The sequence below is a fragment of the Ochotona princeps genome, chromosome 1 (genome assembly GCF_030435755.1).
Source record: "Ochotona princeps isolate mOchPri1 chromosome 1, mOchPri1.hap1, whole genome shotgun sequence".
Classification (NCBI taxonomy): Eukaryota; Metazoa; Chordata; class Mammalia; order Lagomorpha; family Ochotonidae; genus Ochotona; species Ochotona princeps.
In genome coordinates, this window is record NC_080832.1 from 45,988,355 (window position 1) to 46,060,443 (window position 72,089).

The following is a 72,089-nucleotide window of genomic DNA, read 5'->3' on the forward strand; positions in this document are numbered from 1 at the left end:
AGGGGTGAGAGCTACTCTGTTGCTCAGTTGATCAAATGTTAAATAGCATCAATGCCACCTATGCTTTTGCAACGAAAAGACAAAATCGCTTCACCCTGTGACTTTGTTTCTAGCAGTCAAGTAGAGCTGAGCTGAGAGAGCATCCCACATCCCCTGCCAACAAATATATACATTTAAAATATCAAAGATTACTTATTCTATGTAAAAAGGCATGAATCCTGCCAATTTACCTTATGATTCATTTCAAAAAAAACCCATAGACACAGATAATGCCTGAATCCAAAACAACTTTATTGCCAATCTTACCTCACCAGCTGGAAAAGTGGAAATTATGCCTGCACGTTCCCATTAACATATGTATAAACAATATTAAATGGCCTTTTTCCTTGATTATTATTACAGCATTAAAGACTGATTTTATGCAAAAGCTTTTGCAATTAGAATTCTCAAGCCAGACATCTAAATTTGTTTTTTCAGCTTTTTAAAAATTTTATAGAGAACATTTGTATTGATCCTTTCCAAAGAAAGATATGACAAAAACAAATTAGAACCAAATCTCCATACACCTAAACCCTTAGGAGCCCAGAGAAAAGTGTGTGACATCCATTTATTTAAGCTTGAATATTTGATTTATGGATAGGTATGAAGAATCTTGAGGTTTCTCTTCCATTTATTTTCCACTGTAACAAAAAAGTAATGACAGAGTAGATGTATGTTGAAACATAACATAAATTCTAATAAAAAATTTCAGAAACTGAACACATCAGTGTTACTAAAGCTTTAAAACTTAGTTCTTATTAAATGTGAGGACTTCAAAATTTCTGCTTTGAGTTGTAAGGAAACATATATAGAATAATGTGTTCAATTATCCACGCTGAAATATAGTCGGTAGCAAATCCTAGGGGGGAATATGTTTCACAATTGTACAAAGTGCAATGTGTATTACTATTGGTTGGAGGCATTTGGTTTTTATAGAGATGTGGATTTATTGATTTGTTCACTGCCGTTTTTAGAAGGCTGACGGCTTTCTGAATCCTCTGGGACATCATGTTGAGAAGCATTGTGGCTGTCACATCATGAACCTTTTCATCAAGGAAACGCTCAGATGTATTTGGAAGCACAGGCATGGAGACCAGGATTCAGATGACCTGAAAGTAGCCACAGCATCACTCCTTAACTGTTTACATCCCAGGGGTAGCCCATCTTCATGATTTTCTTTGATAGATAATTTAAATAAGTACACAGTTCTTTTCATGTCAAATCAATAATTGAAGCCCTGTCCTGATTTATACACATACAGGAACGCCACAGCTCAGTTTTAAAAGGATGTGTCCTAAAAAAAATTTCCCAACGTCACATCACCTGTTTTTCTTCTCTGGACATCTTGACGTACCTTTCACTTGTTCTACACAATATAAATGAAAAACAAAGGCCATGTTTAAAACAATTTCTTGGGCCCGGCGGCGTGGCCTAGTGGCTAAAGTCCTCGCCTTGAAAGCGCCGGGATCCCATATGGGCGCCGGTTCTAATCCCGGCAGCTCCACTTCCCATCCAGCTCACTGCTTGTGGCCTGGGAAAGCAGGAGAGGACGGCCCAAAGCTTTGGGACCCTGCACCCGCGTGGGAGACCCGGAAGAGGTTACTGGTTCCCAGGTTCGGATCAGCACACACCGGCCGTTGCGGCTCACTTGGGGAGTGAATCATCGGACGGAAGATCTTCCTCTCTGTCTTTCCTCCTCTCTGTATATCTGACTTTGTAATAAACTGAATAAATCTTAAAAAAATAAAAAAATAAATTGCATTGGGAAAAGATGAGTAGTGTTATGAAGAGTAATGGATTTATTCACTTATCCCTTGTTATACTCAAAAGTTGGATAACAATCAAGAGAATATATAAAATCAGATTTGAACCTATGTAACACCTAGAGAAAATTTTGTCAGATCAGTCTGCACAATCATAGGCTGAACATGAATGAAAATGCAAAAGTATGTAAATGGCATAACACCAGATTAAAAGGTTCCTACGCTGCATGGAAACATTCAACAAGGTGTAAAGAGTCTTTGTTATTGTTACTTACATAACCGTCTTTATGCATGTGCAATGTTTCTTCTGGGCTGTACTTCCCATCCTGACAAATACCTTCCCCAACAACTTCACACAGTTTAAAAATTCCTCAAGTAGTGGGCATATCATGGAAATGAAGGTTATGTGATAATCTAAGAGCCAATTCTGAGACACATAATGAAAGACAGGATGAAGTTTGGCAAGAAATCTGTCATGTAGATCACATCAATTTAACTCATTTTGCAGTTCTCTTCATAGCTGCCAAAACAGTAGGGTACCATGGTTTGTATTGTTCATTGATTTCTACTTGCTGTATAAAAAATGTCTGCTGAAATACTCAGTCTTTCCTTAGAGCAGTAATCATATCATTTTTTATTGATCAAAACAGAGTCACAGAAATTGTCTTGTTTCATTGCCAAAACACTTTGGATAGCTTGGGCCTCTTTAATGTTATTCCAAAGGAATTCTCCAGAATGAGCTGGATGCTGCCTAGATAAGTGGGAGCCACATGTGAGGAGAAGTAAGATTATTGGGGTAACTTATATGAGGGATTCTTGACTGGAGAAGATGGAAATCTGAGCAAAGCTGCAACAAGATTTTTCTAGTCAAAAGGAAAGAAAGTTTGCAAGGATGTACAATCATTCAAAGAGATAGCACCTTTCTGGATATCTTTCAAAGATAATTAGAAGATAGATAGGTATCTTTCAAGGAAGAGATCAAGATACAGTTTGCCAGTCAAAATGATGACTGCATATGGACAACTCTATACATTTACTGTGATGTATATTGGTATTACAACCTATAGGAAGAAAGGGGTTCCATTAAGGAGGGAGAAGGAAAGAGAGAGAGGTGCAAGTGCATTTTGAGAATTGCACCTATGAAATACATGAATTCTGAAATCTGTTTTTTTATATTAGTGATACTTCAATATTAAAACCAACAACCTTTAAATTTTCACCTTCATATAAAAAATAGGGAAGGTCATGAACATGAGAAAAAATAGAAGGATTATCCTTCTGAATCAGAAACCTTCGGTTCGTGGCTGGAGTTGTAGCACAACAAATTTAGCCACATTTTGTGTAATCAGGATCCCCCTGTTGGAGCTCAATTTCAAAGCCTTGTGTCTGATCCAGCTTCCTGCTAATGTACATAGAAAGCCAACCACTTTAGCAGTTATTCTTGCCATCCTGACTTACAATGACATTATCATGTAGTGTATTCCATGTCAATGCCAGAGTTAAATAACCAGGTATAGCCATTCTAACATCAGAAAAAAAAAATTTTAACTCAAAAAAATGAGAAGAAACAAAGAAGGGAAATACAAATGCTTAAAAAAATCAGTTCTACAAGAAGCAATGGCTATCCTAAATGTATATGCACCCAAAGCCAGAAGACATGACTATTTAAAACAATTGTCAATGGAGCCAAAGGAGACAGGATTCCAACACAATGAAATGGGTACTTCAACACCCCACAGTCTTTGGTACAAAGGTCAGCTAGGGAGAAGATTAACAAAGAAGTAACAGAGTTAATCTACACTATGAAAAAATGAATCCAATTGATTACTACAGACTTTTTCATACCAGAGTTGCAGAATGCACACTGTTTCAATCAGCATGTAGAATCTACCCTATGATAGACCATGTTTTGGGCATAAAACAAGCTTCAGCAAACCTAAAACAGAAAAAAGGAATACCATATATCCATTCAGACCACATTGGTTTGAAGCTGAAAATCATCGAATCAAGAATCTCTAGGGGTTCTGAGTCCGTGGCTCAGTTGCTGAATCTTCAACTTGCATGAACTAGCATCCTTTATGTGTGCCAGTTGGTGTCCCGGCTGCTCCACTTCCCACTCAGCTCCATGTCTGTGGTCTGGGAAAGTAGCAGAGGACAAACTGAAAGTCTAGAGATCATGTGCCCCTGCTGGAGTCCCAGAAGAAGCCCCTGGCTCCTGGCTTTGGATCAGCTCAACTCTGGCCACTGCTACCACTTGAGGAATGAACCAACAGAGAGAACATATTCCTGTCTCTCTTCTCTCTGTAATTGCTGTCGTTCCAATACAACAGACAAAATGTAAGAAATGAATATGTTGGAAATACAAAAATGCATGGAAATTGAGCAACAAACCACTTCCTGGATTTGGGTCATAGAAGACTCAAACGAGAAATCATTTCAATCCTGAAAATCATTAACACACATCAGAAAAACCATTGTCCAGGGCCGAGTGGTATTTACTGTTAATATGCAGGAATGATTTAATATAAGCCCAGCAACTAATATGATGCATCATTTAAAAAAAATAAACTATAAAAACCCTATCGTCTTCAGACCAGAGAGGGTATACCTAAGAAGCCGTTGAACTTATCTGGACAATAAGATGCTGGACTCTATGTTTGGTATATGCTTGCAATGGGGGAATCTCAACTGAACTTGAACTGTGGTTATGCAACAAGGTGGAGGAATCCACCATGGTGGGAGAGTTTGGGGAGGGGTGGGGAGAATCCCAGTACCTATGAAACTGTGTCACATAATACAATGTAATTAATGAATTTAAAATAAAATTAAAAAAAAAAAAAAAAACCTATCATTTTCCAATAGATACTCAGAAACATTTTGGCAAAATACAATATCGTTTCATGACAAATATATAGAAACTTGGGCAATATGGATATAGTTGGAACTTTTCTCAAATGGATCATGTACTACATGACATATCATATTACTAGATGATAATATTAGAAAAATTCTGCAATGTATAGGCCAAGACAAAGACTTTTAAGTTGCAGAGGGTCGTTTTCAGAAAACTTATCAAATGCTTTCTCTGCATTTATTGAAATGATAATGGTTTTTGTTGTTCATCATTCAGTTCATTGATTTATGATGTTTACATGTTTGCAAACATTGAAACACCCTTGCATTTGTCGGGATTAGAACTGGTGTTCCGGCACATTCAAAGTGAGGACTTTACCCCTTGGGCACCGCGCCAAGCCCAATTTTTTTTTTAATCTTGTCAGAGTTTTATTTAAATTTCTTATTCTCTCAAACAGCTAGATTTTTATTTTGCTCATAAATTTCATTGTATTTTTTAGTTTCTATGACACTTAGTTCTATTTTCTTTATTATTGCTTCCCTCTTGCTGATTTGACTTTCATTTTCTGGTTTTTTTTTTTTTTTTTTTTGAGGTCTTTGAGCTGCATCACTGAATCTTTAGTTTGATGCTGTTCTCTTTTTTTAGTAAGATATTAATGCTATAAGCTTTGCTTCTAATATTTATTTTGCTGCATCTTATAGTTGTTGTTATGTTGTGCTTTCATTTTTATTTATTTCTTGAAACGTTCTGGGCTAACACTGTGGTGTAACAGGCTAATCCTCTGTTGTAGCCTCCACATCTCCTCTGGGTTCTGATTTGTGTTGTGGCTGTTCCCCTTCCAACGCAAAAGCACTTGTCACTAATGACCTGAGGAAGTAGTGGATGTTTGCTCAAGTCCTTAGACCCCTTTGCCCACATAGGAGACCAGCAAAGAAACCCCAGGGTCCGGGCTTTGGATCATCTCAGTGCCGGCCATTGCAGTCATTCGGGAAGTAGATGGAAGCTCCAACAGTTTCTCTCCTCCACTCTGATCATGCCTTTCAATATAAAATAAATAGTTTCTAACAAAATTTTTATTTCTATTTTAATTTGTGTCATCATCCATTAATCAATCATTGAGTATTTCTTCATTAAGTTTTCAATGATTTATGACTATCTCCTTGTTCTTGCATTGATTTCTAGTTTTATTCCTGACAGCCTGAGAAGGTACATAATGTGATTTTAGTCTTTGAAATTTAGTCTATTCTAGAAAATGTTTCATGTGAATGATGAGATGAATGATTATTCTATAGCTTTCCATGAAATGTTCTGCAAATGTTTCTTAGGTCCATTTGCTTGATATTATTTTTTTAAAGATTTATTTACTTTCTACTGGGAATTCAGATAGAGAGAGAGGAGGAGAGACAGAGAGGAAGATCTTAAATTCACTGATACACTTTTCAACCGGCCGCTTCATCTGGAGCTGAGCTGATATGAAGTTGGGAGCCAGGAGCCTCTTCTGGGTCTCCCATGCAGGCACAGGGTTGCAAGGCTTTGGGCCGTACTCGACTGCTTCCAGGCCACAGAGGGAGCTGGCTGGGAACTGGGGCAGCCAGAATCAGGATCAACTTTCTCTATTTTGCTACTCCCTATTTAGTTTTCCTAACTTTTTGCACTTGCTAAAGTAACTGTAGAATTAGTAAGGCTAAAAAAAGACATGCTTGTCTTGTTCTAGATCTCAAAAAAACATTTTCAGTTTTTCTCCAATCATGAGATGTTTACTGTAGGTTGGTGATATATAGTCACTAGAATTTGCAGAGGTTTTTGTTTTTAATGAAAACTTTTTAAATCTCATCAAATGCTTTCCCTGCATCTATTGAAATGATAATGTTTCTGTTGTTGTTCGTCATTGAATTGATGTGATTTATGATGTTTACATGTTTGGAAATGCTGAGACAGCCTTGCATTACTGGAAAACATTTCATTTGTGATATATGTTCTTTTTGATATGCATTCAGATTCAGTTCACTGGTGCTTTGCTGAGAATCTTTAAAACCTGTGTTCATAAACGATCTAGCTGTTATTTTCTTGTATTTCCTGTTTGTTCAATTGAGAGTCATGCTTGTCTCATAAAAAGGAATTTGATACAGTTCTATCCTGTTAAAGATCTTGGAATAATGTAGAAGTGGTGTAGTTGCTTCCTCTTTGACTGTAGTTTATAGTTCAGTGTAAAGCCAGCAGACCCTGGAATTTTCATTGATGTAAGAATTTTGTTTACAACTTCAACCTTGCTGCTTGCTATGGGTCTTGTTAGATTGTTTATACCTTCTTGAGCTAATCTTAGTAGATAATATTGTACAGGATGTGTCACAGTTTTCCAATGTGCCTGCTTACACTTATTCATAGAAGTTTGTTGCGGTTCTTTGCAGTTTAGTGGTGCCTATTGCAATGTCTCCTTTTCATTTCGAGTTTTATTTGACTTTTTTCTTTTTTCTTTTAGTCTTGTCAGAGGTTTACTTAATTTTCTTAATTTTTTCTAGATGTTGACTTTGTATTTTGCTGATGATTTAGGTTATTATTGCTCACTTCCTGCTGAAGTCTTTGCGATGCATCACTGAGTCTAGTTTGAGACAGTTCTCTTTTTTAACATAAAATATAATGCTATAAACTTTCTGCTTATAGTTGTTTGGCTACATCTGACAGGTTTGTTATGCTGTGTTTTCCTTTTCACTTATTTGCAGAAACTTTCTGGCACTGACACTGTGATATAACAGGCTAATCATCAGCTAGTAGGCCCCATATCACACATGCATTCTGGTTTGTGCTGTGTGGCTGTTTTACTTCCAATTCAAAGGATGTCCCTGACTATGAGCTGGGAAGGCAGTGGAGGATGGTCCCTTCACCAGCATTGGAGATCTGAAAGAAAGTCTAGATTCCTGATTTTGGTTCAGCTCAGTACCAGCCATTGCAGCCATTTAGGGAACAGGTGGAACCTCTATCTTTCTCTTACTCTTGTCTATGTAGATAGGCCTTTCAAATTCAAATACCTCATTGTAAAAGATATTTTTATTTTTTTAATTTCTGCAATGGTCCATTGATCATTAAGTATCACCTCATTAAATTACCAAGTATTTATGAATAATTGTTCTTATACTGATTTCTAGTTTTATTCCTTCAGAGTCTAAGAATTTATGTGGAATGATGTCAATATTTGAAAATTACAAGAGACTTGATTTGTGACTTAACCCACAGTCAATCCTAGAAAATATTCCATGTGAATGACGAGATGAATGATTATTTTCTAGCTGTTGTGTGATACATCCCTTTAACTTGATATTGTTCACCTCATCTTTATTAATTTTTTGTCTGGATGAACTGTCATTTGGTGAGAGTTGGTTGTGAAGTTCAGCAACTTTTGGGGACTGGCTGCTTGGCTGAATACATTAATCCTCCTCCCTGTGTTGACGGCATCCCCTATTTGTGCCAAATCCTGTTTTTGCTGCTCCACTTCCATGCAAGCTATCAACTTATGGCCTGAGAAAGCAACAGAGGATGGCCCAAGTCCTTGGGCCTGTGCACTCCTGTGGGAGACCCAGGAAAATATCCCAGCTCCTGATTTCAGATCCACTCAGCTCTGGCCATTGCAGCCATCTGGGGACTGAACCAGCAGATGGAAGACTTTCTTTCCCTGTCTCCCCGTCTCTCTGTAAATCGGCCTCTCAGATAAAAATTAATTAAATAAAAAACTTTTCATTTTATTGGTGTTTCTCTTTCACAGATTTAATAACATTTGCATGTATATATATATGATTGCTGTGTCTTCTTTTTGAAATAAACGTTTTTATAAAATAATTGTCCTTTCTTTCTTGCACAGTTTTAATTAAGTCTGTTTTTATCTAATATCAAGATAGCTACTGCTATATAGTTTTGGTTCACATTTGCATGGTATGTCTCTTCTATTCCTTCATTTTCAGTTTGTGTGCGATCCTTGTAAAGTGAAATTCTTACAGTCAGCATATATTGGGGTCTTGTTTTTTCACCCATTCGTCTAGACAGTGCTGCTTTGATGGAAAATTTGTTCAATCTATGCCAAGACTAATATTTCAGATAAGACCTAAGACTTGCCATTTTGTTGTTATTTGGATATGCTATTAGTGAAACGGATGTCATAAGCATGTGTTAATTCACTGCGTTACAATGTCAGCCTCAACTCATTAAGGTTTGTAAGCTACTTTATTGCTTTCATGCTGCTGTTTTCATCTGAGAATTATTTATAATTTCACCTGTATTTTTCTCGTTAATGAAAATGCTTTTATTTTAAATGTATGACATTGTGTGCCACATCAGTATGGTAACATATGATGAACAGATCTATTTTTTCCAAAATATTTAATTGTTCTTTCTATGTTTCATTTTATTTTCTTACACAAATGAAAAAACTTTCTTGTGTTTCATATGTTCACTTTTAAAAACATAATCATGCTTCCCACCATATTGAACATAGTTGGTTAATCCCTGCTTGATATTTCATATATAGTGTAAAATTACATTATTGAAATGATACATATGTATACATTATTTCTATACAATTTAAAATGTATTTCTACTTTCACATTTACTCTGAAAACAGATATTAAAATAGAATTAGAGCAATACAATACCCACCACCACAGGAACCTTTTTCTGTATTAGGGTATACTGAGGGGTAAGCCAGCACACACCAATGGTGACTGGTATAGATAAAAAGAAACACATACATCACAGAACACTTTATATCAACAGTTACAATTCTCTTGTTATGCTTCACATTTTTCTCAATGTCATGTGGAATGAGTATACTATCAATTAATTTTTTGATTCAAAACATCTCCATTAATAGCTATTTCTATTTTAAGCCCTCAATTTGATCAGTGTAATAAGAGTTAACTTCTTTTTTTCCCCCAATTTTTCCTTGGAGCCATTAGTATCTGTTTTAAGCATATTTTACTCAATCACATCTTGGTATAATCACAGCTTGAATGAAAGTGATGTAATAATGGATTATCGATGTTATCAGAATTCTCTTCATTTATATCCCAGATGATCTTTAAGGGAAAGTCTTTCATCTTTGTCTGGAAAATTCTGTCAAATTTTTCATTCTGTGCCACGGTCAATTGATGTTTCCAATCTCCAATGGTACCTTATGCGATAAATACAGAAAGAGGTTACACTCTCAGCATCAAGGTAACTCCAAGCAATTATAATCTCTGAACTCCACTAAATATCCATTAATTGTGCAGAAGATTTGATGGAGCACCCTTTCTACATACTGAGATGAACTAATAAGGAATAGAAATGTAGTAACAGTCATAAGGAGGGTTCTTTAAAAAACTTTATTGAAATGTAATTGAAATTAAAACCACATTGAGGGCCCTGTGCAGTGGCCTATCAACTAAAGTCCACGCCTTGAACACACCAGTATCCCATATGGACGATGCTTGTAATCCCGTCAGCTCCACTTCCTATCCATTTCCCTGCTTGTGACCTGGGAAAACAGTCGAGGACAGTCCAAAGCCTTGGGACTCTGCACACGCATGAGAGACCTGGAGGAAGTTCCTGGCTCCTGACTTCCTATTGGTGCAGCACCGGCCATTGTGGTCACTTGGAGAGTGAATCAACGGAAGGAAGATCATCCTCTCTGTCTATACGACTGTCCGATAAAAATAAATAAATCTTAAAAAAAAAAACACTTTGAGGTTCCACCTAACTTCAGTGACATTGGCCTATAGTTAGAAATCTACTAATAACACCTGCTGGTGTAGATGTGTGGAAAGTTATGCTCCTTCACTGCTGGTAGGAGTGTAGGATAGCATAGCCACTATGGACATCAGTAGGGTGAATGCTAATGGAACTGAAAATTGACCAGGTATATGTCTCAGCTATCTCATTTCTGGGAATATATTCAAAGGAAATGAGATCTGCATATGGTAAAGGGATTTGTAATCTGCATATGGTAAAGGGATTTACAGCAGGACAATCTACAATAACAAAGACATGGAAGCAATTCAGATACCTGCCTAAGAAGAATGGATAAAGAAACCATTGTTGTGTCACATAATACAATGTAATTAATGAATAAATTTTAAAAAGAAACCATTGTACACTTACATCATGAAATACTACTCAGTCCACAAAAACAATAAAATTCTACCATTTGTAACAAAATGATGCCAGTTAGAAATCATTATCCTCAGTGACCTAAGTCAATCCTCAAAGGACAAATGTCATATATTCCCTCTGACACAAGACAAACTTCATGAAAAGTGGATCAATAACCCTTTCCTATTGTTTTTGAGCAAATTATGGTTTATAACAATTATTCTTTTATTTTCATTTCCTCAAAATAGTTTGTCTCATTAAATTCTTCACTGACTCACAGATCACACAGTAGTATCATTTTCTCCAGGAAGGCTTTTGTTTTCTTTTTCATTACTTCATGGACACATCGGTTATTCAGTAGTATGTAAATTTTTTAACTTTATTCCAGTTATTGATTTTGTTTTACGGCTTTTGATTTAAGGGAATGTATGACAATTATGTAATAAAGACTATCACATCCAGATGTGAAGATACAATGCAGAATGAGTCTCTATTTCCAAATCAAAGATGGACTCCCAGTGAAACTGTTGGATGTACTTCATAATAGGATCCTGGACTCCTTAGCATTGTCCATACCAACAATGTCAGGCTAAAATTAAATAGCACACTGATGGAATTATGACTGATTATAAAGTAATATATTATTGGCTACTATTGTAATAATATGTATGAAATCAGTTGCGGGAGGGAATGGGAGGGGACTAAAAAATCCCAGAGCCTATGCAATTTTATCATAAAATTAAAAATAAAACAGAATAAAAAACTATGGTAAAACATTTTATGTAACAAGTTTTCAAAGATTTCGAAGAAAATATAGTTCCAAAATAAGAATATGTTGAATTAAATTTTCCATGAATTTTTATGTTCATTTAAGAGAGAAAATTAAATAAGCACTTGAATCAACTCGTTGATACATAAAATGCTCACAAGGACCTGAGGACTAAATGGAACACAATCCTGGTCTGCCATGCACTGATGGAAGCTTAGGTCCTTGAGCCATCACTGCTGCCAGATCTGCATTTACAGCAAGTGGGGAATGGGAGCTGGAGCATGGAACTGAACACTGGTTCTCCATTGTGAAATATGGTTATCCTGGTCACTGAGCAACTGCTCACTCCTAGACTAGTATTTTTAACAAAGAAACACATAAAAATACTATTTCAAAAGTGTCCTACTAAGTGAACTGCATATGTCACATAATATTGTTCATAATACAAGCTTTCATGTGAGCGTTTCCTTCCGTTTTAAATGGAAAGATGAGAGTCCTGAAGCTGAACTTACCAGGGTTCCAAAAATGCCATTGTTGTTTTACTGGTTAGAAGCTTGTGATCATTATTATGAAATTTAGCCCTTTCAAGTATCATATTCTCATATAAAACAAATGTGAGCATTAATATCGGTAGTTCAATCAAGTTAGTATTGACATGAAATTACATTCCACTGATGTATTTGTGAAATTACAAGTCAAAATTGACAATAAGTAACATGAAAGAGAAGCTATACACGATTTAAGTATGAATATCAAGAAGAGTTTCAATAGAAATTTTCATAATTATTTATAACTTAACTTCCACCATTTCATTACAAGGTTTAATTAAATTAAATATGACTGAGAACATCAAATGAGTTTCTGTCAGAGTATTCCCTATGAAAGAAAGGCAGGAAAAGAAATTCTTTTCATATTAATGTTTGCAATTTCAAAGCAAAGTTTACTAAGCAATTTTCAAGAAAAGGAACATGTGACCTAGATGGAAGCATTTATTAATAATTGATCAAGGGATTGGTTCATTTCTCTTAGCATGATGGATTCCAGTCGGGCCCATTTGGCCACAAAGAACTGCATTTTGTTTTTTTTAATAGCTGAATAGTATTCCATAGAGTAGATGAACCATAGCTTTCTTATCCAGTCTTCTATTGATGGGCATTTTGGCTGCTTCCAGTTTTTTGTGATTGTAGATTATGCTGCTATGAACATAGGCGTGCATGTTGGTTTCTTGTATAGGAGATCTTTTGGATATATCCCTAGGAGTGCTATTGCTGGATCATATGGTATGTTGATTTTCAGTTGTTTGAGTATTCGCCAAACTGATCCCCATAGAGGCTGTACAAGTCTGCAGTCCCACCAGCAGTGGAGAAGGGTTCCCTTTTCCCTATAACCTCGCCAGCAAGTGTTGGTGGTATTATGTATGTGTGCCACCCTTACTGGAGTTAGGTGGTACCTCATTGTTGTCTTCATTTGGATTTCCATTATTGCCAGGGAACTTGAGCATTTTTTTTCTTTTTTTTTTTTTAAAGATTTATTCATTTTATTACAAAGTCAGATATACACAGAGGAGGAGAGACAGAGAGGAAGATCTTCCGTCCAATGATTCACTCCACAAGTGAGCCGCAACGGGCCGATGCGCGCAGATCCGATGCCGGGAACCTGCAACCTCTTCCGGGTCTCCCACGCAGGTGCAGTGTCCCAATGCATTGGGCCGTCCTCAAAGGCTTTCCCAGGCCACAAGCAGGGAGCTGGATGGGAAGTGGAGCTGCTGGGATTAGAACCGGTGCCCAAATGGGATCCCGGGGCTTTCAAGGCGAGGACTTTAGCCGCTAGGCCACGCCGCCGGGCCCTTGAGCATTTTTTCATATGCTTGTTTGCCATTTGGGTTTGTTCTAGTATGTCTGCCCATTTCCCGTGCCCATTTCTTGAGCAGTTTGCTTGTTCTGGTGTTTTGGTTTCTCTGGAGATCTTTGTATATTCTGGAGATTAGCCCTCTATCTCCTATGTAGTGTGCAAAGATCTTCTCCCATTCTGTGGGTTGCCTTTTTACTTTGTTGATTGTTTCTCTAGCTGTACAGAAGCTTTTTAGTTTGATGAGGTCCCAGTTGTTTATTTTGGTCTCGATTTCTACTGCTTTTGGAGTCTTTTTGAGGAAGTCAGGGCCTACCCCTAAGTCTTGCAGTGTGTTTCCAACATTTTCTTCCAAAAGTTTGAAGGTTTCTGGATGTAGGTTTAGGTCTTTTATCCATTTAGATTCGATCTTGGTGTATGGTGAGAGATGTGGGTCTATCTCTTTGTTTCTGCAGGCTATCAACCAGTTGTGCCAACAGCATTTATTGAACAGACCTTCCCATTTGCTTGGGTTGTTCTCTGTCTTTTTGTCAAAGAATAATTGACTGTATCTGTGTGGGTTTCCATCTGTTATTTCCATTCTGTTCCACTGATCTTCCTCTCTATCTTTGTGTCAGTACCAGGCTGTTTGGGGAGGGAGTGCAGGGAAATCTTTCAGGACCATAAAAAGAGTAAGAAAAAAGTACAATATAGCCTATCAAGATCAAATCTGGTAATTCATAGACAACAGACTCAAAGCGGCACTAAACAACAATAAAACTACTATACCAATGCATGAGGGGGGAATCGGGTGCGATCCTGACAACCTCTTAACAGGAGGTCATGTGCGTGGAGCAGGGGGGCACTCCAGAGTGGAACAGGTGGTAAGGAGGAAGCTTGGACCACAACCACAAAGACTCCCAGACCTTCACCACAAACTATTAATATGAGCAACAAGGACTATATCCCAACTGCCAAGGAGGCCACAGGGAATTGGATGCCCTCGGAGGCTGAGTACTCTGAGGTCACCCACCCCCAACTGGAGCTACTGCAGGGGATGGAAGAAGTCCAAACACTCTGGTCCGAGAGCCTGGCTCCACCTCTGGTCCCCCACCCTCCCTCGCAATGACCATCGGGATCGCTTTGAAAACCCCTCACGGCAAACAAACAATCATACAAACTAAAAAAAACATAAAATAAATAGACAAACAACAGAAAGTAGAGCTTGAAATCTGACAGGAAAGAGCTGGCATGGATTGGCTCATGCCTTGCTGGGTGGGACACAAAGATTAGTCACTCCTCATCATGGTGTTGATGATTTTCCTGCACATACCCCCCAAAAAAATGTTCTGCACCTTAAATGTCGACAAATATCTTGTTAGAGTTACAAGCCAGTCTAGATTATCCCAAAATCTGCCAAGATCAGCAAAATTATACTTCAACACAACAAATGGTTAAATACTGAAATGAGGTAGACACGAGACAGCTGAATGGTACCCTGTAGCCATTTTAAGGCATATAGTAGCCGGTCCGGTCCTGTATATAAATTAGGGTTGAGATGTCAATGAGTTAATCATGGGTTGTGGTTAGGACTTGCTTTTTTTTTTTTTTTTTTTTTAACATACTGGTTACTCAAAACTATGTCAATTCCATAATGTTGCAAATTGCTGTTGATGTTATATTGGGACTCTTAATTGACTGGGATGATATTCTACCAGCTCTAACTTCAGACCAGAAATGTTCTCCCCAAGAAACTGTTCAACCCATCTGGACAATAAGTAGCTGGACTCCATGCTTGGTATATGTTTGCAAGGAAAGAATCTTGATTGAATTTGAACTGTAATGCTGCATCAAGGTGGAGGAATCCACCAGGGGGGAGGGGAGGGGGAGGGGTGGGGGGATTCCCAGAGCCTATGAAACTGTCACATAATGCAAAATAATTAATAAAAATATATATAAAAAAATTAATCAAGGGGAGAATCAAGATGGCGGAATAGGGTAAGGACACGTTTAAATGGACGGAAAATCATTTAATCAGGATGAAGCAGAGAGGACATATTCCAGCAAATAGAAAAGGACAGAAAAACAGCAGAGGGGTACCTGGAGACTGACAGACACAGGAAAGCAGTGGGAACTGCAGTGTGATGTTGCAGTGACTGATACTTCAGTGGCGTGCAGCTAACCGTGATCTGAACTCCACCAGCAGCCGGAACTCCACAGCAACCAGGTGGGAAGGGACTTTCACTGAGAGCTTGGCAGGTGAACCCAGACAAAGAACTGTCCATCCTGCTGGTCCGTTTGAATTGATCAGGAGCAGAGACAGAGCAGCAGATCTCAGATGGGCAGTGAGAGAGCAATGAGAGAATTGGGAGCCATTTTGCATAAGGAAGAAAGGGCAAATGAAAGGACTGGGCACACACTGAGCTGGGAGTGAGCTCATTTCTGACTCAGTGAACTCCATCAACGTGGCATTCAAAGGTTCCACCCAAGAAAGGTCTGGGTAGCCCTCGGATCTGATGACCAGCAGATCAAGAACTGTAGTGGTGGTATGTCAGGCGCCATTTTGTATACTGTGGCAATAACTTTGGGACTTCAGGGCACAACAGTTAACTGCACATGTGCTGAGCTCACAAGAACTAACCAAATTCTGTGGATTATACTGATCCTGCAGGAAAATAATAGTAACTGTGGGATTCTACGGGTCAAAATAGGTCCGTGTGGCACCCAGACCTAACGTCCAACAGGCTCCAACAAGATCAGCACCACCAACAACCTAACTATATAGTACACCTGGTGTCTCTCTAATCCTGGGACCTGCTCCAACCAGAAGTGGGAGAAAGTTTGCAGAGATAACAGTGCAGCCTCAGCACAGTATCATAGGAGGTGGAGAGTGGTGATCCAAGAGTTGGGGCTGTGGAGACCACGGTGGAAATCTAACATAAGAAACCAGATCTGGAACTCGCTGGAGGTTGTGGCACAAGTGACTGCAAGCAAAAAGGTGTGTACCAACCGCAATAAGTAAAATTGCATTGTAGCCCTGTGGGTGACACAGCTTAGAAACCTGCCCCAAGGAGAAGACTCTGCTAACCAGAAGTACAATGAACAAGAGCAAAAGAAGAAACAAAGGCACAATGAATATTACCAAAAACTCCCTTGCAAAGGAGCAAAACCCTATGCCAACCTCAGAGTTCACTGAGGAAGACATCGAGAAAATGGGGGACACAGAATCCACAAGACTCATTTTAAAGATGCTGACCAAAAATGAGAAGCTCATGCAAGAGTTCAAAGAATTTAAGGAAGCAACAAAGCAAATCAAGGCTGATACCTCAGAAATTAAAAACACAGCAGAGCAAATTAAAAGTACAGTGGAGAGTCTCCAAAATAGAATGAAGCAAGCAGAAGAAAGAATCTCAGAATTGGAAGATATTTCCTGTCACCAGGGGGAAGCAAACAAAAAGCTGGAAGCAGAGCTGGATCAGGCCCCAAAAAAACGTATTCAAGAATTGAAGCACACTATGAAGAAGCCAAATATAAGAGTTATGGGAGTCCCAGAAGGTGCAGAAAGAGAAGCTGAGTTTGCAAATGTATTGAATGAAATAATAAAGGAAAATTTCCCTAATCTGGAGAAAGAATTGGGAAACAAAATCCAGGAGGGCTTGATCAAAAGCAATCTTCATTGAGACACATGATCTTCAAGCTCTCTTAGTTGAACATAAGGAAAAGATCCTGAAATGTGCATGTGAAAAAAAAAATCAATTGACATATAAAGGAATGCCAGATTCTAAAAGAAAATTTGTTGGCCCAGGATAACATATCCAGCAAAGCTTTCTTTTGTCTTTGAAAATGAAATAAAATTCTTCCAGAGTAAAGAAAAGTTAAAAGAATTTGCCACTTTCAAAACTGCCCTACAAATGATACTTCAAGATATTCTCTTAACAGAGGAGAGGAATAGCACCTACCAAAACCAAAGGCAAACAGGAAGAACATCCCAGTAAAATGACAACAGAAGACTAAACCAATGAACAACCCATTCCTAAAATGACAGGACCAAAGTACCACACATACATATTAAACTCTGAATGTAAATGGAGTAAGCTCAATCAAACGTCATAGATGAGTAGACTGGATTAAAAAACAAAACCCATCTGTTTATTGCCTGGAGGAGATACACTTCAATAAAGATCAGCAGAAACTATATCACATGGGTTTTGTTGTTTTCTGTTAGTTTCATCTCTTCAAAACACTTTCTTCTGATTAAATCATTCAGTGACTCGTAGATCATGCAGTGGCATCATTTTCAGTAAGAAGGTTCTTGATTGTCATTTCTTCAGCTACACATTAGTCATTTAATAGCATGTTGTTTAACTTTTGGTGTTGCTAATTTCTTTTTTCTCACTGATGTTGATTTTGTTTTGTGACTCTTCATTTAAGGGGATATATAGTAGCTGTGTAATGGAGACTGTCATAGCTAGTATCATGTTGTTTAACTTCATGGCATTGTAAATTTCAATTTCTCTTTCTATTGTTGATTTTGTATCATGATTTTCATTTAAGGGAATGTACAGTAGCTGTGAAATGGAGACTAACATCCAGATGTGAGGATGCCGTATAGTATGCATTTCTGCTTCCAGACAAAGATGGACTTACAATGAAACTATTTACTATATTTTGACAATAGGATTCTGGACACTCTGCCATTGTCCATGTCTGCAATGATGGACATATCACTGAGTATGAAAAATTATATGTTAGTAATGATATAGAGGAACTAGCTGGGGGAGGAAATTGAGGAGGGGATAAGGGAATATGGAACTTATCATTAAATGACAATAAAATGTTTAAATAAATAAATAGATAAATAAAAATTAAGAAATAAAAAAATAATTAATTAAAAGCAATGTCTGTATAGGAAAAAACTTGCTACTTTCCTAAGAATCACTTTCAGTTAGGAACTTTGCTATCAATGCTAGTACATTTGAAAAAAAATTATTGGAAACCCTGGTGAGTTCTTCCAGGCACAAAATGACAACCTTTTGGTGACTATACACAATGTAACATCACCTTTTCGCATGTAACATTCCCCGTTGTGTCTTATAAATCCTAAACTTTTCACAACATGAGCATAGTTTGCTTGTGGAATGGACTTCATGTTTTCAAATGTAGCCTGATTGACGATATCATCCACATCCTCTTCACTCAGTTCTTTCCCAAGAAATCTGCTGATCTGAAGCACTGAACCTCTGAGATCCTGAAACAGTAACAGGTTTGAAAAGTTGAGTTGACAAAGAATGAATGAGTTTCTGCCTAGTATACACTGTGATTTGGTGTGTTTTTACATTGAATGCTCAATTGATTCAAAATATGAAAACAGATCATTTCACATGTACAGAAAGAAAAAAATGAATATGATTATTTCAGGTAACTGAGGAAAAACATTTTTCATAGAATCGAATTAGGTATGATGCAAAAACACTTAATAACCTAAGAGTAGTAGAAATCTTTATCAACATAACAATCCCTTTATCTGAAGTAATAATCAGTAAGGAAATCATTGTAAGACTTTTATCTAAAACTGGGAAAAGCACAATACTATTACATCTGTTGAAAATAATTCTGAAAATATTAAACTTGGAAGTAGGACTTAGAATGAAAGATATTAGAATTGAAAATAAATAAATGAAATAATTTCTATTAGCAGACATCCAAATTTTACATGGAAAAAGCTAATGATGGGCCTAGAAAAATTTTCCTGATTTTTGGTTAGTACAAAAAAGCCAAAATGCTAAAAACTAATAATGACCAAATATAAAGATGAAACAAAAATGAATTAAAATAATTTGCAATAAGATTAACCAAAACAGTGGTTAATTTTTCATGATTTTTTCAAAACATTAATGAAGACAATGAAATCCAATAGAAATATTATTTCTATTGAGAAATAAAATGCTCAAAGTTTGTGCATTAGGATAAAATAACTTTGTGATCCCATTACATCACCAAGTGATTCACAGATCCAATAAAATTCCTCTAAATATCTCAATAATGTATTTACAGAAATTGTAACAAAATGTCACATGAAGTTTTTTTATACTTTGCATCAATACTTTTAATTCTTCTTTTTCAAACTTTTTTTAAATTATCAGTTTTATGGTGCAATTCCATAGGGTCTGGGATTTCCCTACCCTCTCCTCAAATTCACACTGCCCACTGACCATCTCCATACTATTACAATAGTTCTTCATAAGCAGTTATAAAAGCCCATTAGTCTGTTATTTAAGTGTGCCCTGACATGTCTGGTACAAACAATGTCAGAGAGTCCAAGTTCCTATTGTGTAGATATGTCCAACAGTTTCACTGGGAGTCCATCTTTGATTTGGAAGTAGATGTGTATACAACATTGTGTCTTTACATCTGGCTATGGTAGTTTCTATTTCGCTGTCACTGTACATTCTCATGAGAAGACATGAAACAAAGTCAACAACATGTATAAAGTTAAAACAGAAGATTAATAGCGCCATGGAGCCAAAAAATGCACCACTGAATAAACAAAGCATGAGAGAGGAAATAAAAATAAAATTTCCCATTATGTATCCAGTGAGCCAATGATGAATTCAACAAGAAAAATGAAACTATTTTGAAGAAATGAAAATAAAAACAAAAGCATCAGAACAATAGCCAGGAGCCCTAGATATTCCCCAGAGATGAAAGAAGTATAAATTTTTCTGGACTCAGGATAGGAGCTTTCTCTGGTCCTTACTTAATTGCAGCTCTGCCTCCGCATTTTTTCTTACACTGATATCAGGAAAACTCAGGAACCCCAAAACTAGCACAAATAGACACAGGGAAACTAATATACGAAATTTGGAGCAGACAAGAAGAAGTCAGCTGGCCTGTAACTGCTCAGCCTGTACATTACTGTTCATCTTGCCCATTTGTCTTTTCCTAGACCTCACCAGGTAAGATGTAGAGTTCAGTTATTCCTCACTTGCTAACTTATTGAGGATTTCTCTGCTCACCCAGCTGACTATTGCACTCTTCAACTGTTACTATTTGGCTTGTTAGAGTTACAAGACTGCTTTGATTGCCTAGAATGCAAGAAGTTGCTTAAAATCTGGCTTGAATACTATAAACTAGTAAGTTAAAAAAAACCTTTAGAAAATTTCCATTGAAAGTAACATTGCTGTTTTAACTGTATTGTAACTGAGGTGGGATTGTTACAAGGGAAAATTGAGTTAAGAAGTTATTATTTTGTTTGTGACCACTCACCTTTAATTTGGGGGGAGGAGATAACTACTATGTAGCAAAAATAAATTAAGATAATTATTACTCTGCAAAAAAACCAAATAAGCATGACATTGAAAAAAAAGCAATGAAAAAAATCAAAACGCAGTTTCTTCAGCCATGCCTCTTTGGATGGGCATCTGGTTAGTTTTCCCTGTCTGTTATTTTAGGTTGTGCCGCTATAAATATATGGTTACAGATCCTTTTCTCATGCAATTTTCCTTTCCTTTGAATCTATTCTGAGGAGTGGGACAGCTGGGTCAAATCACAGGTTGAGTTACACTCTCTAAAAGCTTTCCATTCCCTCAAGGTCATCTAATTTGTTGGCATATAGCTGCTTGTCATAGTTCCTAATAATTCTATGAATGAGCAAGGCATCTGTTATATTTCCTTTTTCATCTCTAATGCTGTTGATTGGTATCTTCTCCCTCCATTTTTACTTTTTGATTAGTTGGGTCAGCAAGGAATCTATTGTGTTGATTCTCTCCAAGAAGCAGCACTTTCATTGATTGATCTTATGCATTGTTCTTTTAGTCTCTATTTTGCTTTTTTCCCCATTGCTTTGGTTATTTCTTTTTTCCTACTAATGTTGGGATTGCTTTGCTATTGTTTTTTCTATCTCCTTCAACTGTAAGATTAACTCATTTATTTGGTGTTTTTTCATTTTCTTAACATATACACTGATTGAAATAAACTTTCCTGTTAACACTGTCTCAATTGTATCCCATAAGTTTTGATATGTTGTTTCAATAAAAGTTCTAATTTCCCCTTTTGATTTCCTCTTTACCCCATAATTAGTACCATGTTTATCAGTCTCCACGTATTTGCATGTTTGCCTTGGTGTTTTGATTTCTTGGTCTCTAGTTTCACTCCCATGATGGTCTGAGAAAATGCATGGTGTAATTTTGATTTTTAAAAATTGCCTAGAGTTGTGTTGTGACCTATAACATTGTCAAATCTGGAGAAGATTGCATGTAACTGATGAACAAAATGTGTATTCTCTCTTTGTAGAAGGAAAGGTTGCATGGATATTAATCAAATCCATTTGCTGTAGTGTCTGGGCAAGTGCTGTTGTTTCTTTGCTGAGTTTTGAGCCTCATTGATATTTGTCCACTAATGGTAAAGAGGGTATTAATGTCCCCTACTGCTATTGTATTGGAGTCTATTTTTCACTTTAAATCCATTTATATATAATATAATATAATATAATAATATATATATATACATATATATATATTTTTTCATGTAGAAAGATGCCTTGTCATTTGGCACATATACATTTATTATGTTGGTCTCTTCTTGTTGAATGGATCCTTGGATCATTATATTGTGTTCATCTCTTTTTACTATTTTTCCCATCAAAGTGTATATCATTGAATTTAGCAATGTCTACACCCAGTCATTTTTTCCTACCATTTGTTTGGAATATCTTTTTCCATCCTTTCACTTTCATTTTCCACTGATCTTTATTGATTAGATGTGTCTCCTGTAAGTAACAGATAGATAGGTTTTCTTTTTTGGTCTAGGCTTTTAATCTACGACATTTGATAGATTAATTTATGCCATTTACATTTAATGTCTTATCATTTAGTAATAGATTTTCTTTGATTAATCTTCTGTGGCCTTCTACTAGGATGCTCTCCAAATTTGCTATTCGTTTTGGTAGTTGCTTTTCATTTCCTCTTTCAAGACAACATCTTTGAGTATCATTTGTGGGGCAGGTTTAGAAGAGGCAAATTCATGGAGTTTTTCTTTGCTGCTGTGAAGAATTTTATTTCATTTTCCAAGACAGAGGAGAGTTTGCTGGATATGTTATTGTGGGCTGATACTTTTTTTTTTTTTTTTTGCTTGTAGAATCTAGAATATGTCACTCCAATCTCTTCTGGCCTGTAGAGTTTGCTCTAAAAAGTTCAGCTGTGAGTTTGACTCAGGTTCCCTGTATAAGACACTTGCTTTTTTCACATGCACATTTAAGGTTCTTTTCCTTACGTTAAACTGAAGATAACCTGACTATCATTTGTTGTGATGTTCATTTTGATTGACTTTGTTGGGAGTTGTGTGCCCCTCATGCATGTTGTTTTCAATTCTTTCTTCAGATAGGAGAGTTTTCATTTATTGTTTCATTGAATACAACTTTAACACCAGGTTCTCTTTCTGGGCCTTCTCGAACTGCCATAACTCTTTTTTTTAAAAAAAAGATTTTATTGTTATTGGAAAGCCGGATATACAGAGAGGAGGAGAGACAGAGAGGAAGATCTTCCATCCGTTGTTTCACTCCCCAAGTGAGCTGCAACAGCCCGTGCGCGCCGATTCGATGCCGGGAACCAGGAACCTCTTCCGGGTCTCCCACGCGGGTGCAGGGTCCCAAAGCCTCGAGCCGTCCTCAACTGCTTTCCCAGACCACAAGCAGGAGCTGGATGAACTGCCATAAATCTTACAGTGGGTCTTTTAAGCATCTCTTTTAATTCTTGGATGCATTTTTTTAGCTTGGCCCGCTCTTCTTTCATCTTTTTGCTTGTTTCTCCCAATGTGACAAGAAATAACTTCCAATTCGGTGATTCCTTCTTCTGTCTCATTCATTCTATTATTGAGATTTTATACTGTAGCTTAAATTTGCTCCACTGTTATTAACTTCTAATACATCAGCTTTCATTTGATTCTTTGCTGCTACTTCCTGTGTTAGATGTTTCTTAAACATCTTGATCTCCTGTATGTCCTTCTCATTGCTCAGAAGCTTTATACAAAGCATTATGACTTTCTATATCCCCGTTTTCTTGATGTCTTCCAGAATTAATTCTGAGGGTAGTAGATGCCTTTTCTTCTTTGCTGGAGAGCAATATTCATTGTGCCTCAGTCTCTTCTTCTGTTGTGGCCATTACAACTCTTGTTGGCAGGTTCTTCTCCTTAGGGCAGATATCTAAAATGTATTCCCTACAGGGCTACAAGTCGATTTTATGTTCAAGCCCGTGTCCTGGATTAGGAAAACACCAGCTGTCCTAAATAACTGGTTTTTAAGTGGTGCCGATCTTGCCAACAGCTTCTGATGATTAAATCTGGAGCTATTTTTCTCTGAGTGACATGTGCAATGCACTAAGCTGAAGTGATTTTACTCTCAGTTTAGTGCTTGTGCAGCTCTGCTATTGTCCCTCCAATTCCAGTGTCTGGTCTTTTGAAAATGGCACCTGATCACTACTGATTTAGCGCATGTTTAATTTACTGCTACTCCTCCTGTCCCTCTCAGTTCTTGCCCCTTAATACAAAAATGTGCCGGCAGGTACTGATGAAGATCCAGAGACAACACAGAGCCTACAGGATGCAGTGCTGGTCCTGCTTTCCCTGTTGGATCAGTTCAGTGTGATTATTTAGAAATGAGCCCACTGCAGGCCATCTATTCAAATTCGCACTCTCTGTCCTACTACACAAGGTGGCGCCCTCTCTGGCACTACTGAGAGTCTGTGTGTGAGATCCACCCTACCTATGCAGAACCTTAGATTCTGCTGCTCATTCTCTGCTCATTGTTGGGTCAAACAAATCAGGTACTCAGGCAGTTCTTGGCCTGTATTCAACTCCTAAGCTTCTGGTGAACACCCACTCCCACCTGGCTGTCACAGATACTCTGACCAGTAATGGATCTCTGGCTTCTGCTGCAACCTGGATTGCCATTCACCAGCTGTTGGTGCATTATCTACTCACTGTAACACTGCTGCACCATTCCCTCTGCTTCCCTGTGTCCAGCGTTTCTCCAGGTTCTCCCCTGCTAAACTGCCTGGTCTCTGTCTTTTTTTGGAATCTGTTCTTTGTGCTTCACCATCTCTATTCTCCCTCATCCAAAACCTATTTGCACCCTATACTGCCATTTGCTAACCTCCCATATGGAGTCATTGGGTGTGATTGGTAAACATGCTTGAAAATAATAAATTCAAGGTTTGGCAATGTACCGCAATGCTGCTGTAATCAAAAAGGACACATACAGACAGTGGAAGAGCAACATGGGCTAATGGAAAAGAATGAAGAACACAGAAATCACCTTTCACATATGTTATCAAATTATTTCTTCACAGGTATGAAAGAACAATATTTTTAAAAATGTGGACTTTGACAGATTTCTACATGTGAAAATATAAATGCATCGTTATCCCATATCATATATAAAAATTTAAATGTGCTCAATAAATGCACTACATAAAATTGAGAAAGAGTCTCCAAATAATTTATCTGAAAATGGTACTGAAAATTTCTGTTACTTAGAATATATAAGCAATTATTGTAACTTAAGAGCAACAGAAGGGCCCAGCACCATAGCTTAGAGGTTAAAGTCCTCACCTTGCATGTGCTGGGATCATAGATGGATGCTGGTTTTTATCCCGGTGGCCCTGCTTCCCATCCAGCTTCCTGTGTTTATCTTGGGAAAACAGTCAAGGAAAATCCAATACCTTGGGACCCTACATTTTAGGTAGTTATTGAATCACTACATTATCTTTCTCTATTTTTAAACGGTTATTTATTTAACTTAGAAAGTCAGATCTGTAGAGGGTAGAAGAGACAGAAAGATCTTCCATTCACTGGTTCACTCCCCAAGCAGCCACAAAGACTGGAACTGAACTGATCTGAATCCCACAGCCAGGAGTATCTTCCAGGTCTCCCACAGGTTTGCAGGATCCTATGGCTTTGAACTGTCCTCTGGTGTTTTCCCAGGACATAAGTAGAGAACATGGAAGTGAAGTGGAGTGGCTGGATAAGAACGAAATAGCACCCATATGGTTCCTGGCATGTGCAAGGCGAGGACATTCGCAGTTAGGCTCCTGAGCTGAGCTCTGGCTTCTCTTTTGTGTTACCACACACTCCATACATTTGGTCTACCTGTGATTACTCCTAGTATGTGTCCTCAGTGGCCTATTCTTCTCCAAACATCCATCTTAATGGTGCTTGTAATTGGGTTTAGCACCTGTTTTCAGCTAGTACCTCCCATTCTTCTAAACCTGTTGTCATAGCTTGCTTCTTTCCTTTTTGCCTTTATTCCTTCTAATTCTTTCCTCTACATATAACCTATTTTATTTACACTTATTATTTGCTATATTCTTAAACTGGTGGTGTCCAAATTATTGTAATTACCTTCTTTGCCCTGATCTCTTCCTGGGTGTTTTTTATTTTGCTTTATTTCTCAGACTAATACTTTCAATTTACCAAAGTTGTTTCCAACTTCGTGGTCCAAAACAACATCACAATGTACTTACTATGGGATGAGCCTGCTTCAGTGTTCTCTAAACACTTCAGTGAATGGGATCAATATCTAAATCTGCTGTATGGACTGGGAATATAGAAAAAACCCTGAGATAACCCCATATAGACTCTTTCCATTTGAAATCATTAACAAAGTTGAAGTGAGACATTTTTTTTCTTTGCTAACGATACGACTTTCACTAAGGTGTAACTGAAGTTCAACAAACTGATATACCCTTCTCTCTAAGTATCTTCCTTGCTTCTAAGCAAGATCCCAAATTTATAATGTATTAATAGGGGGTATTCTGAAGGTGCTATTCTATACCATTGGTAACTTTGCTACAGCTCAAAAATGCCTGCTTATTTCTTTAGGATTAAAGACTTCACTCTATAACTGCCTACAAATCTTGCAAAGTCTGATGCTTACAAATCCCTCTATGTTGGTCTTTCATCACTCCCCCTTCAGTTCTTAATGGTGTCACATACTTCACTGTTTCTGAGAATATACAAATTCTTTTCCACTTTTTTTCTCTTATTAATGCTTATTTATTAGTTTGCTGTTTCTATGCTATTTTTAAGAAAATGATAACAATCTTACTTTTATATATAAAATTAAATACCAGAAATTAGATATACTTATGAAATGTGTGTGATTTTTACAGATCTTTTTTCTAATAAACACATATCAAGTTTGATATGATTTATGATATGATTTATGATTTTGTTTGCTTGCTGGATATCTGCCCATACTGACAAATTGTGAGATCCATGTTTAAAAATTCAATGATTTTATCTTTCATATTAAATACCTATATTACAGTAATTAGTTTTGGAATAAATCAAGGAATTTGCTGTTTTCATTTATCAATCAATGCACCACTCAGACATTATAGAACAGTGACATTCAGCTGAATTCAGTTTGATTTACACAGTATTTAAGACCAGTGGTAGCTGTTACTAACTTGTAATCCTCCTGTACTTTACAGGAAACTTTACGTTCAAAAATCAAGAGAACCTGCATCACAGAACACACACCCACACACACCAACACACACAATTTGAAACCATTAGGCCTATACCTGTAACAGTTTCTTACCCATAGCACAATGTTAATGGTTGTCAAAGCATGGCTATTCCAAGGTTGCCTTTACTATTGCAGGTAAGTACATAAAACTATCACAAGGGTGATCATGCACAGGGAGAAGAGAGCCTTGAGGATAACCAGTAATGAAGGTAGAGGAAGGAAATTAGAAACTTAGAAAGAAGCCTGAGCAAGTGGGTTAGATGTAAGGACACCTGGGAGAATGGTGTTTTGCTGGAACTAAATATATGTATATATATATATGTATATATATATAGATAGATATTTGAATAAGATAATTATAAAAACAACATTCTCATCTTACCTTCTTCATCTCCTCATACATCATGAAGAGAATATTGAAGTCATGCCTGTGTTCATACCAGCCTCTGATGTGATCAAACCAAAGACTTCCTAAAACTATCAGAAAGATTATACATGGTCAAGACGTAGCATGCTATTTTTTTCAACTTTTGGAATATTTAGAAATCAAAATTAACCCCCTAGTACCGGACACTTACATCCATAAGCTGCTGAGTGCTCTGGGGAATATTTGCACGGTTTTCATGGTAACCTGCCTCAGCAATCCTATTCCAGGTTTGTAAGAAAGGATCACTACAGAACTGAGTCCAAACAGCTATGTTTGATTATTTGCTTACTTTTCTTACCTGAAAACACAGGTTTCTATGTCTCTTCTTATTCCCTAACATCTGGAATTACAGTTTATTCTGTTATTGTGGAGGTAAAATATGAATATAGCTATCTAAATTCATCAGAGCCTGATCGGTCAATGCACAAGCTTCTTGTGTCATTGTTTATTTTTTCTACAATGTAAAATGGAATTGTCCACAGAGCCAATAAGGTTTTCAATAGGTACGTAAAAATATATCCACAACCACTCAGTAGATGTACTGATATAGCTGGCTGTAACTGTGGATCTAGCTAGTGTGATTTGCTAGAACATTTGTGACTCTTTATTGCTCTGATTATAATATCTTCTAAAATTATCTTTGCAAACATGACAATCCCCAAGTGTTCCTACATAGGTTAAGAATCCACCTAGATGTTGACAAAGCTACTGTCAGAATTTAAGCACTTTGTGGGTTCTCCTCTTACTGCAATTTCTGTTTCTCTAAAATGTTTCTTAAATTCAAGAGTTTCACAATGTAACAGTGTGATTTTAAATACATATTTGTTGAAAAATAATGTTACCATTTCCATCCAGAAACTTTTCTATGAAATCGTCTATGGTATCTGTAGCTTCAAAAAGATTCAGCGAATTTTCAAGATGAAAATATGAGACCAAAATATCCTTGGGATTTCTGTAGACATAAATAACCTGCAAATGAAAATACAAAACAGAGTTCTCAATTATCCTTTCACATTTTTTCCTCAAGATTCACATATTATTTCATTCCATTAATGTATAGTCATTGATTTCAGCCAGTATGCAAGTGAACAATTGTTTTCAAAAATGATTTATTTTATGACACTTTTTAATAGGCATTGGGGTTACCCTTCCCCACCATTTCCCGCGGTCCCCCTCCCCATTGTTCTCCTCTCCAGTCTTTCACTAGGTGACTTCCAATTGCCCTCAGAAGTCCAGCATACTGCCACTGAGGTGTCTCCCAACAAATTACAGACTTATCTGTTGTTTCACTGTGAGCCCATCCTTGTGCTGCAAGTATGCGGATATACTTCTTTCTGTTCCTGCCTGTTATAAATTTTGCTTGCCATTGCAAAAGTGTTTAAATAAGTAATATTATTCACATGAAATTGCAAATATGTTTATAATTCTAAGATACATTTCTAAATCTGACCTTAATTGTGGAGGCATAATTACATTTTAGATTGCATATAATCTGCATCAACTACATTTCATAAATATTACTTGTTATTTTATGTAGCAATGAAGATTAATGCAACCATGCAGAAGTGCTTATGATGCTACAAATAAATACTCATATGTAAAAAAGGAATATTTCTATTTCACAACATGCAAAATATTAGCTTCCTAAGTTTTTTTAAAACTTTGTTCTTGGAATATGAAAGTATTTTTTGAAGAAGAAGACACTTATGTAAAATGAAAAAAATTGAACATGAGTGAATATGAAACCTCCAATAAAGGTGGTAGAGCACACAACATACATAAGCAGTGTATTTGTAATCATAATATATAAATTAAAATCATATAAAGTGAAATCATATAAAGTGAAATCATTAAAAATTGTAAATAAATGTCACTTCACTGAGTAAAATTATCTCATGGTGCTGGTGCAAATGCATAGTGGCTAAATGCTCACCTTGCATGCACGGGGATCCCTTATGGCCACAGTATTGTGTTCTGGCTGCTTCACTTCCCATCCAGCTCCATGCTAGTGCCTGAGAGAGCTGTGGAGGACAGCCCAAAGCCTTGAGACCCTGCTCCCATGTGGGAGACTCAGAAGAAGCTGCTCTCTCCTGGCTTAGATCATCTCAGCTCTGACCATTGTGGACACTTGGGAGTGAATCAGTGGACAGAAGCTCTTTCTTTCAGTCTCTCCTTTTCTTTATAAATTGCCTTTTTATTAAAAATAAATAAATCTTAAAAATATGTTTATGGCCAAAGAATATAACAGGAAATATTATGTGATATTGATGATTGTGAATATCCTTTTTTTTTTTTAAAGATTTATTATTATTGGAAAGCCAGATATCCAGAGGGGGAGGAGAGACAGAGAGGAAGATCTTCCATCCGATGATTCACTCCCCAAGTGAGCCGAGCTGGTGCGCGCTGATCCAAAGCCAGGAACCAGGAACCTCTTCTGGGTCTCCCACACGAGTGCAGGGTCACAAAGCTTTGGGACGTCTTCGACTGCTTTCCCAGGCCACAAGCAAGGAGCTGGATGGGAAGTGGAGCTGCCGGGATTAAAACCGGTGCCCTCATGGGATCCCAGTGCGTTCAAGGCAAGGACTTTGGCCACTAGGTCACGCCGCCGGGCCCGATTGTGAATATCCTAATGAAGATCACTTTAAAATACAATTTTGTTGATTAGTCACTCCTCACCATGGTGTTGGGGATTTCCCTGCACAACCACCCCTCCAAAAAAAAATGTTCTGCACCTTAATTGTTGACAAATGTCTTGTTAGAGTTACAAGCCAGTCTAGATTACCCTAAAAATCTGCCAAGATCAGCAAAATTATACTTCAACACAACAAATGGCTAAATACTAAAATGAAATAGACACGAGACAGCTGAATGGTACCTTATAGCCATTTTAAGGTATAGAGCAGCCGGTCCGGTCCTGTATATAAACTAAAATTGAAATGTCAATGGGCTAATCATAGGTTGTGGTTAAGAACTTGTTTTTGTTTTTGTTTTTGTTTTTAACATACTGGTTACTCACAACCATGTCAATTCCATAATGTTGCAAACTGCTGTTGATGTTATATTGGGACTCTTAATTGACTGAGATGATATTCTACCAGCTCTAACTTCGGACCAGAAATGGTCTCTCCAAGAAACTGTTCAACTCATCTGGACAATAAGTAGCTGGACTCTATGCTTGGTATACGTATGCAAGGAAAGAATCTTGATTGAATTTGAACTGCAATACTGCATCAAGGTGGAGGAATCCACCAGGGGGGAAGGGAGGGGGAAGGGTGGGGGAATTCCCAGAGCCTATGAAACTGTCACATAATGCAAAATAATTAATAAAAAAATACAATTTTATTGTGCCAGATTGGCAAAGTATTAAAAAATTTATAAAAAGATATTATGGAAAACCATACTAGGGCAAAATCAGTAACATTTCCCCTGCAAGAAAGTAAGCTTCAGTTTAATGTATATGTGTTGCATATCAAAATATCAACAACATAATGGATCAAAAAGCTTCCTAATGAATTCTCAAATTAGAATCTTGCAATGCCATTTTCTGACAATAGTATCATAATACTGTAGCTAGAACCAGGGTTCAGTTCATATCCCAAGTCCCAGAATTAGGGCTATTGGTGTGACAAAGCATTGCATCTGTTGTACCCTTCCAGGAAGACCTTTGAAGACCAATCCATCAGAGACAAGCATGTATTACTCGGCTTGTTAGGTGAATAAGGAGGGAATAGTGGAAAACACATTGATGACATGAACAGGCTTGTTTTTCAAAAGAGAAAATTCAAACGGCTAATAAGCATTTGAAAATAATGCTCAGATTCACAATCCATGAAGGAAACGCAAATACAAACCACGATGAAGATTTGTCTCAACCCAGTTTGAATAACAAACCTACAGAATTCAGAAAACAATAAATGCTGGTAAGCATGTTGGGAAATAGTTACCCTATCCACTGCTGCTAGGCATGTAAGCTAGTGGAAACATTATTGGAAGCCAGTTCAGAAATTTCTGAGATATCTGAATAGATCGCCCATATAAATCATATACCCAAATACTGGGAATTTATTCAAATGAAATGAACACAGCATATCAAAGAGTTATTTCTATTTCCATTATTTTAAAAAAATTATTCATTTTTGTTGGAAAGACCGATATACAGAGGAGGAGAGACAATAAGGAAGATCTTCCATCCCCTGGCTGGAACTAAGCTGATACAAAACCAGTAGCCAGGAGCCTCCTCTGGGTCTCTCACATGGATACAGGATCCCAAGGTTTGGGCCGTCCTTGACTGCTTTCTCAGGGCACAAGTATGGAGCTAGATTGGAACCAATGACCATAAGGGATCCCAATGCATTCAAGGCAAGGACTTTAGCTGCTGTATTACCACATTGGGACCTTCTATTTCTATTTTTAGCAGCCCAATTCACACTAGCTAAGTAATACTTTAATCCAAATGCTCATCAACAGATCATTACATAAGAAAATACATAGCACATTTACAAAATACTGCTCAGAAAAGAAAATAAAAAAACATTCTGCAGCAAAATGTATGTAACTAGAAACTATTATATTTGTGAAATAAGGCAGTTCCAAAAAGATAAATGAATATCTTGTTTTTCCTGGTCTGTGATAACTAATGCGCAGAGTGCAAAATATGTATTCTTTATAAGTGTTATTGACATTCTGATATTTGGATATCATCACAGTGTCAATGCTCCTGAGAAATGCAAGGTTTCCTTTTTTCTTTTTTCTATGTGCTGTGTACTGATGTCTTTATCTGATTGAGTGTGAAGTCTATGATTGTGAAATAAAATAAAAACATATCATTATAGAAATTAGGAGTGTGGAAGTGCACCCCTGAACTAGTCCTTCAGATGCTCAAGAAACCCAGAGCTCATACAGTCACAGCAGACTGAGAATGTTAGCAGGAAGCAGATTTCTGCATGGGACAATGGCTGCCTCACTGGCCAAGCGCTGCGGATGAGCAGTGTCTCCCTGTGCCTCCTTCCTCATTAGTTGTTGTAACTGAGTAGTTCCTCTTCCTTAGTTAATTGATTTGAATGTCAGTCTGTTCCTGAAAAACATTTACATCTTTGACAGCACGGTTGTCACATCTTGGTTACCAGTCTCCTCAGAGGGATCATCCACATGGGGCAAATATTGAAGGTAGTTACCAGGGAGGGAGGATTTGTGTGGGGAATGCAGGCAAGGGAGAGGGTAGGGTGTAGGTTTTGCTATGCTGCTAAAACTGCATATTAAAATATGTTCACTTCATATTTATAGACAAATGGAACTGGAAGTGAAGAAGAAACACACTTTTGCTCTAGCTATATACATTTTAAAATTAAGAACATGGTTATAGTAATAAGGTGCATATTCTATTTAAATGTGTAATTCTGTAACACAAATAACCTACTATAATTACATTAAGACAATATAACCTAAACAAACAAATGATAAGCAATAGGACTGACACAGTAATGTGGCTTGCATAAAAAAAAAAGCCCAGGCTTGACAGCTTAAATACTGAATGGTATAAACTATTTTTAAAAATTTAATCCAGTATGTTTCCGATTATTTTCATATATTAACCAGGGCATAAAACTGCAAAATTCAATATAATGATGAACTCACAGAGGGCCAAGTGTGTGTTGGGCAGAATCAGGCTGGACTCTAACACCCTTTGCTTCATGTGGAAGACACGTCTGGAAACAGAAATGACCCACCAAATGCAACCACCACCATATGCATAAGCTGATTGGCATGACAGACTGTGTTGGACCCTTTACTGGCATTCAAACACAAAAATCAGGTGTGGGATCACCTTAGATGAAGTTACTTTGGGGATCCCTCCAACTGAACTGCTAACTGCAGAAGCCCAATCATGAAGAGAGTATGTCAGCCAGTGTATTCTGAAGAGATTTCATCCTGCTTGGAATGGTGATATTGGCAGCATTTCAGAATTGATGGACAATCAAAACTGCATGAGCCAAGAGCTTGAAGTCAAACAAACCGGAGTTCAAACACGCTAAGGACTGCATGAAGGTCAGCGTCAGGACTCCGAGCCGAGCAGTCGCATGGAAGCAGAGAAAAACCAGTGCAGACCTCCGCCCGACCCCCGGACCTTCGCCGTGCCCACGTTGCCGGCTCTGCTGCCCATGACAGAAGCTCATGCCACCCTCATCTTATTTGTGGGTTGCTACAACAAAACATTTTAGACTGATAACATAAAGAATGGAATTTTAAGACTCGGAGTCCCTGCGCTGGGTGGTGGTAGCAGGCGAACACCTGGCTTTCCTGGCACAAAGAGCTCTCGTGACTGACCTTGTGGTCGGCTGGAGACTTGCCAGCCTTTGGGGCCGTGGGCTCCGGTGGTCCGGACTCCAGCGATTCATTTCTGGTGCCGGCTGGACATCCGCCGGTGGCCTCCGCATGGACGTTGTGACTGCCAGATTGGAGCCTGGGTCTGTGTGGGGGGTTGGGAGGGTGAGTGTGGTCCGGGACCTGACAGTTTGAGCTTGGTGATTGGGAGCAGCTGCACGTGGAGGGAGTCAGGGACTCAGGGGGCCGCCTTGTGTGGAGAGGCGCAGGGTGGAGTTGACAGAACGGCACATGGGCCCCTTTCTGACTGTTTGTGCGGATCTGGTCTGGGGGTGGAGGGGAGCGCTGGCTCTGTTCCCTGTGGGGTCGGTGTGGTACCTGGAGCTGAAAGCTAGCAGCTGCGGTTCCCCACCTGGAGCCATATCGGATGGCAGGATAGCAGGCGTGAACCCTGAGTGGAGATCCAGAGTGGGTGTGTTGTTGGTTGATTGCACAGAGCTGAGCCCAAGGCAATAGTCTTGCAGTCTGGGGAGTCTGTGTAGTCCCTGGAGCTGACTGCGACAGCCCCCTGATCTTTCTGGCCACCAAGTTTGCCCAGGACAACCTCAGGAGGTACTTAGACGTGTTGGCTAGCATGGGGTAATAAGCTCAGTCCTGCCTATAAAATCAGTGCCACGCAAAGCAATTATTTAGGACAGTTGTGTCTCCTAAACCCAGGGTACTGATTGAGTATTAAAGTTAATTTATACACCTGAGGTAACAGACCAGAGAGATGTCGTCAAACAGATTGACAACTTCAAAAGGAAAAAGACAAGAAAAAATCACTATGAATGTTACTAAAGTCTCTCCAAAAAAGGAGCAAAAGCTTCGCCCATTCTCAGAGTTAACTGAGGAAGACATTGAGAAAATGGAGGACAAAGAACTCAGAAAACTCATTGCAAAGCTCCTGGTCAACAATGAGAAGTATAAACAAGAGTTCAAAGAAGAAATAGCAGTAATGCATCAAATTAAGGCTGATATATCAGAAATGAAGAACACAGTAGAGCAAATTAAAAATACAGTGGAGAGTCTCAAAAACAGAATGAATGAGGCAGAAGAAAGAATTTCAGAATTAGAAGATATTTCCTGCCATCACGAAGAAACAAACAAAAAGTTGGAAGCAGAGCTAGGTCAAGCTAAAAATAATATCCAAGAATTAAAAGATATGATTAAAAGGTCTAACATAAGAGTTATGGGTGTTCCAGAAGGTGCAGAAAGAGAAGCTTGGATTAGAGGTGTATTCAATGAAATAATACAGGAAAACTTCCCTAAACTGAGCAAAGAATTAGAAAATAATATACAGGAGGGCTACAGAATTCCCAACAGAGTTGATCAAAAACGAACTTCATCACGACACATGATAATCAAGCTCTCCTCAGTTGAACAAAAAGAAAAAATCCTTAAATGTGCACGAGAAAAAAATCAAGTGTCATATAGGGGAATCCCAATTAAACTTTCAGCTGACTTTTCAGAGGAAACGTTACAGGCCAGAAGAGACTGGAGTGACATATTCCAGATTCTAAAAGAGAAAAATTTTCAGCCCAGAATAACTTACCCTGCAAAGCTCTCTTTTGTGTTTGAAAATGAAATAAAATTCTTCCACAATAAAGAAAAACTTCAAGATTTTGTCTCATCTAAACCTGCCCTACAAATGATATTTAAGGAAGTTCCTATGAAAGAAAAAAGAAATAGTAACCATCAGAAACAAAGGCAAATGTGGAGAACATCCAACTAAAATGCTAACACAAGACCTAATTTAGAACAACACATCGCCAAAATGACAGGACCAAATTGTCCTTTACCTATAATAATGCTGAATGTAAATGGCTTAAACTCATCAATTAAATGCCATAAATTGGAGGATTGGATCAAAAAACAAAATCCATCTATCTGCTGCTTACAGGAGACACATCTCACCAATAAAGATCAGAAAAAATTGAAAGTAAAAGGATGGAAAAAGATATTTCAAGCAAATGGTAAGGTAAAACAAGCAGGAGTAGCCATTCTTATATCAGATGACATAGACTTTGATGTGAAAAGCATCAAAAGAGATAAAGAAGGATACCATATAATGATCAAAGGATGCATCCAGCAAGAAGAGATCAGCATAATAAATGTTTATGCTCCAAATGCCAAAGCACCTAGCTACGTGAAACAAACATTAATGGGATTAAAGGGAGAAATAGACTCCAATACGATCATAGTGGGGGACCTTAATACCCCATTAACACAAATGGACAGATCAAAAAAACCAGAAACTCAGCAAAGAAACAATAGAACTCATTCAAACTCTAGAGCAAATGGACTTAGTTCACATCTATCGAACCTTTCATCCTACTGACAGAGAATACACGTTTTCTTCATCAGCACATGGAACTTTCTCCAGAATTGATCATATCATAGGCCATAAATCAAGCCTTAGCAAATTTTAAAAAGTGGAAATCATATCATGCACGTTCTCAGACCACCAAGGAGTGAAGCTTGAGACCAAGAATTCGAAACACCAAGGAAGACCTACAAACATATGGAGGCTGAACAATATATTACTTAATGAGCAATGGGTTAGAGAGGAAATCAAAGGGGAAATTAAAAAATTGCTTGAAACAAATGAAGGCATCAACACAACTTATCAGAACTTCTGGGATACAATCAAGGCGGTGCTGAGAGGAAAGTTCATTTCAATTAATGCTTATCTCAAGAAACAAGAAAAGCACCAAGTAAATCAGCTAATCTTACAGTTGAAGGAACTAGAAAAACAACAACAAAGCAACCCTAAGACTAGTAGGAAAAAAGAAATCATCAAAATAAGGGAGGAAATAAACCAAATAGAGACCAAGAGGACTATACACAAGATTAATCAACCAAAGAGTTGGTTCTTTGAGAAAATCAACAAAATAGACTCCCCACTAACTCGACTAATTAAAAAAAGGAGAGAGAAAATACACATTAATAGTATCAGAAATGAGAATGGAGATGTAACAACAGATACCTTAGAAATACAAAGAATCATCAGGAACTACTATAAGCAACTATATGCGAACAAATTAGAAAACCTAGAGGAAATGGACAGATTTTTGAACTTATACAATCCACCAAAATTGAATCAAGAAGCAATTAACAATCTAAATAGCCCAATAACATGCACTGAGATTGAATCAACAATTAAAGCCCTCCCAACCAAGAAAAGCCCGGGACCAGATGGCTTCACTGCTGAATTCTACCAAACGTTTAAGGAAGAACTAACCCCAATCTTACACAAGCTTTTTCAAACAATAGAAAAAGAGGCAATTCTTCCAAACTCGTTCTATGAAGCTAATATCACTTTAATACCAAAGCCAGAGAGAGAAACAACAGAAAAAGAGAACTACAGACCGATATCCTTGATGAACATAGATGCAAAGATCTTCAATAAAATATTAGCCAACAGGATCCAACAATACATTAGGCAGATTATTCACCCGGACCAGGTGGGATTCATCCCAGGTATGCAAGGATGGTTCAACATTCGCAAAACAATAAATGTGATACATCACATCAACAAGTTGACTCATAAAAACCATATGATCCTCTCAATAGATGCAGAGAAGGCATTTGATAAAATCCAACACCACTTCATGTTAAAAAACCTAAATAAGATAGGCATAGAAGGAACATTCTACAACATAATCAAAGCAATTTATGATAAACCCAATGCCAATATCATACTAAATGGGGAAAGACTAGAAGCCTTCCCGTTAAAATCTGGAACTAGACAGGGATGTCCACTCTCACCGCTACTCTTCAATATAGTTTTGGAAGTTCTTCCCAGAGCTATTAGACAAGAAAAAGCAATTAAAGGAATATAAATTGGAAATGAGGAATTAAAATTATCGCTATTTGCAGATGACATGATTCTCTACATAGGAGAACCAAAAGACTCAGTCAAAAGACTATTGGAACTCATAAGAGACTTTGGCAAAGTAGCAGGATACAAAATTAATGAACACAAATCAATGGCATTTGTGTATACAAATAATTCCGCCACTGAGGAAGAAATTGTAAGTATAGTTCCCTTTAAAATAGAGGAAAAGAATCTTAAATACCTAGGAATTAAGTTAACTAAAGATGTGAAAGACCTCTACGATGAAAACTATAAATCATTTAAAAAAGAAATAGAAGAAGATCTTGAAAAATGGAGAACCTTACCATGTTCTTGGATTGGCAGGACCAACATCATCAAAATGACTATATTACCGAAAGCAATATATAGATTCAACGCAATCCCAATCAAAATCCCAGCAATATTCTTCTCAGAAATAGAAAAGATGATACAGAAGTTCATCTGGAACCACAAAAGACCACGAATAGCTAAAGCTGTCTTGAAAAATAGAAATCAAACCAGAGGAATCACAATTCCAGACCTCAAGACATACTATAGAGCAGTGGTTATCAAAACAGTCTGGTACTGGTACAGAAACAGAGAAGAAGATCAGTGGAACAGAATAGAAATACCAGAAGGGGATCCACACATGAATAGTCAACTAATCTTTGACAAGAAAACAGAAAACAATGCAGGTAAAAAACCTGGTCTAGTCAATAAAAACTGTTGGGACAACTGGATAGCAGCTTGCAGAATAAAGAAGCAGGACCCGTACCTGTCGCACTATACAAAAATCAGCTCTAATTGGCTCAAGGACTTAAATTTACACCCAGAAACCATTAAACTACTAAAGGAAAACATAGGAAGCACACTCCAAGATATAGGAACAGGGAAAGACTTTTTAGAAAAGACGCCTAAAGCAATGGCAATCAAATCCAAAATGAACAAATGGGACTATATCAAACTAAAAAGTTTCTTTACAGCAAAAGAAACAATTTAAAAAGTGAAGAAACAACCTACAGAATGGGAAAAAATTTTTGCATTCTACACAAGTGACAGGGGACTAATATCTAGGATCTACAAAGAGCTTCAGAAACCCAAGGATAGTGAAAAAATAAACCCTGTAGCAAAATGGGCAAAGGAAATGAACAGACGTTTCTCAAAAGAACAGATACAAATAGCTAATAAATATATGAAAAGATGCTCAGGCTCTCTAGCCATCAGAGAGATACAAATGAAAACCACCTTGAGGTACCACTTAACTCCTGTGAGACTGGCCTACATTCAGAATTCGAGAAACAACACATGCTGGCGTGGATGTGGGGAAAAAGGTACCCTCCTTCACTGCTGGTGGGAGTGTAGGCTAGTACAATCATTGTGGAAATCCATATGGAGAGTGCTTGGAAAATTGCAAATAAACCTGCCATATGACCCAGCAATCCCGCTCTTAGGAATATACCCAACAGAAGTGAAATCTGCATACCAGAAGGGGATCTGTAATCCTATATTCACAGCAGCACAATCCACAATAGCAATGTCATGGAAACAAGCCAGATGTGCGTCTAAGGAAGAATGGTTAAAAAAACTGTGGTACATCTATTCAATGGAATATTATTCAGCTGTCAAGAAGAACGATATTATTCTATTCAAAACCAGGTGGTCCCAACTAGAAACTATTATGCTCAGCAAAATGAGTCAATCACAAAAGAATAAATACCATATATTCTCTCTCATATAAGAAAGCCAACATGGAAAGGTAGAGTTCATCAACTGCCCATGCAGTTCTGATCTAAATATAGATTGCTGCAAGTCAGGTCCCACGGCAAGAGATGGTGAAAATTCTCTGTTCTAGGCATGTTGGCATTTCATGGATGAAGTAACAGCACAGTATATTTAGCATGTTGTGAACATGAATATGGCAAATTGGCAGTTTCCGTCAGTTGCTGGCAATAGTTTAGAGTGATGACAAATATTATTTTGATTTTTTTGTGTGTTATTTAGTTATGAGGAAAGTGCACGGTAAGCAGTCCATTTGATGGTTTACTAATTTCCTTGTTGTTGAGAAGTCCAAGTTGATTATGTATTTAATTTAATAACTATTTGTGTGCTGTGAATTGCATTAAGAGTTATGTAGGGCAGAGATGATGCTTGCTAAATGTACAAAATGGATTGATGAGATTAGCCAGTTAAATCTTTTCACCAGTAAGGCACTCAACAGCCCATGAGATATTTATTAAAAATGTCAAGTAAATCCTCTTATTTTTGTATCATAGTGTCAAATAGCAGTAAAATAAACATGTTAAGATCCTTAATCTACTGCTATGTTTCACTGTAAAATTTACCTTTGTTAAAATTTGCTTCTGTTTAAATTTGTTGAGATCGCACGTAAAAGTATCCTAATATTACTTTGGCTGGTATTTTCTAATTACTGTATAATATTTTGGGAATGTAAATTTTATTTGAATGTCAACTACAGTTAAGCATGTGCCATTTGTTTTTCTTCCTCAGGTTTTGTAATTTGATCGAAAGTTTTTATTATAGTTTAATAAATGTTTGCTTTATTAAAAAAAAAAAAACTGCATGACCATGACCCTCAGAGCATGCCCGATGCAAGGGACCTTAGATGGGTGGGAGGTTGGTTGGGACTTTTCCCTTTATCTCTTCTGTTACCCCAAACACAGAAATACAATAATAATATTAATGTGGAAACAATGGTCTTACCCACTTTCTTATAGCCCTTCACCCTTTGTGCCTTAATCAGCCATGTAAAGATTATCAAAAAAAAAAGACATCACATACTTAATACAAACAAAACATCAAATCTTTAGCAATATATCTATGAAAATAATCTTGAAAATCACTTCAATGATATCATAGCATTCTGATGAAGAAATCATCAAAGACAGAGAAATGTTAAATCATCCCTTGACTATGGATGGTAAGAATCAGTTTTCAAAAATGGTATACATCAAGCTATCTATACATTCAATCCATTCTCTATCATAATTTTAATGACATTCCTTACAGATAGAATAAGAATTAAATTTTAGATGGATTCATAGATGTGATGGAGTATCAAAGCAATCCTACAAAACCAAAGCAAGTCAAACAAATAGGAAGCATTGCACTATCTTATCTCATAGCACAATGCAGTTATTTAAAAAGTTGCATATAATTGGCAAATATTTAAACAGAACAGAAAAAAAAAAGCCAGAGACATTAATCTATACCCATAAATACAACAGAGTTTTGAGAAAAGATTGATTTTAGATTAGACAATAGAGTACAGAAACTTTCTTCAGTGAATATTATTTGATCAGATATTTTAAAAATGCAACAGCTTCCTGGCTGCTGGTGGGCCTCAGGATGGGGCATCTCATGCCTGGTTCCCACACGCCAACCTCCATATGCACATGATGAGCTGTCCCCGGGCAGCCAGTGCACCATTTGGTGCCAGGTTCTGCCTGCTGGCCAAACGGCCAGGCAGCTCTGGTGTTTTGGTTCTTTGAATTGCTGCTTAGGTAGCTCCCACTGTGCTTCTGGGATCTGAGTCAATCCTAAAGATTGCCAATGACAGTAACTCTTCCTTTGAAGAACTTGTAATCACTGAACAATGCTGAGCACCGAACACCAGTTCATGCAAAAGCTAAGGGTCACGGCTTACCCAGCAGGATATCCTTTTACCTGACATGATGATGCATCAGCAGACGGGTCACATTAGGCAGGGCCATGACATTAACTAGTACTCGAGAACCATATCTGGGGGTAGATTCTGTGGGGGATGTGTGGGCCACACCCTGTGGAAATTCTAGCCCCACTTTTTAGGTCAAGAGTTTGAGTGGTGATAGACTAAGCTAGGTGTGACCAAGGAGCCTGCCATCAATCACAGGCAAAGGAACCCGCAACAGTCTGGACTGGTCAAGGCAGTAGCACTCGAATGTGCATCCTGAATAGGGTGTGGGGTGGGCCAGGCTGCAATATTCACCAGCTCATACAAGGCAAAATGGAAGGCCAAACTGAGCTGGGCACTGGCCTAAAACCCATTGGCATGGATGAGAACTAGGTCGGGAACTGGATCAAGTGGAGGAACTTGGGAAACTCCCCTGGTGAGTCATAGCTCCCGCTGGTGAACATGTGGTCCAGACCTGCGGGTTGGACAAGTTGGGCAAAGTAGCTCCAACAGTTGGCTAATGTGTAAATTGGTAATGGAACAGGATGTACTGGGCAGGACTGAGCAAACCTTAGCCCACAAGCGAAACTAGACTCCAGGATAGAGCACAGGTCATGCCGAGCTAGGCTGTTGCACCTACTGGTCTGCATGAGTCAAGGATGCTAAACCACAATGTCTAAGGCAGAAGCCAGGACAAGTGTGGAACTGAGCCAAGCTGAGTCAGAACAACCACTGGTATGTGTGTGATCTATGGCTGGGAACAGGCCTGGTTGGGGAGCTAAGGGGACATCCTAACTGAGTTGAGGTTCCCACCAAAGGGTGCGTGGGCAGGAATGGGGGCTGCTTTCTAACTAGAAAACAGTCGTAGTCTCCCTTGGCACTAGTGTAGACTGGGACTGGATGCACCAGGCCAGGCCAGATCCTAACACCTCTAGTGTCCTGGAGAACCAGGGTAGATGTGGGACGGACTAGGCTAGGTCTCAACCCTTACTGACCTATATGTGAGCTATATGTGGGTATGGACGAGCCATGGCTGGGCTGAAACATCCAACAACAAGAACCAGAATGGGTTGAAAGCCAGCCAAGAAAAGCCACTATTCCTGCTAGGACAGGAGGTGGACTGAGTTGGGCTGGCTCATGGACCCCCTGGTAAGAGCAAAATCTGGCATTGGGAGAGGTTCTGATGGAGGAGCCTGGGCAACTCCTCTGGCAGGACACAGTCCCTGCAGGTAAGCGCAAGAAGCATGATAGGAAACAGCACAGAATAGGCCATGGACAGCTTCCCACTGGCATACATTTGGCATGGGTCTGGGGCAGACCAGGCTGAATCAGTTCATGTCATCCACTGGCAAATCTGGACACCAGAACAGAGTGTGGGTCGAGCCAAGTTTGGTCACGACAAAAACCAGTGCATAATACGGAATGCCAGGGTGAGGTTGCCTGTACTGGATGTGACCACAGCACCCAACCAGTATACACGTGAGAACGAGGAAGAGAGGAGGCAGAGCCAGCAGGGGGATTAAGGGCTGGTCCCCTTGCCAGACAACTACTCCCAATGGAGAGTGTGAGCTGGGATGAGGACAGACCAGACTAAGCAGGGCTACAACACCTGTGGGCCTCATGTGGACTAGATCAGGGAAAAGCCAAGCTGGGCAGATTATTCCTACTGGTGCAAGTATACATTGGAGGGGGTGAGGGTTGTTTGGGCTTAGCCACAGCATCAGCTGGCAGAAGCTGGCACTGGGGGCTAATTCTGTCAAGTCAAATCACAGAGCCACCTGGAGAGTGCATAAACCGGGATTGAGAGAGACCTGGGAGGGAAATAGTGGGCTCCTCCCTCTTGGGTTACTACTCCCACGGGAAGGCATGTAAACTAGGACAGGGGCTAGGGTGGCTAGACAGAGAGGCACTCAACAACATCCGTGAGGGCTGTATAGTTGAGCTGGTTAGATGGAACTAAGTTTTAATACCCATTGACATGTACGAGAGCCAAATGGGATGTGGGACAGACTGGACTGGACTACTGCTACACATACTGGCAAATCAGGGTAGGGGGCTGGCCTGGTGGGGGTTATTGTGGGTCTCTCTGACTAGGCTGCAGCTCCCACTGGTTGATGTGGGAGCCAAATACGTGCTGAGCAGAACCAGGCTGGACTGCAACACCCATTGGTTCCAATGGAACTTGCGGCAGAAAACAGAACCAACCCAGCAATTGCAGCCACCGGATGATCATGGTGATGGACTGTGCCAGGCCCTGTGCTTGTTAGAACATACAAGAATCTGGTCTGGGAATACCTCAGAGTTTCTTTTGGGATATCTCCAATCAAAATGCTGGACTCAGAACCCTAACTCAGAAAAGACAGAAGAAAGAACAAGTCGATCAACCACCTCAGCTATATGTTGGCAGCGAAATACTGGGCAAATGGAGACTCTGTGATGGACTATGTCAATCAGTGCATTCTTCAAGGACCTCATCGTGCTTGGAGTGGTGAGACTGGCAGTGATTCATAACTTGTGAACTATCAAAACCACTTAACCATGTATCTCAGAGTGTGCCCCACATCCAGGACCTGGGGTGGCTGGAAAACCACATTGAGATTTCCTCTCACCACTGTCAAACTGCTTATTATCCATAAAAAGACAGTAACAGAAGGGGAACACTTCTATCTTGTTGGTGGGAATATAAATTAGTGCATAAACTGGATCTGGAGCTGGGAGAGTGACATTTCAAGTTGATCCTCTTTGGTAGCACTGACATCCTATATAGACACTGGTGTACCTCTCGGTTATGATGTTGCTGTTGGTTTATGGAAATGGAGGATGGCCAAAGGCCTCAGTCCCCTGCACCCATCTGAAAACAAGGAAATAAACCCCAAGCTCACAGGTATGGGTCACCTCATCTCTGGCCATTGCAGCCATTTGGGAAGTGAAGCAAGTTATGGAACACCCCGCTCATTGTCTCATCTTCCACTAAAAATAAATAAAATTTAAAAAGAAACACAAACCATCAATAAATAGTCTTGCCATAGGATCTAGCAATCTCATTTCTGTTTGTATACTCAGAAGTGATGAACATGATGTATCCAAGAGATAGTTGCCCTACCATGTTTATAGCAGGCACTGTTCATAGTAACTAAAATATATAATTAATGAAGTTGTCTAATTTAAGATGAATGAATGAATAAAATGTGCTATACATATACTCACACATAATGAGATGCTAATTCTAAAAAGAATGAAATTCTACAATTTGCTGAAAAAATATGGACATTAAAATGGGTGAAATAAATCAGACACAGAAAGACAAATTCCACATTTTGTCCATTATATGTGTATCTGAAGCCAAATAAGAAAATAATTTTAAAAGACCAAGAAACAAAACAAAAATTCTTATTTGTATCAATAATGCTGCAACCATAGTTTTGTCAACACTGTTTCTCATTGTATCTTTGCCAAACCAATGGTTAAGAAGGTCATGCTACCATAGTTTAGATGATCTGTAATTATTTTAGATTTTACTGTGTGTGTGAGAAATGGTGATCTTCACATTTAATCTTTGTTTGTAGCCCTTGAATATATTCCCACCAATACACAGTTATTCTTCTTTTTGTTTATTGGGCACTTCATTTTGTAGAGAATTTTATCCTTCATTTTAATGTAATTAAAGGTATGTTATCTCAAAATGAGACAAAAGAAAGAATAGAAATTTAAAAGAAAGAGGGGGAGGAAGAAGAAGGAAGGAAGAGAGAGTGAGAAAGAGGTGAGGGAGGGCTTGGCGGTGTGGCCTAGTGGCTAAGGTCCTCGCCTTGATTCCATATGGCTGCTGGTTCTAATCCTGGCAGCTCCATTTCCTCTCTGTCTCTCCTCCTCTCAGTGTATCTGACTTTGTAATAAAAATAAAAAAAAAATTAAATTCCTAAAAAAAAAAAAAAAGGAAAAGAGGTGAGGGAACGTAATTAGATTATTAGAGTTTTTTCTGATCCGGCTTACTGCTAGTGCCTCAAAAGTCAAACGATGATGGCTCAATATGTGGCATTCTATATAAAAATACCTTGATGTACCTTTTTTTATTTAACATTAAAATCAAGGGCATAATATCCCACTAAGTAAATGGTTCAACAAGTAAAAAGCAGAAAATCTTTATATAAATGGGTATATAGCAAGGGCTATAAACAATAATTAAATATGAAAATGATCATTTCACATGTATACAGTAAAATTTAAGATAAGCACAGATCACTCAGATAATGGTAGTATAACGTTCTTAATATTGGTTTGACAAAGTTTAAACAAAGCTGACATGACTATGTTTTCAGCAATTTTGATACATACATACATCACTTAAAAAAATTTATGATACAATTCCATAGTACTGGGATTTCCCTTACCCTCTCTCCACATTCTCCCCCCTCTTACCCCCTGATTTTCTGTAGTATATTACAATAGCATAGTCCCCCAAAAGCAGTCATAAGTCCATCATTCTGCTATTTAAGAGTATCCTGGCATTGTCAATTCTTCACTGACTCATACGTCACACAGTAGCATTACTTTATTTTTTAGGATTATGTTTCTCTTAATTTTTTGGGATAAGAAAAATTTTCTTATCCACACAAAGGCTTAAAAGACACATTAAGTAAAAGACACGCTAAAAACTGAGCAAAGAATGGAAAACTATGTAAAAGTTTACAGAAATGTATAGATGGCTAATCTTATTTTAGTATCGAACTGTCAAATTACTTAAAACTGAGATTATTTTATCTTAAACATTAGTAAATATTGATATGTCCCACACTGTTGTGCACATGAGGAAAGAAACATTCTTACACATTCTCTGAGGCAGTGTTGGTTAACAAAACTCATAAAACTAAGAAGATAATTTGGTAATAGTTTGAATACTTGGACAAGTTAATATCAATAATTAATTTTATGAAACATTTAACACGATAAAATGTAAAAACATCTCCAGAAATATTAATCAGAACATATGTACATTGTAATCATCTACATGTCTATGAAAAAGATATTACCTTTTGGTTAGGCATACATTAAGGTCTGACTAAGAGTTACAATAGAGCAAATGTACTGATTTTTCCAGTGAAAAAATGGCATGAGTTATTTTTATGACTTACTTTAGCTTTTTTGTTCTTCAGACCTTTAGGTGTTAAATAATATGGAAGATGGGAAGCAAAGAGACGAGGGGACGGTCTGTTTCCAATGTCCATTCCAAGATAACTGTACTCAAAGAAGGGGACTCTTCTAACAGTTTCCATGTTTTCAGTTCTGTTCCGATGTCCCTCAAAGTAAATCAAGCTTAGAATCTGCTGCATCCACATTGTACCTGTCACAATTGAGAATCACATTTTTCATATTTTAAATAATGAAAATGTATTTTCATTTACCTTATGATGATTTAGTGCTATTTTTATCTTAAACATTCCAAATGCATGAATGAACTCACTTATTTTGTCTTTTGATTTTCCTTGTGTTTTAAATTAAATAGGTTTTCTTTTGTATTTCACATCAAAGTCAACAAAATCAAGACTAGGGTTGTTATGATTTCATGCTAGAAGTGGTGCTGGTCATTTAAGCAGCTTCTTACGTTTCTCCCGCTTTGAGTTGGATTTGTTAATACTAGAGATCGGGTATTTCTGGTTCTCCATCCATACACTCCTTTCTAGTACTTTCTCTTTTATTAGAATCAACAAGTTAAAATCATTTGTCACAGATGTCTTAAAACCAAAATTTGTTCAGTTTTAAAATCTATATCATATGAAGGAGTTTTATGCCCAATTTCAGTGTTTGTATTGACTCTTTGACTAGATGTCTTTGGTTATGGAAGAGCTTAGAAAATTCTCAATTTCTAATAACAGTGATCTGTGATCCAATAGAGTCACAGATATGTGATCTTTTTTATATAAATAAATAATTTACTCTGATTAATTTATTGTTGGCAAGGTGCACTTTAGCTCAAATCCATCACTGTTGAAAGAAAAATTCAGTGGCACTTTCAATTAAAGTACTGTCAACATTTTGAAAGAATTGATATGCCAAAGGTCACAGTCTGCAGTGTTAGTAAAGGTCCTCTATTATGCACACAGCTCATCATGAGCATTTATTATACATTCAATTTTGGCCCAGGAATTTTAGGAGTATTGTCAATGTGTTCCTGACTTTACTGAGTGCCCTGCTTCCTTTTGAAGTTTAGTAATCATATGAAGTCAAACACTTTCATGAATCCTGTCCCTAGCTATTCATAGCTTGGATATATAACTTTTCACCGAATTGGAACCTGTGCACATACATCATAAAGAAACTTCTAAATTTGTATCCTCAGGAAACTTATCTCCATAAAAACCAACCTATTTCTACAAAAATTGATTTTCATTATTGGGGCCTTGGTGTGGTGTGGGGAACCATGCAGTTGGGTCAGATGGCATGGGTGTGTGATGAGTGCTGCTCCTAGGCTAGCAAGGCTACCAGAGTTTCTGTCTGCGTGACAAGGCCCAGCAGAATGTCTCTGGTCACCTCATTGCTGCCTCATCCCATTATAAGGACACTCAATCACCTCTCTGATGTTTCATAGAATTCTCCTGAAAGTGCTGTTGCTGTTTTTCTGCTAATGTGAAGTGATCCCTGTAACTGGTATGACACCTCAAATTGATCAATCATGCTATGATAAAAACATCTTTAGTGACAAAAGGCTATGACACACAGCTAAAAGTATACAATAGTACAGTTGAGCCCATAATGTCTCCAAACATCCTGTTATGTGCCCACTTTTGTCCTGAAGCTTGCCTTCGTACAAGTAATGTTTTCCTTAGAAATGGTTTGATAATATCTTGGAACAAATGGCAATCAAGGAGGTACAGAGAGTTTGTTTACCATGCGTCTCAAACTGTTGCAACACATGATATGACGCATTTTAGTTTCTCACCACAGAAAGCAAAAGTATATGCGGCATCTTCTAAAGGGAAACAAATGTGAACCCCCCCAAAAATAGCTTAAAATTTCTACCTTATATTGGCACTTATATTTAGGGAAAGAAAACGGTTTATGTAGATAAAAGGAAGTTTCTTGCAAAGGCCCTCTGTTTGTAGATTGACTGAGTTGTCTTGATCCCTTTCACTGTCCTTTAACAAAAGAACAAAAAACAATTGAATCAGCACTAGGTGAAGGTGATCCTATTTAATGCATGATTTGATTATAAGATTTAGCAAAGACTCGATGTTATATGCTTTTATAAAATCCTTTCATTTATGATCTTTTAATTCTGTATTCTTAATATTTTGAGTAATATTCATTAGTTTGTGTTTAGTAAAAATTCATATTGAATATAAGTAAACAACATATCACTATGTAACCGCATGTACTGCCAACCGTGGAGTTCCTGGCTTCAGCCAGGTGACTGCAGGTTTCAATGAGTAATGGTTTGTTGAAAATGTTTTCTTTAGGATTTTTTCATATTCTCTTAACCATGAAGTAAAAATGAAACAATTAGATATTGTGCAAAAGCTTGTGATGATTTGTGTATAAATAAAGAAGGCAACTTTTCTGAGTTATCCATTATGAGCGCCATGTCATAGTGGTCCACATTTTATCTCTTCTCGCTGATCCACGCATCCTTTGCAAGCTCTTGAGTCAGCCGGAGCTGGTCTCTGGCAGTGTGGTAACAACTCAGACTGACTACAATTCATGTTGTACTACTACATATTTTCTTTGGAAAAAAGCCAAGTGTAAATTAGAAGACATATTTCTAGGTGCCAGTGGCAATTTATTTGTGTTTCAAAAAGTGAATGAGTATTGCTTTATTGAAGCAAAATGAAGTCACAAAAGTGTAACACATTTTTTTCCTGATAAAACAAAAATGCAGTTAGTTAATTGTTTTCAGAGGTTTATTGATTTCTATTGGAAAGGCAGATTTACAAAGAGAAGGAGAAACAGAGTGCTGGGGTCAGTGCAGTGAGTGTGGAAGACATGAAGATGTGAAGAGTATTGTTCCATTACAGGCAGGGCCACAAGGAATTTCCCACTGCATGGCAGGGCCTGGCAGATATCTCTACAACCATCTGAATGCATTTCCACCTCCCTTTCCATGGACAGTGGACAATCCCGCTGAGCTTTCTATAATCTATTTAGGCATTATCTGCCTCTGCAGAGTTCTCTTTACTATCAATGTGAGCTTGGAAGTTGTTGCTGTTGCTACGTCTCAGTAAAAGGGCCTTTTATAATCCATGCTTTCTTTGCTGCCCCCATTGACCATCCTTGATCTTTAGCTCTCTCCTTCTGTGATGCATTTCCTCCTTTAACTGATTCAAAATCATATTGTAGAATGAGGATTGTAGTAGGAATATGCTACTGATTGATATGCACCACCTATTGAGAATTTTCTGACCGCAGGGTCAGGATGCATAACATCCTGCTTTAAGGTGAAACAGATGGCAGAATTATCCCTGGAAACACCCACTTGACCATGACATTAAAAGTCTGAGCCAGAATTTTACTGTTTCAATCCAAAAACAGATGACAGCTTTCTCGCATTGTCCATTATGATCCTGGAATTGTAGTGGTCCGTTTTGTTCCTCTTTGTGCCTCATCCACGCACCCTTCTTGAGTTCTGAACTCAGGTGGAGCTAAACTCCAGCACATAGAGACAGATCTTCCATCAGATGGTTCACTCCCAAAGTGGTTGTAACCACGGAGGCCAAGCTGATCCAAAGCCAGCAGGAAGATTTTTCCTGGTCTCCCACATGGGTGCAGAGTTTCATGGTTTAGGACCAGCCTCTATTGCTTTGTGATGCCACAAGCAGAGAGCTGCATGCAAAGTGGAGTCACAAATAGTTGCACTTATGGGATACGGCACCTGTAAGTTGAGGATTAGGCACTTGAACTACTATTGGGTCACACCCTTGGCTTTTTGTTTTTTTGTTTTTCTTAACGATGGAACTATCTGATCTGAAGCCTAAGTTGACATCATTCTATACCATAACTGCTACCTAGATTTTAAATTTAGCTTTCTATTTATTGAAGACTTCATGTGGCAAACAGTTAGAGCTTTAAAAGACAAAATAGGCTGAGAACATACTTGAACGCTTGTGTGAGTGTCTATAATTTGCCTTATTTTTCTCAAAACATAAAAAGTCATTTGTCTCTGTCATTGTATTAGACAATTCTGAATATTCATCAAAGAACTACCATTCAATTATGCAGGAAACCACTACTTTTTCCCTGAGATACATTGACAGTGGGAAAACTGCATTTTAAGCTTCACTGATTTCTTTACAATCACAACACAATCCTCTATGCAGCTTTTCTGTTCATCATCCTCAGTAGTTGGTTGGGATTCATATATTTTACATACACAATCCACCATTGCTTGCTAAAGAATCATCAGATATATGTGTAAAGCACTGAAGCAAGAAATACAGTCAGGGTTGTCAAACCCCAAGTGTAAACTACACCCCCCTACAGAGACAGGGGTTCTTACAATGCTTCAGGCAAAGAAGGGCCTCTGAAACAGCAGAGGGAGCTGTTGAAATTGCTGCGAAAAAAGCCACAGGCAACAGCCAGGGTATAGAGCATTCATAACAGCTGGCATTCCCCTCTTGAGGACAGTTATTTTATAAGTTTCATCCTATGTCTCCTTATAGCACTGAAAGGTAAAAAATGTTATTGTAATGACAGTGCTTATTTGCTTACATTTATATGGAGTTTCTCCTTTAAACTCCATATATTTTTTGTTATTTTAAGTTTTAATTGACATTTACCAGATTGGATGCTTTTCTAATATGAAAGTCCCCTTCTTGCTTCCAACCTCATCCTCTACCATCCTCTATTGATTTCCTTGCCTGATTTTTTTTTAATTTTTGAGACAACATACTCTATACTTCACTGTATTCATGGCTTTATTTTTTTGTCTCATTATTTAATTTTTAAGAATATATATTTTAATAATTACGTTGCATTATGTGACACAGTCTCATAAGCTCTGGGATTCCCCCAACCCCTCCCCGTATCCACCCCCCATGGTGAATTCCTCAACCTTGTTGCTGTATTGCATTTCAAATTCAGTCAAGATTCTTTCATTGCAAGAATATACCAAGCATAGAGTCCAGCATCTTATTGTCCAGGTAAATTCAATGATTTCTTGGGTTGACCATCTCTGGTCTGAAGGCAGAGCTGGCAGAATATCATCCCGATCAATTTAAAGCCACAGCATAACATCAACGACAATTTAAAACATTATGGAATTAATTGACATAGTATTGAGTAACCAATATGTTAAAAAAAATGCAAGTTCTTAATCACATCGTATGACTACGTCATTGATATTTCAATTTTAGTTTATACACAGAACCAGCTGCTATGTATTCATGGCTTTAACAAGCAAAAAGCAAGAAAAAAATATTTGAATGGGAATAGAGATAAATAGTATAAACAATAATTGAATAGAAAAATGATTTCACTTATATGCAATAAAGTTAATAAAAGGAATCACACATCATTGAAACTACAGTAGGATCACATGTTAACCACTGGTTTGACAAAGGTATAAAGGAAAGTTTTACAAAAATGTGTTTCTTTCTGTATGGTATATGGTTCTTCTCATATACTGAATACCGGTAGTTCTATCAGATTTAGTTTGTTATTGCTTTTCTTAAATTTTATTTATTGCACAGATGCGGAGTATGATTGATGTTCAGCAAATCAGACAGATTGAGATAGATAGATAGATAGATAGACATCTTATCTACTTGTTAAACTCCATAATGCAGGAAACAACTTACTGACTTACAATTGTTTCTCTCCTCTCTTAGCAGAGAGCCAGAGTCAGAAACTAAAGTAGGAATTGGTTATTCAATGCCAATATCCCATTTTAGGGAACAAGAATGTTAACTACTAGGTTAAATATCTGCCCCCTCTTACTGATTGTTGAAAAGTGTAAACATAATTTTTCAAGATGGCGTTTATGGCTCAACTGCTAATCTGCCTACCATTATGCCCACTTTCTTTATTGAGTGGTATAATAAGGAGGAATTAATTGAGTGCTCCTGTTCACATAGGAAACTTGGATCATATTCCTAACTCAGTTCTGACTGTGGTCTGGCCCAATGCTGACGTTCAGAGCATTTGAGAAGTGAATCAGTGGTTTGCATTGCTCTTTCTCTACGTTTTGATCTACTTTTCTCTCAGCCTTTACTCCATGTATCTGTTCAGTATTATCGCAATAGTATAAGTAGTAGTAATAAACCTGTGTTCTAACAGCAAAATTTGTAACTGAGTTTTTCAAAGCATAAAATTTCAATGGTGATTGTTTTACCTTAAAGCTGTCTCTTAATGACAGTGAAGTAAAGAGCAATTAAAATTAAAAATACATCTGGTTGGATTTTCAAAGCATATTTACTTCGTCTTGTAGTGCACTTTTATTGAGTATGAATCAGGTACATTCGTACAAGAAAAGGACAATTCAGTAAGGTAAGAATTTGCAAAAAATATAAACATGTAAATTAATTTTACCACTAAGGATAACTACTAAAGTAGTACCTACAAAATTTGCTTCTTATTCTTATTAAATACATAAGATTACCTGTTACATATCATTTAAAAGTAAAAAAATACTTTGACCCTATTATTGAGCATATAGTCAACAACTATATCTGTGGTTCAAGAAATATCATTCTTAAATGACCTTAGCATCCTCTTTAAGAAATTTTCTCTATCAAAATCCTACTCATTTTATAGTAAGGGCTTTCAATGCCTTTTTCTTAAAATTTTCAAGTTTTCCTGATTTTATTTTAACAGCAATAGATAAGTCTATGGTTTGTTTTCAATCTGTTATTAAGTTCTGCAATTTCAAACTTTTTTTTACTGGTTCTAATTTTTCCCTACATTTCACTTCACATTTTATAAACTGCACTGTATGATACAGATTTGTAACATTATAATGACAAAATACTGTTTATTGTCACCTCCTTGTGACCGATCTTCATATACATATAATGTGCATGCAGTGTTCATATATATGAACATACATGCAGTTTTATTGAAATACATACATAATTGTATATTATATGCATGTTTTGGCAAAAATATGTGTAATTTTTCAGACCATATGAACAGGTAAATTTTTACCTAGCATAACACTTGGTTCAAATTTTGATTTCTTCATATATTCCATAAGTAATGAAAATATATAAATCATGCTTTTTTCCTATCCTAAATTGTCATTTTAATGTGGGTTGGTTTGCTGCTGCTTTTTGGAAATAGGTGCATTTGTCTAAGGGTTCTACTAAATCAAAGTGAAGACTGTTATCAGAGGAGCTACTCATTAAACTTACCTGATCTGGGATATGTGATTATGAAAACATCATCATCTCTGATTTCAAAGTTTTCTGCATTTTCTAGTCTGTTCATATCAGCAATGCTGATGACATTATAACCTTTAAAGTTGAATAAATATTTTTCTGTGTTGTTCATAATTTTCACCTGGCAGTAAAAACAGAAACAGAATGACTAACACTTTGGGACTGTTCAACAAATGCCAAGCACAATTTAAATGCCAGGTCTACCAGTTCATTTTCCACATTGCATATATGCAGCAGTTTTAATTTCATAATAATTCAATGTTGCTTTATGGCTTTTATCAATATTTTAGAAATGAGCAAACTAAGAGACTATGAGTTTATATACAGCTTTCTCTATGATATTTCAAGGAAAGTTATCAGGATTCTAATGTTTCAGATGAGGAGACTGAGGTGAAGAGAAGTTCAATACATTAATCATGGTTGAACAGCATGTTTGAGCAGACCTGGGAAGATTTGATATTAACTATTTCATCAGATTTTGTAATTCTAACATAGCACTGCTTAGAATTTATGCTTTTATTAGTTACTTTTCAAATTGATACAGAACTAAGAATTTTAATGAATGTAATGTAAACAGTGACTGAGTCTCTCACTTACTATATCATTATTGTGACAAAGAGAAGAGGGAAAACAGAAAATTGGAAAAAGAAGAGTTTTGAAAGAGGCACTATGTCTTTTATTTCCTACTCACAGTTGTTGATATCCTGATGAAGACAATTCCTCTGGATAAAATTTTAGGAATGATGGGAATAAACATGTTACTCACTGTAAATATCCTCTGAAATGTTTGTTTTGGCAAATGAATGAGTTTTTCAAAAATTAACATGCAGGAACCAGCGGCATGGCCTAGTGGCTAAAGTCCTCACCTTGAATGTGCTATGATCCCAGATGGGCGCCGATTCTAATCCCGGCAGCTCCACTTCCCATCTAACTCCCTGCTTGTGGACTGGGAAAGCAGTCAAAGACAGCCCAAAGCCTTGGAACTCTGCACCTCTGTGGGAGACCTGGAAGAAGTTCTTGCTTCAAATTTGGCACAGCCAAGGCTTTTGCGCTCACTTGGGGAGTGAATCATTGGACGGAAGATCTTTCCCTCTGTCCCTCCTCCTCTCTGCATATCTGACTTTCCAATAAATCTTAAACAAATCAACATGCAGGTCAGTTTGCTAAACTAAGTAAGATTCTGTTGACGTTAGGATAATCACATCATGTCTTTGAAGAAATGTCATGGACTTCAACTTGTAGAGATCCTAAGGAAAGCTATGATTTGACATAAATTACAAATGCCACATGATGGAAAGTATGAACATACAAATGTATTGTATTCCAGAGGAATTACTTCCCTGCACATTTGTATGGCAAGTAAAGTCCTGTAGGTAGAACTCATGATGTTAGTGTTTCACTCAGTTATTCACTTGAACTATTCCACTTTTTTAAATTTTTTAAAGCCATCTGATTTGTGATTTGTGTGTGAAAAATCGGTTATACCACTGGAAGCATCCATTTACCTATATATCTTTACTTTTTAAATTTAAACTTAGCAGTGTGTAACATTCAAGCAAGATTTTACAAAACTTAGTGCATTCTAGGCAATCAAAACTATCTTGTAGCTCTAACAAGCCATAAATAAACAATTGAAGAGTAGAACAGTCGTAGGCAGGTAAGCAGAGAAATCTCCAACAACTAAGCAAGTGAGGACTAACTGAACTCTGCATCATACTTGGTGAGGTCTAGAAAAGCCAAATCAGGAGCCTGACCAGTTAGGTTCAGGCTGAACAGTTACAGGCCAGCTGACTTCTTCCTGTCTGTTCACAACTTTCTATATCAGTCTTTCTGTGTCTATCAGAGCTAATTTTGGGGGCTCCTGAGTGACCCTGATGGTCAATGCAAGAGAGAGAATGGGGAGACAAAGCTGGAACTAAGTAAGGACCAGAGAAAGCTCCTCTCCTGAGTCCAGAAGGAAATTTACAATTCTTTTATTTTTTAAGGACCACCCGGGGTTCCTCGTGTTACCAGATTCTATGATGAGGGTTCTGGGCTGCTTTAATCCTGTGTGGGAAATCCAATAGGAAATTAGAGACCTCAGAGTTCTGGTTCGAAGAGCACATTCAAATTCCCTGTGATCTCCTTGGAAGTTGGGACAGTCTTTTTCCACTGTTCTTTTTAAGTGATCCTCTTTCAATAAAGTACTTTTTAAAGATTGCAATTATTGATGATGCAACTCCCCTCCCTTTGATAAAGCTGTCTCACCTAATTTAATTGCATGTTAGTTTTACTATATCTTGACTATCATGGCAGTTACCTACAAAAGGGAAAACACATACATAATCTTCTATATGATACATACCAAGCCCAAACTTTTAAGGTACATCTACTGAGGTCAATTACATATTTCACTCACTCATTCATTAATGGACTCCCTAGGAAGAAGTTAGAGTACATCCACATTTCAAAGAACTGGTTCCAATTACTATGTGTCTATATTGTCCATTTTCACTTATCTGTCTTTAGCAAAGAGAGTCTAAACTATAGAAGTATTCAGAATGATCAATTTCCTTTATGCCTGTGTCAGATGAAGCAACAACTACACTTTGCATGATTCTTCTTCACAACATATTTCTGCGTGTTTTAAAATCAAAACCAGCCAAAAGCAAACAGTAATTTTAAATGTTAAGTTTGTTCTGAAGCTTTTAAATATCCTTGCACATGCTTTATTTTCTATGAGAGACTAAAGATGAAAAAATCATTATGAATATTTACAACTTCCAGTTAAAAGGAAAGCTTCAACACTTTGAAAGGTAATTCAAAATCCTATTTGTTACCGTTTTTCAGTAAATTTTTTCATCCTTCCACAAAATCCTTGACCAACTGCACACTGTAATTCCCTATTACAGTACTTTTCAGTGCAAGCTCTTCAAAGTAATCAGTATTTTATCTTCAGCTGCACAAAAACTTTGGGAAACAATTTTCACAACAACATAGAAAGCAAGCAATATGTATAACTTAAAATTAAACCTGCATAACAGACTAAAGCTTCTTTTAATTTACTTAAATAATGGATATTTGTCTGTCCTTGTCCTCATGTAACCACTGGAATGTAAACTGGCCTTTACTCATTTGTTGCTCAAGTCTTTGGTAATGATTTTCAGATTGATATTGATTTTTGGATTCCACTATGAAGAACATATCCCCAGAAGTTTCTTAACCTTTAAAAAGTACAAATTTCCACTGAGGAATCATTCGATTTTAATGTGAGGTTAACACAGACTTGTATTTTTTGAGAATATCTCTCTTGCTTCTCACGATATTTGTAACTTGAGAAAATATTGTAAAAATGTCCATATTTGTGAGGATAATGTAATATGCAGTATGAAAACCAGCTGGAGTATTTTACTTATTACAATGATTAGCTCAGCCACATATTTAGATTGCAAAACTTATCTTCATGGGGCTAACAGCTTTAAGGTTTTGGCAGATGTATTGGATTTTAAATTTTTTTTTAATGAAAAAAATCTGCTGTTATTTAAGAAACAAAAAACTCATTCCGTGTTAACATAAATAATATGTGTTTATGCAAATACGTACTTTTTCCAATATGAAAACTCAATGAAAAAAAGTTTTTTCATTTTTGCAAGGGAAACAATTAAGTTCTCATATCTGTTCCTGAATTCACTTTTTCATGATTCAAGATAATTGGCTTATTATGTAAGTGGGATACTCTTTGACAATATGCAAATTCTCAGTCACTAGTAACTTCTTAATTGTTGATTGCAAAGCATGAGTTGAGACTGTATCAATAGTCATTTTGTACTGTTTTAATAAAATCTATTGATCTACCTTACATTTTAAATCAATATTTTATCAAATAACATTTTTTCTTGGATGTTTTTATTTATTTAAGATGAGAAAGTTTCATGTGTGTCAAATACACCCTGATTGAAGAGCATAATGGTGCTTTCCATTCTACTCTCCCTACCATTCAAGTGCCCAATACTCCTTCCTTTTTTATTTTCTCTTTTAATTTTATAGAGACACATTATCAGCTTATTTCATAAGCACAAGCTTTACCCTTCCACCAAGACTTTACAGATTACGTACTAGTGACATATCTATATTCATTTTCTGATTTTGACAACTCCTTCCCATTTCATTGAAAACACATGTGCTCCAGAATAAAATTAGTAATTTGATTGTTCATTACTTACAATTCTTAAGTAAAACTCTCATGCTTCCCCTTTTAGCTTAATTAAAGAAAACAAATTTCTATGATATATTTTGGTCCTACAACTTTGATTAATACTAAGTTGTCAAACAGTTTTGCACGGTCATTCCTTTTATACATTTGGATCACATACTAACGATTTTAATTGTGTTTTAGTACCATTATGAAACATTTTTGAAATTACATACAACAAAAAGTGGAAAACACCAAACTGTGACATTGTTCCTGTAGGTAGTCATTTCAATGATTTTCTCAGTTCAACCAAGTGTTAGAATCACAGTCTCCATGAGCTCGGCCCTGACAATTGCAGTGAATAATTTAGTCTGCCACCAGTGCATGTCCATTCTGTATTTCTGCATTTACTCTATATTGCTGAATTATTCTTAAGAAATACATTCACAAATTTTGAACAAAGAGTCATCATTTCATATATATACACATGCAGGAAGCCATGTAGTTAGGACAGATGGAGTAAGGGTGTGATGAGCACTGCTCCTTGGGTAGCAAGGCTCCCAGGAGTTTCTGCCTGCGTGGCAAGGCCTGGCAGAATGTCTCTGGTCACCTCCTTGCTACCTCATCCCATCCTATGGACACTAGGTCACCTCTCTGATGTTTCATCAAATTCTCCTGAGGGCGTTGTTGTTGTTCTTCTGCTAATGTGAAATGATTCCTGCAACTGGTATAACACCTCAAACTGCTCAACCATGTTATGGTAAAAACATCTTTAGCTAAAATCATACAATATACAATTGAGACCACATTGTTCCCAAACATCCTGTTATGTGCCAAACCTTGTCCTGGAGCTTGCCCTAATATGTAATGTTTTTCTTAAGTAAAGACTTGATAATATCTTGGAACAGATGGCGATCATGGAGGTACAACGAGTTTGTTTACCATGCAACCTAAAACTGTTACAACACATGAAATAATACATTTTGTTTTCTCACCACAGAAAGCAGAAAGTAATTGGGACATCTTTTAAAGGGAAACAAATGCAAACCCCTAAAGAAAAATGGCTTACAATTTCTACGTTATATTGGCACCATCTTTAGGGAAAGAAAAGAGTGTATAAAGACAAAAAGAAGCTTCTTGTAAACGCCCTCTGTATGTAGAAAGGCTGAGTTGTCGGGATGCCTTTCACTGCCCTTTAACAAAAGAACAAAAAAACAATTGAATCAGCACTAGGTGAAGGTGACGGTAATTAATGCATTCTTCATTATAAGATTTCATAAAGAGTGTATGATATATGCCTTTATAAATTTCTTTCATTTATGAACTTTTCTTTGTAATTATGCATTTTTGCTATTTAAAGTAATATTAATTTATATTTACTGAAAATTGATTTTCGAAGTAAGTAAAACACTTGTCACAATGTAACTACATGTGCTGCAAACTGTTGGTTATATGCTACTATTCAGCTGTCTCGTGTCTGTTTTCATTTTGGTATTTAGCTGTTTATTATGTTGACGCATAATTTTCCTGAACTTGGTAAATTTCAGGATAGTCTTAAACTGGCTTATAAATCTAACCAGGTCTTCATCTACAGTTGAGGTGCAGAACAGTTTTAGTAGGGGTGTGCGGGGAAATCTTCCATATTATAGTAAGGGGTAACAAATCTTTGTGTCCTATCTTGTAAGATTTATGTGAATCCACTCTGATCAATTCCTGTTTGGTTCTAAGCTTCCCTTGTATTTCCCTGACTATCCTATATTTTTTACTATTTATTTTTTATTTTATTTTTTGGGGGGTGGGGGGGATGCTCCAGGGCGATCCTGATGGTCATTGCAAGAGAGGTAGGGGATACTAAACTGGAACTAAGGACCAGAAGAAGCTCCTCTCCCAAGACCCGAAGGAAGTTTGCTGTTGTTCTGTTTCTGCAGATCTATCAGGGCTCCTGGCTGTTGTTCTGATGACCTTGGGTCCTGTAAGGAAGACTTTGGTCCTCTTCCATCCCATGTGGTAGATCCAAACGGGGCTGGGTGACCTCAGAGTTCTCAGCCTCCGAAGGTACTCCAATCCCCCGTGTTCTCCTTGTCTGTTGGGATGTGGTCCTTGGTGCCCTACTGATAATTCTAGGTGAGGATCCGAGTCTTCAGAGTTGGGATACAAGCCTCCTCCTGTCCACCTGCTCCACTCTGGTGTTCCCCCCTGCTCTGTGCATATGACCTCTTGTTAAAAGGTTGTCAGGATCGCTCTTGATTCCCCCTATATGTCTTTGTCATTTAACTAATTTTTAATGCTGATTCGAGTCTGTTGTCTGTGAATTGCCTGTTATGTTTCTGGTAGGTTATGCTTTACGTCTTCCTCACACATTCTAAGGAGATGGAAGATTTCCCTGTTCTTCCATCCCATTTCCTAGTAGCTTAGGGTCTAAAAAGTATATCAGGTTTTACAATTCTTTGATGTAGAACATAAGCAGTCTGATTCACATTGATTGTATGTTCATTGAATACATCACAACATGTCAATGCATTAGATACAGGCTGTTTGAGATTAAAATAATATTACAATACATGGGTACTAGTTTCCAGATTGACATCCTTTCATCTTATAATAAGATGAAAGGATTGACAGTGGAAAAACTGCATTTTAAGCTTCACTGACTTCTTTACAATCACAACACAATCCTCTGTGCACGTTTTCTGTTCATCATCCGCAGTAGCTGGTTGAGATTCATATATTTTACAAACACAATCCACCATTGCTTGCTAAAGAATCATCAAATATATGTGTAAAGCACTGAAGCAAGAAATACAGTCAGGGTTGTCAAACCCCAAGTGTAAACTACACCCCCCTACAGAGACAGGGGTTCTTACAATGCTTCAGGCAAAGAAGGGCCTCTGAAACAGCAGAGGGAGCCCTTGCAATTGCTGGGAGAAAGAGCCACAGGCAACAGCCAGGGTATAGAGCATTCATAACAGCTGGTATTCCCCTCTTGAGGACAGTTATTTTATAAGTTTCATCCTATGTCTCCTTATAGCACTGAAAGGTAAAATTTCCTATTGTAATGACAGTGCTTATTTGCTTACATTTATATGGAGTTTCTCCTTTAAACTCCATATATTTTTTGTTATTTTAAGTTTTAATTGACATTTACCAGATTGGATACTTTTCTAATATGAAAGTCCCCTTCTTGCTCCCAACCTCATCCTCTACCATCCTCTATTGATTTCCTTGCCTATTTCTTTTTAATTTTTGAGACAACATACTCTATACTTCACTGTATTCATGGCTTTTTTTTTTTTGTCTCATTATTTAATTTTTAAGAATATATATTTTAGTAATTACATTGCATTATGTGACACAGTCTCATAAGCTCTGGGATTCCCCCAACCCCTCCCCGTATCCACCCCCCATGGTGGATTCTTCAACCTTGTTGCTGTATTGCATTTCAAATTCAGTCAAGATTCTTTCATTGCAAGAATATACCAAGCATAGAGTCCAGCATCTTATTGTCCAGGTAAATTCAATGATTTCTTGGGTTGACCATCTCTGGTCTGAAGGCAGAGCTGGCAGAATATCATCCCGATCAATTTAAAGCCACAGCATAACATCAACGACAATTTAAAACATTATGGAATTAATTGACACAGTATTGAGTAATGAATAGGTTAAAAAAATGCAAGTTCTTAACCACATCCTATGACTACGTCATTGATATTTCAATTTTAGTTTATACACAGAACCAGCTGCTATGTATTCATGGCTTTAACAAGCAAAAAGCAAGAAAAAAATATTTGAATGGGAATAGAAATAAATAGTATAAACAATAATTGAATAGAAAAATGATTTCACTTGTATGCAATAAAGTTAATAAAAGGAATCACACATCATTGAAACTACAGTAGGATCACATGTTAACCACTGGTTTGACAAAGGTATAAAGGAAAGTTTTACAAAAATGTGTTTCTTTCTGTATGGTATATGGTTCTTCTCATATACTGAATACCGGTAGTTCTATCAGATTTAGTTTGTTATTGCTTTTCTTAAATTTTATTTATTGCACAGATGCGGAGTATGATTGATGTTCAGCAAATCAGACAGATTGAGATAGATAGATAGATAGATAGATAGATAGATAGATAGATAGATAGATAGATAGACATCTTATCTACTTGTTAAATTCCAAAATGCAGGAAACAACTTACTGGCTTACAATTGTTTCTCTCCTCTCTTAGCAGAGAGCCAGAGTCAGAAACTAAAGTAGGAATCGGTTATTCAATGCCAATATCCCATTTTAGGGAACAAGAATGTTAACTACTAGGTTAAATATCTGCCCCCTCTTACTGATTGTTGAAAAGTGTAAACATAGTTTTTCAAGATGGCGTTTATGGCTCAACTGCTAATCTGCCTACCATTATGCCCACTTTCTTTATTGAGTGGTATAATAAGGAGGAATTAATTGAGTGCTCCTGTTCACATAGGAAACTTGGATCATATTCCTAACTCAGTTCTTTTTTTTTTATTATTATTCATTGATTACATTGCATTATGTGATACAGTTTCGTTGGAACTGGGAATCACCCTACCCCTCTCCCCGCCCTCCTCCCATGTGGAATATTCCACCTTGTTGCATATCCACTGATCAAGAACAGTTGAGATTTCCTCTTTGCAAGCATAAAGTAAACATAGAGTCCAACATCTTATAGTCCAATCTTGTTCCTCAGCTTCCTGGGGAGACCCTGTCCGGTCCAAGGACAGAACCATCAGATTATCAACCCGATCAATTAAAGGCTCCAACGTACCCTCAGCAAAAATTAACTTCGTTGTGTAACTAATAGTTATAGTATTGAGTAACCAGTATGTTAAAAACAATTGCAATTTCTTAACCATCTTCTGTGATCACCTCATTGTCAATTCAGTTTTAGTTTATACACAACATATAACATAATATACATAAAATAACATGTTTTACATAAACACTAACTCAGTTTTGACTGTGGTCTGGCCCAATGCTGACACTCAGAGCATTTGAGAAGTGAATCAGTGGTTTGCATTGCTCTTTCTCTACGTTTTGATCTACTTTTCTCTCAGCCTTTACTCCATGTATCTGTAGCAGTATTATCGCAATAGTATAAGTAGTAGTAATAAACCTGTGTTCTAACAGCAAAATTTGTAACTGAGTTTTTCAAAGCATAAAATTTCAATGGTGATTGTTTTACCTTAAAGCTGTCTCTTAATGACAGAGAAGTAAAGAGCAATTAAAATTAAAAATACATCTGGTTGGATTTTCAAAGCATATTTACTTCGTCTTGCAGTGCACTTTTATTGAGTATGAATCAGGTACATCCGTACAAGAAAAGGACAATTCAGTAAGGTAAGAATTTGCAAAAAATATAAACATGTAAATTAATTTTACCACTAAGGATAACTACTAAAGAAGTACCTACAAAATTTGCTTCTTATTCTTATTAAATACATAAGATTACCTGTTACACATCATTTAAAAGTAAAAAAATACTTTGACCCTATTATTGAGCATATAGTCAACAACTATATCTGTGGTTCAAGAAATATCATTCTTAAATGACCTTAGCATCCTCTTTAAGAAATTTTCTCTATCAAAATCCTACTCATTTTATAGTAAGGGCTTTCAATGCCTTTTTCTTAAAATTTTCAAGTTTTCCTGATTTTATTTTTATAGCAATAGATAGGTCAGTAGTTTGTTTTTAATCTGTTATTAAGCTCTACAATTTCAAACTTTTTTTTACTGGTTCTAATTTTTCCCTACATTTCACTTCACATTTTATAAACTGCACTGTATGATACAGATTTGTAACATTATAATGACAAAATACTGTTTATTGTCACCTCCGTGTGACTGATCTTCATATATATATAATGTGCATGCAGTGTTCATATATATGAACATACATGCAGTTTTATTGAAATACATACATAATTGTATATTATATGCATGTTTTGGCAAAAATATGTGTAATTTTTCAGACCATATGAACAGGTAAATTTTTACCTAGCATAACACTTGGTTCAAATTTTGATTTCTTCATATATTCCATAAGTAATGAAAATATATAAATCATGCTTTTTTTCTGATCCTAAATTGTCATTTTAATGTGGGTTGGTTTGCTGCTGCTTTTTGGAAATAGGTGCATTTGTCTAAATGTTCTACCAAATCAAAGTGAAGACTGTTATCAGAGGAGCTACTCATTAAACTTACCTGATCTGGGATATGTGATTACGAAAACATCATCATCTCTGATTTCAAAGTTTTCTGCATTTTCTAGTCTGTTCATATCAGCAATGCTGATGACATTATAACCTTTAAAGTTGAATAAATATTTTCCTGTGTTGTTCATAATTTTCACCTGGCAGTAAAAACAGAAACAGAATGACTAACACTTTGGGACTGTTCAACAAATGCCAAGCACAATTTAAATGCCAGGTCTACCAGTTCATTTTCCACATTGCATATATGCAGCAGTTTTAATTTCATAATAATTCAATGTTGCTTTATGGCCTTTATCAATATTTTAGAGATGAGCAAACTAAGATATGAAACTAAGATTCTAATGTTTCAGATGAGAAGATTTAGGTGAAGAGATGTTCGACACATTAACCATGGTTGAACAGCATGTTTGAGTAGTGATAGAAAGATTTGGTATTTAACTATTTAGTCAGATTCTGTAATTCTAACATCATACTGCTTAGAATTTATGCTTTTATTAGTTACTTTTCAAATCATTGCAGAAATAAAAATTTTAATATATGTATTTTTTTATTTCTGTTCTTTCCCCCTAAAACTAATTACTGATGTCTAAGAGAGAGAGGTTTATGAAGATGTGGAATGAGACATAATGTTTTATTTTATTCTATTTGTTTTTCAGCTGTTTGAATATTTTACCATAAATTTAACTAATCCCTAATTTTAGACACAACCATTCCATTTATTATTATATTGATGGTCATTTATCTTTCAATACTTTTAAACATTTTTATTCCTGAATGTGTAACACCTTTTTAAAAATTACGTACAAATATTGAAGTCACTTCAGAAACACTTTTCAGATACACTGTGTCTATTTAACTCACTAACAACTAGCATTTCAGTGTCTAAATACTATAGACATTTGGCATGTTTGCCTAGTTGTTAAGAAGCCAAAGTTCCAACCCAAAGTGCCTGAGCTTGAGTCCCAACTCTGAACACGATTCCAGATTTCAGCTTAAGTTTGCCCTGTGCAGCACCAGGTGATAGTTCAAGTAGATGAGTTTTTGCTTCCTGTTTAGCATCCTGTACTGAATCTCCAAATCCAAACTCCCAGTCTATGGACATCTGAGGAATGAGCTACATTGTGGAAATTTTTTTTGTCTCTGTTCTTTTTCTCTCTTTCTCCTTTCTCACTCTCACTTAGTCCTTTTCTCTGACTCTGACTCTCAAGTAAATGAGCAAACAAATGTTAAAAAAATTGTAGTGCACTAGTTGTTCATTCTATAATTCTTAGGAATATGCTTAGGAATTAAGAAACACTTTGATAAGGACATGTATCATGGTGAAATCACCTTAAGGAAACACTAATAGATATTCAGCTTACCTCCTATGGGCAAGAATCCATAGATATTTATGCCAGTTGTCAAATGTAATTTTTCAAAAATGTAATTTAACAGCCAACACATTTCTAACATGCTCTTCTGTGAGCCTTCAAGATTATATTTTAGAGTCACGCCCAAAGATGTCCGACCACGGAGGGCTGGTGTAAAGCAGAGTGCAGAAAGAGAGGGACAGAACTGGGCAGAGGAGCGAGCAAGAAGCATAGAATCACAGGGAGAGCTGTTCGAAGTTCCCTGAACATGGCTGAACCAAGAAAATCTACACAACTTGGATGGGCAGGAGAAAAAAAGAGAGGGAAGTCAGCGATCTGCTTGAAACTTGGTGAGTCATGATATCAGGCAGAGGGAAGGATCCCGGGAGCCTCAGCCAACCCGGAGCAGAGAGAGTTGGAAGAATTTTAATACAAGTATCCACACTGGAAGGAAGCAACAGACCGTTGGAGTGTCGAGGTTCCCAGTGGTAGTGGTGGAATTAAAAGCAGCGGTGACCCAGGCAGAGGCGGCAGTCAAGCAGTGATCCCCTCCCTAGGGCCTGCTGCCCAAGGAAGAAATACCTCTGAGAAGAAGAAATTGGGAGCTGAAATGCATGAGCTGGAGATACACAGAGAGAGTCCCAGACATGCTTTGTGGCCCCACGGTTAAAAATATGTGTGTGCCAAAAGTCTTTGTGGCAGTGGTGAACATGAGCACAGGGGCTGTGAGGAAAGCATCCCGAACCTACTCAGTGGTGGTGCCCCAGCAGAATTCCCAGCAGCAGCAGTGTAAAAAGACTGCAGGAGCGCTGGAGGCCTTAGTTGCCGTGGTGCTGATGGGTAAAGCTAGATCCCTATAGTGGCATGGTGCTGATTGGTAAAGTCAGACCCTTGGTGGCGCCAACAACCGACCAAAACCAAGAGAGCACCAAAGGTCCCAGTGGCAGTGGAGATTGTGAGCATAGGGGTGGCATGGCAAGCTTTCTGAAACTAATCCCCCCAAGGGTACTTGGGCCTGTGTTGTGCTGAGGGACTTTCAAATCTGCCCAGAGCAGAGACACAGGGCCTCAAGGCTATGAAGATTCTCTCCTGCTCCCTGCTACTGAGGGCACACTCGAGACAACGCCATAGCCAACAGAACACAGGGTAACCGGCTGTAGAGGGATTTATAAATCCAAGAGTAAATAAGGCTACCCAACCCCTCATTAGAGCATGGAGAATTATGCTTTTGTCAGCATACGAAGCAGCAGTACCTGGACTACATGCACTCTAGGAATTGCACTGAGTTCAGAGACTGTAGACAAGAGACAAGAAACCACAACGCGATGGGGAAAAGTATCAGAAAATATAAAAACTCAGAAGAAAGAAACAGCAATTCCCCTCAAAATGACCAAAACCAATCTCAACATCTGAGTTGCAAGATGAAGACATGAAGAGCTACCAGATAAGGAATTTTAAAAAACAGTCATAAAATTCATCAGAGACAATGAGAACCACTGGAAACAACTCAAGGAATTCAAAATCCACATCATCACAGAAATAAAAAGAGTAAAAAAAAAAAATCTTTGACTTAGAGCACAAAGTTGAGAGCTTAACTAACGGAATAAGCACAGCAGAACACAGAATCTCTGAAACCGAAGGCAATCAGAATGAAAGCCTGCACCTCATCAAACAGCTGGAGAAAAACCTGACCAAAGCCAACAAGACTATACAGGAAATGATAGATTACCTCAAGAAGAAAAATGTCAGAATTATAGGCCTTCCTGATGAAGTGGAAAGAGAGACAGATTTACAATATGTTTTCAATGCAATAATACAGGAGAACTTCCAAAACACTGGAAACATAAATCCAGCCCAAATCCAGGAAGAACAGAGAACCCCCAACAGATTCGACCCAAAGAGATCCTCAACCAGCTATGTTGTACTCAACCTCCACAACATATGCAAGGAAATAATTCTGAGACTAGTATGAAAAAAAGACAGGATTACATTTAGAAGAAAACCAATCAAAATCACTACTGACTTCTCAGAGGAAACCCTCCAAGCAAGGAGGGAATGGAGTAAAATACTTCAAATTCTGAAATAAAACAACTGTCAACCAAGAGCAATGTACCAAGCAAAGATTTCATCTGTATTCAAGAATCAAATTAAATACTTCCATTGCAAAGAGAAACTAGAAGAATACACCAGCATGAATCCAGCCCTAGAAAATCTTGTGGAAATGTGTTAAACCCAGAAAGAAAGTATGCAAACCATTATCAAAGATGGTAAATGAAAAGGCCTACTCACTAAGTCCACACGAGGAAAAACAATTAAACAAAGATACCATCACACGCAGATACACACATGCACACATACACACATTCATGGCCAGTCAAAATTGCAACAACTCAATATTAATTCTAAACACAAGTGGCCTAAATTCATCAATCAAAAGACACATTAACAGAATGGATCAACCCACTGGCACTGGGAGAGTTTCTGATGGAAGAACCTGGACAACTCCTCTGGCAGGACACAGTCCCTGCAGGTAAGCAGAAGAAATACAATAGGAAACAACCCAGAACAGGTTATGGAAATTATCCCACTCAAGATAAACCAAAGACCTAAATTTAAGACCTGAGACCCTTTAGTTGCTGGAAGAAAATATAGGAAAATTACTCTGAGTTCTGTGTGCTACTGAGAACTCCTTTAACATGACATTCAAAACTCAAACAACAAAAGCAATATTAAATGAAATACTTTACTTGTAATTATTATTTTCAAACACTTAAAATCATTGCACTGTTTTAACACAGAGACTAAACAAACAAAAACAGCAGGCCCAAATCAAAATAAGACAAAATAAAATATATAACAAGGAAGAATAGTGATAATTAACTCTAAAAAATTAACAAAGTAGAAATAATAAATGTTAACCAACTATTGAGTTGTATGAATATGAATCATGAAAGGCTCTATCAAAAACAGAGTGGCTGGAAAAAAAAATTACGTCCCTGCTTAATGCTGCCCATGAGATAGATACTTCTTCTGACAAGACAGACATAAACTGACGTTGAAAGGATAGCTGACATTCTATGGACATTAATCAACACAGCAGAAGTGCTATAATTCTATCATGCAAAGTAGACTTGAAGTTAAAAACTTTATTGAAAGGGTTACAAGTTCAGCTCATCAGTTAGAAAGCACACACACACACACACAAATTCTTTCCTTTATCAGAGTGCTGGATTTGTATCTTGTCTCTTGTCTCTTTCATGATTGTCAATCTTGGTTATGTACAATTTTGGTGTTGGGGGTTCATCTTGAGGGCACCTGGACCCAAGGTGTGACAACCTCCCAAAAAAAGAAAGTGGGTATGCAAAGGCAAATGAAGCAATGCACATTTTTGTTGAGTTTACAAGCATTTTTATACTAAAATATTTTGCGGGAAAGGCCGGTAACCTACTTGTTAACTATAGAATATCACACCAGCCTCTCTAAGATATATTACAAAAAAGTTGGGCAGCAATTACCAGGCTTTACGGTAACAGCCTAGCAAACATGTGTTACAGCAACCGATACTGGCAAACAAACAGGTTAACAAAAAAAAGGACCATTACAAAACTCTGTTTGTACTCAGATACCCTAGGCCACAAGCACTGAAAGAAGAAGGACAGTTAGGTGCCACAGCCCCATTCTTGCTTCTCCAGAGAGGCTGCTGCAGTCCCAGCAGGAAGCCTGCTTCCTGCCAGCACTCTTAGTCTGCTGAGAATGTATGAGACTTGGTCTCCTTGAGCATCTGGTGGTCCTGTTCAGAGGGCAAGACCCCCAAATATTCTGGAAACAAAACTTTATACCTCAATTAACTGTGTCCCTGCCACCTGTGGGAGATCAGGATTGAATTCCGGGTTTCTTGCAGTAATCAGTGCAAACCTCAGCAGTGGTGAGCATTAAAAGACTAAACCAACAAATAGAAGATCTCTCATTCTTTCTTCTTCCTCCCGCATTTAAGTCATATTAAATACTTTAGTAAAAGAAACATATAAAAGCAATGGATATTAATACATAAGTCAATTCAAAATGTTCAAAAGAGTGTATAATTATTTTAAATACTTAGCACATAAATATGCCCAATCATATAAAATAAATGTTGATATATGTAGATGAAAGCATGAATTTAATAAATTAACAAACAGTGCATGACTTCAATACCCCAATTGCATCAACAGACATACCTCCAAAACATAATCTGAGAAATAATGAAAGAATCTAAAATACCAACAAAGCAAATGGAATCAGTCCATACACTCAACAACATCATTTTTAACAATCGCAGAAAGCAGTCTTCTCCATTGCTGGTGGACCCTTGCCCAGGACAGATCATGTGTTACACTACAGAAACCTTAATAAATTAAATACAATTGAGACTCTGCCAAATATCATTTCTACTAAAGGTAATATAGAACTAGAAACAAATAATAGGAGAAATTTCACAAAACTCATATGCTTTAATCACAGAATCACTAAAAACATTGAAGTGAAATTTAGAATTTCTTGTGACTGATTATGGTAGTTAGACATTATTTCACAAGCACTGGGACAAAGTAAAGCAATTCTAAGAAGAAAGTATATAGCAATAAACGTTGACATTATTAAAGAAAAATTATAGAATTAGAGTACATAAAAATGCGTAAGTTCCCATAGGTATATAACCTACCAAGATTGGATACAAAGAAACAGAAAAGGTAAGAAAAACATGTTTCTCAAAGGAAACGCCCAAAACTAACGCCCTCATTAATAAATAAAACACATTAAAAAATGGATACCACCTATTTCCACACAGAAAAATAAATATTCCCAGACATATTCTCTGAAACCAACATAAATCTGATCTCAAAACCAAAGACACAAATTTTTAAAAACAAAGGAAAATAGGGCCCGGTGGCGTGGTCTAGCGGCTAAAGTCCTTTCTTGAAAGCCCCGGGATCCCATATGGGCGCCGGTTCTAATCCCGGCAGCTCCACTTCCCATCCAGCTCCTTGCTTGTGGCCTGGGAAAGCAGTTGAGGATGGCCCAATGCTTTGGGACCCTGCACCCGCGTGGGAGACCCGGAAGAGGTTCCAGGTTCCCGGCATCGGCTCGGCGCGCATAGGCCCGTTGCGGCTCACTTGGGGAGTGAATCATCGGACGGAAGATCTTCCTCTCTGTCTCTCTTCCTCTGTGTATATCTGGCTGTAATAAAAATGAATAAATCTTAAAAAAAAAAAAAGGAAAATATATACAAACGAATATCCCTGATGATTGTAGAAAAAAATGCAGGAAATTACTATCAAACTTGGAGAAAGGGCACAGTAATACTTCTGTGTTCTTTTAAGTGCTCTTTTTAAATATTCTGTACCATTTTAAATTTTCACAAGTAAAAGATTATGTGTATGTATGTGTGCCTATGTACATATAGACATATATGTATATGAAGAAATAAGGAAACAGTGTTCATCCAAATATTAAAAATTTAGTCAACATACATAAATCAATAAACATATTATAAAACATTGGCACAAATAAAGAAAAAGCTGCATTATCCATTAAATGTATTTGACAATGTCTGACATCTCTCCACATTAAAAACTTTCAACATACTAGTTACAAAAGCACTATAGGCACACAACAAATGCCATATGTTTCAATTCATACCAAATCATACTCAACAGAAAAGCTGACACATTTTGAGATTTTAAAAAGATATTATAAGCACATGAACAAGAAAATATAACAACATGATAAAGACATATACTACTAATAATCTATGTAAGATATTATTAATAGGAATAATAAGAAGTGAAATTAGAATAAGAAAACCAATAAAAGACATTAAAATTATAAAGGAAATTTTAATTTGCTTGTATTGTGTTTAGAAAACTCTCAGGATTTATGATGGCATAAACAAGGAAAATGTGCTAAATTAGGGGAATGGCATCGCTAAAGTATCTCTATTGCTGGAACTAAAAACCAGAATTAAACCTCTGTATTTGTAGCCAAATGATAATCAGTAAAGTGCCAAGCCAAGCGAGGAAAGAAAACACCTTCAATAATTTGCATTTATCTTTTGTGATACTCAAAAGTCAGACAACAATTAAGGAAATATATAAAAATCACATCTGAAACTACATAACACCTAGAGAAAATTTTGTCACATTGGTCTACGCAATAATATGCCGAACATGAATGAAAATGCAAAAATACAGAAATGGAATGACAACATATTAAAAAGCTTGCTACACGGCCTGAAAACATTCAACAAAGTGAAAAAAGCCTTTTTTATTGTCACTTACATCACCGTCTTAGTGCATGTGCCATACCTCTTCTGATCTGGACTTCACCTATCCTAATAAACAGCTTCCCCAACCATTTCACACAATCTTTAAAATTCCTCAAGCATTGGGCATATCATGGAAATGACGGTTATGAGATATTCTAACAGCCAATACTGAGAGAAATAATCTAGGCCTAAGTTTGACAAGGAATCTGTCATATAAATCGTGTCAATTTAACGCGTTGTGCAACTGTCTTAATACCTACCAAGAAAGTGGATTACCATACTTTTTGTTGTTCTGTGGTTACTATTTGCTCTAAAAAAAAAAAAAATTGTCTGCTGAAATACTCAGCCTTTCCTTAGAGCAGTAATCATTATCATTTTTTATTATTATTCAAAACAGAATCACAGAAATTGCCTTGTTTCGTTGTCATTGCATTTTGCATAGCTTGGTCCTCTTTA

The 72,089-nt window shown here is 37.2% G+C and overlaps 1 protein-coding gene across 1 annotated transcript; it reads right to left on the reverse strand.

Moving 5' to 3' along the window:
- Positions 1 to 9,626: 9,626 nt before the first annotated feature.
- On the reverse strand, positions 9,627 to 53,684 carry LOC101516619 (amine sulfotransferase-like). Its single transcript, XM_058669197.1, has 6 exons — positions 53,546 to 53,684; positions 46,340 to 46,548; positions 28,164 to 28,290; positions 27,277 to 27,371; positions 18,431 to 18,617; positions 9,627 to 9,814 (listed from the first exon to the last, which is right to left on the reverse strand). The coding sequence occupies exons 1-6, from the start codon at positions 53,682 to 53,684 to the stop codon at positions 9,627 to 9,629; spliced, it is 945 nt and encodes a 314-aa protein (XP_058525180.1).
- Positions 53,685 to 72,089: the final 18,405 nt, after the last annotated feature.

Coding starts and splice junctions, on each gene's coding strand:
- LOC101516619 (XM_058669197.1), bottom strand. CDS start 53,684: ATGAACAACACAGAAAAATATTTATTCAACTTTAAAGGTTATAATGTC. Junction 18,618..27,276: donor TGTATGAGGAGATGAAGAAG/GTAAGATGAGAA, acceptor TTACTGTTTCAG/GATCTCAGAGGTTCAGTGCT. Junction 9,815..18,430: donor GGAATGTTACATGCGAAAAG/GTGATGTTACAT, acceptor TTATCGCATAAG/GTACCATTGGAGATTGGAAA.